Source organism: Apium graveolens, chromosome 5 (assembly GCF_009905375.1).
Source record: "Apium graveolens cultivar Ventura chromosome 5, ASM990537v1, whole genome shotgun sequence".
Classification (NCBI taxonomy): domain Eukaryota; kingdom Viridiplantae; phylum Streptophyta; class Magnoliopsida; order Apiales; family Apiaceae; genus Apium; species Apium graveolens.
The window spans coordinates 206249520-206321608 of NC_133651.1; the positions used below are offsets into that span (position 1 = coordinate 206249520).

The window sequence follows — 72089 nt, forward strand, 5'->3', positions numbered from 1 at the left end:
CTGCTTTAGCATCAAACTTCTCATGTTGATCAGTTTTATTTATCAAGAGATAACATTTGCAGCTAATCAAAGAAATTGGTAGGGTGTCATACACTTTGCTTGATTAATCAAAGAAATGTTCTGAGTGTAGCAGGCAGTATTCACAGCTTCAGCCCATAAATATGTTGGTAACTTTGATTTTTCAAGCATTGTCCTTGCAGCTTCAATAAGAGATCTGTTCTTCCTTTCCACTACTCCATTTTGTTGCGGAGTTCTTGCTGCAGAAAACTCATGCATTATCTCATTCTCTTCACAAAATGATCTTATCAAAAAATTCTTGAACTCAGTTCCATTGTCACTCCTGATTCTTCTTACTTTAAAATCAGGGTGATTGTTGACTTGCCTATTGTGATTGATAATGATTTCACTAGCCTCATCTTTAGACTTTAGGAAATATGTCCAAGAGAACTTTGAGAAATCATCTACAATTACTAGGCAAAATCTTTTCCTTGAGATGGACAACACATTGACTGGTCTAAACAAATCCATGTGTAGCAATTGCAAAAGTTCTTCAATTGTTGAATCAAGCTTCTTTCTGAATGATGCTTTAATCTGCTTTCCCTTTTGGCAGGCATCACACACTTCATCCTTAGAAAACTCTAATTGAGGAATACCTCTAACCAGTTCTTTCTTGACAAGCTCATTCTTGGTCTTGAAGTTTAGATGGGACAGCTTCTTCTGCCATAGCCAACTTTCACCTTGACTTGCTTTACTAAGATGACAAGTAACAGATTCTGCATTTTATGAGTTGAAGTCAGCTAGATACACATTTCCTCTTCTCACACCAGTGAGAACCACTTTGTTGCTCCTTTTGTTTGTCACAACACAAGCTTCTGAGTTGAAGGTTACTGAATTGCCCTTATCACAAAGCTGACTGATACTCAACAAATTATGCTTGAGACCATCCACTAGGGCAACCTCCTCAATGATGACATTATCTTTTGAAATCAAGCCATATCCCACAGTATAACCCTTGCTGTCATCTCCAAAGGTAATACTTGGGCCAGCTCTCTCCTTGAACTCTGTGAGCAGGGTAGAATCTCCAGTCATGTGCCTTGAACAACCATTATCCAGTTACCAAAGATTCTTTCTGTTTCCCTGCACACATCAAAACCAAATCAAGTTGATTTTGGTACCCAAGTTTCCTTGGGTCCTGCCTTGTTATCTTTCTTCTTTGGTTTCTTAGGTTTGATCTCATTTGACTTGGGAATTTATGATTCATCCTTAGTCATTTGAGTTGGACCTTTGAAACCAGTCATGAATACAGAATTATCATGCACACTTTGATTGACAGGGAAAGGCATATTATTTGCAAGTATGTTATTCCAGTAAGGCGTGCTAAATGGCATTTGAGGCATACTAAATGCAGCATAATAAGGATTAGGTGCAAATGGAATATTAGCAAATTGTGCATTCATATTTTGAGTAGACATAGCATTCATAGGCATGGCAGTCATGTTGGGAAAAGAAGAGGGTACATATATGGGAGTTGGCATGGCAAGTTTGCAATTAACAGAAAAATGATTAACACTACCACACAACACAGATTTTTCTTGGAACATATTTATCAGGTGTGTAGTTGTTATGTTTGTTAATACCTACTTTCCCGTTTCTATTGTTTTTCCTTTTAGTTTCTGTTTTAATCTCAATCTTCTCCAATCTGTCATTCAATTGCTTGATAGACATATGACCAACATTAACTTTCTTCTCCTTCCTCACTTGACTTGATTCTCCTAGAACAAAGTTTTTTGAAACTGATCCATATTTCTCATTCAGCTTGGCCAACTTGGCTTTGCTCACAGGTTTTTGCTTACAGCCGACAGATGAGGATTTGTGTCACTCGACGGATAATCCTTTTGATTATCCGACGGATGACTCTCATTATCCGTCGAGTCCACATCTGTTAGTAATCCTTCAACCAAATTGGATTACAGCTTCTCCTTACTCTTTTTCCAGGCTGCATCACAAAAGGATTCAATACCTTGAACTTTAGTGATTTGAGCATGAACATCTCTGGATGATTTCCATGCCTTAATCACCTTTTGTTCTCGTTCAAGCTGCTTTTTCAAAATCTCTTATTTCTTCAAGGACTCAGTTAATTCATCCTTAGCAATCTTACACTCAATTCTCAATTTTTCAAATTCAATAAACTGAGATTCTAGCACATTATTCCTCTCACTTAAAAAACAAATTATTTTCTTTAAGTTTAGCAATTTATTTAGTGAGTGACTTAAGTGTAACACGCAAGTGATATAATTCTGTAGACATGTCATTAATTGCATCATTACACTCAGCTTTAGATAAATATTCTAGGTTAGTGGTGATTACTTGATTACTTGAAGATCTAGTTTCTGTTTCATCAGACTTGGCCATTAGGGCTAGATTGACATAGCTGACATCCTCATCTTCATCAAAACCATTAGTTGCCCAGTCATTTTCCTGTGTAATGAAAGCCCTTTCCTTTTGCTTGAGCAACTCAAAATATTTCTGTTTGTAATCAACAGGCTCAAACTTCTTTTTGATGGAATCTGACTTTCTACACTCACTGGCAAAATGCCCTGCCAAGCCACATTTGAAACACTTGAATTTGGATTTATCCACCATGTTTCTATCTGGCTTGGCTGCTCCAAAGTTCTTTTTGAACTTGAGCTTGGCAAATCTTCTGGAAAGGAATGCTAAATGCTCATCAATATCATCCATGTCATCTTGGCTCAAGTAATCTTCATTCTCAGCTACCAGCCCTTTACCCTTGTTTTCACAGACCTTTGAAGTAGACTCAACAACTTCTACCTTCATCTCTTTCTCTTTCTCTAACTCAGCAGCCAGTTCTATGAACCCTCCTTTCTTCCTTCCTTTCTCCATCCTCTCATCTTGCTCTATTTCAAGCTCATAAGTTTTCAGGATGCCATACAGTCTCTCCAAGGTAAACTCCTTATAGTCTTGAGAATTTATCAATGAGACTGTCATTGGTTTCCATTCCTTTGGAAGAGATCTTAGGAACTTGAGATTAAAGTCTTTTGTCTGATAGACTCTTCCATGCAACTTCAGAGCATTTAGTAGTTTTTGAAATCTACTAAAAATGTCAGTGAGAGACTCACTATCTTCACAATGAAAGTGCTCATATTGCTGAATTAGCAGCTACATCTTATTCTCCCTTACTTGCTCAGTACCATCACAGATAATCTAAATTGTGTCTCAAACCTCTTTGGCTGTTTTGCAGTTGATGATGTTATCAAACATATCACCATCAACTCCATTGAACAATATATTCACGGCCTTCTTGTCTTTCCTGACTTGCTCAATATAAGGATCTGACCATTCATGCCTAGACTTGGGAACAGATGGTTCATTGCCTGTTGCAACTCTCATTGGTACATGAGGACCTCTCTCTATGCAATCCACATAGGCCTCATCTTGAGAAAGGAGATGTAGGTGCATCTTCACCTTTCAATGGTGATAGTTGTCTTTGTCCAAAAATGGGATCTTAACTCCAACATCCTTCTTGTTCATCTTGATGTTTGTTGTGATCTTTAAACTCTTTGTACTTCAAGAGCTTGCTCTGATACCAATTGTTATTCCCTAACAATATAACAAGAATTAGATAGGGAGGGTTGAATGTAATTCTGGCTTTTTTTGAGATTTTTAATACTGTTCTAACTCAATAATATATGAGTGTTTGATTTGTAAAGTGCGGAATGAAAGAATTATATAAATAAAAACACAAGTAATAAAAACACAAGTCCTTAAAACTTTCTGGTGGATCTGAATGTATCCACCAGATATATATATATATATATATATATATATATATATATCGAGAGAACCCTGTGAAGCTTGAATAGCTCACAGCTGCTTTTACAAGTGAACAAACAAACTACAGAGAAATTCTTAACAGTTACAGCCTTTTCTATTTCTCTTCTAAAATGTGTTTGCTTGGTTGTTTGTTCTACTAGCTACACTTGGTTTATATATCACCAAGTTTACATGGTAATGAGACAGGATAATAAAACAAAACCTATCAAGTCTAACTCCATGTTGTTTCACTACTCTATTTCAGCATCTTTGAAAATCTTCATAACTTGCATGGAAATGGTAATGCTTATTTGTTCTCATTTTCCTGCTATACAGGCTGCCACATTCCTTTTGCAAACACCCAACGCATGTGACTATGTTGTCACTGTCAACAGATATTTGAATTGATCATCCGTCGGGTACTTTCTTGATATACGGGTAGCTTTATTGCTCATCCGTCGGGTAGCTTTGTTGATCATCCGTCGGGTAGCTATTTGACACTTGACTCTATTTCACTTATGCAGAATTACAAGACATCTTATATTTACAATTAATAAACCTATATTGAATCATCCGTCGAGATTGTATTTGATCATTTGTCGAGTACTACAAAATTCACTAAGTTAAATCTACTAATGTGTTTTGTATGAATTATCATTAAGTTCACAACATATTCCTAACAGTTTGTATCTACCTGTCATTTTTGGAACTGCTCCTAACCAAGTAACTCATGTCATAAAGTTCTATAACATCAACACCCCTTCATCATACAATGGAATCATCGGCAGATCAGCTCTAACCATGATGCAAGCGATAACTTCAATCTCCCATCTCAAAATCAAGTTCCCAACCCCGACAGGAGTCAGGGAGATAAAAGAAGATTATGGAGTTGCTGAAACATGCTACAGCCAGGGGTTAGTCATGGAAGAAACCCACCAGGACAATAAAAGGAAGGCCACAGTCCTTCGCAAACAGCAAAGCATCAAGAAGCACCGACCCCGGCCAAGGGAAGAAATAACAAAAGAAGTACAACTCATTGAATCAAGTCCGGACCAAGAAACAAACATACCAAGTCTGGAAGGACCGACAAGCAACCAAGTCATGGTAGTTGACAAGGCAGATCAGGTTCTAGACCAAGCTAGTCCTACCATGCAAACAACCAAAAACAAAGAATCAGAACAAGTAAACTTCTACCCGAAGAAGAACTCTGAAGCCTGAATTCATCAAATGGTTTCAAACAAAGAACAAGCAAAAATTGAAGCTGCAGTTGAAACATAAGAAGTCCGGGTTGATAAAAGCAGTCCTAACAAAAAGGTGAAAGTTGGGTCAGGACTCGAAGAGTCCTTTAAAGAAAGACTAGTGTCCTTGCTCCAGGAGTACAAGGATATTTTTGCCTGGAGTCCAAGAGAAATGCCCGGACTACATGAGTCCATAGCAATGCACAGCTTGGACGTCAACCCCAACAGAAAACCCGTCAAGCAAAAGCGAAGAAACTTCGCCCTGGAGAGGCAAAAGGCGATATACGAAAAAGTGGAGAAGCTACTTAAAGAAGGAATCATCAAAGAAATCAAGTACCCGGAGTGGCTAGCTAACGTTGTCATGGTGAAGAAGTCCAACGGTAAATAGAGAATGTGTGTGGACTACACTGATTTGAATGATGCATGCCCGAAGGACCCATACCCTCTCCCTAAAATCGATCAATTGATAGATGCCACCTCCAGACACATCATGCTAAGTTTCATGGACGCCTTCTCCGGATACAACCCGATCAAGATGAACCTGAAGGACATACCTAAGACAACATTCATAACTCACAGAGCAGTCTATGCTTATGTGATGTTGCCATTTGGACTAACAAGCGCATGATCCACTTATCAAAGAGCCATGAACAAGATATTCAAGTCCCAAATCGGAAGAAACTTGGAGTTCTATGTCGATGATATGATTTCCAAATCAACAACTATACCAGGACATGTGGAAGATCTAAAAGAGTGCTTTGATAACCTGAGGAAGAACCAACTTAAATTAAATCTGGAGAAATATACCTTCGGAGTAGGAGAAGGCAAGTTTTTAGGATTCATGATCAGCAACAGAGGAATAGAAGCTAATTCGGAGAAGATAAAAGCAATCCAGGAGATGAGGGCTCCCGGGACCCTAGCAGGATCCTTAGCAGCACTCAGGAGATTTATCTCAAAACTAGCAGAGAGGTGTTTACCATTCTTTGATTTACTCAAAGGAGCAAGCAACAAGAAAAAGATAAACTGGAATCCGGAGTGCCAAAAGGCATTTGAGGAAATCAAGTCCTACCTTTCTCAGCCACCAGTCCTAACTAAAGCTCGACCAGGAGAGCCTCTCTACTTATACTTATCAGTGGGAGCACAAGCAGTAGGAGCTGCCCTAATCAGGGAAGAAAATGGATAACAACAACCAGTTTACTATGTAAGCCAAGTAGTTAAAGACGCGGAAACTAGATACCCAAGACTGGAAAAGTTTGTCTTCGCCTTAGTCACAACTTCAAGAAAACTCAGGCACTACTTCTAAGGAAAATAAATCAGAGTGGTCACAAATCAGCCTCTTAAAAAGATAATTCACAAGCCGGATGTCTCAGGAAGGCTAGTGAATTGGGCCGTGGAGTTAAGCCAGTACAATTTAAGCTTCATTCCCGGGGCTGCCATTAAAGCTCAATCACTTGTAGATTTCATAATCGAATGTAACTTCCCGGAAGAAGAGCCGGAGCCAATGAACATAGATCCAGCGAAAGACCAAGAGACACATGCGGAATCCTGAATCTTGAAAGTAGATGGTTCTTCAACAACCGAGAGGTCAGGAGCTGGACTTATACTAAAAAGTCCCGAGGGATTCACCATTCAAATAGCTATATCATTCGGTTTCCCGGCAACTAACAACTAGGCGGAATATGAGGCACTGATTGCAGGACTAAAGCTCTCCAGGACTCTGAGGGTCCAGGACTTAAAAATCTACAGCGACTCCCAGATAGTGGGCAAGCAAACAAATGGCGAATACATAGCAAAGGACCCTATTCTGGCAAAGTATCAAGCACTGGTTCAAAATTACCTAGCTTCAATCTCAAAGCACCAAGTTTTTCAGATATGTCGAGAAGAAAATGAAGAAGCGGACATCCTATCCAAGCTAGTCAGGAACTCATCAGATCTGGAATCCTCAGTCTACTTTGAAGAACTGCAAAAACCATCTATTTACTCCGGAGAAGTCTTGGAGATCGAAAGCAACCAGAACATGATGACTCCTTTCATCAACTACTTAGAGAAAGGGGAGCTCCCAGAAGACAAAGGAAAAGCCCAAAGACTGAAAGCCAAAGCAGCCAAGTTCTTCCTTGAAGAAGGACTACTTTATCGCAGGACTTTCTCATCTCCTATCCTGAAATGCGTTGGCCCTGAAAAAGCAAAGTACTGCTTGATGGAAGTACACGAAGGGATTTGCGGAGATCACATGTCCGTAAAGGCCCTAGCTCATAAGATCATAAGGCAAGGCTACTACTGGCCAACTATTCACCAGGATGCAACAGAGTTTGTCAAAAAATGCAAGGAATGCCAACTCTTCAGCAATGTGTCCCAGATCAGCCCAGTCCTACCTTTTTCAGTTCTATCACCAATCCCCTTTACTGTCTGGGGTATTGACATAATGGGACCCTTTCCCCGAGCCAAAGGAGACCTCAGGTACTTGTTAGTTTCAATTGATTATATGACCAAATGGGTTGAAGTGAAAGCAATGAGGATCATAAACCAGCAGGACTGTATAAAGTTTATGGACAACATTTTAATGAGGTTCGAGATTCCACGAGTCCTAGTATCAGATAACGGATCACAGTTCATCGGATCAGAATTTGAGTCCTACCTTCAGGAGCGCGTGATCAAGCACAAAAAAATCATCAGTAGCATATCCCTAAGGAAATGGGCAAGTAGAAGTCACCAACAGAATCCTGCTTCGGGGTATTGAAAAGAGACTCAAAGAAAGCAAGAGCAAATGGCCAGAAGAACTGCCAAGCGTACTATGGTCCTACAGGACAAGCCCCGGGACAAGAACCAGAGAGACACCATTCAAACTAGCTTATGGCACAGAAGCAATGCTTCCTATTGAGGTGGGATCTCCTTCTCACAGAGCAATAAACTTTGATGAAGAAGCCAATGAAGAAGGACTCAGAACAAATATGGAGTTGATCGATGAGGTCTGGGACCAAGCTGTAGAAAAGATGGAAAGATACAAAGAGAAGACAAGGGAGCACTTCAGTAAGAAGTCCAGAGTCAAGAACTTCCAAGTTGGTGACTTGGTTCTCCGAGACACACAAGCATCGGATTCTACAAACACTGGGAAGTTAATGCCCAAATGGGAAGGGCCATACAAGGTCAAAGAAGTCCTGAGACCATGAACCTACAAACTTCTGAAAATGGACGACTCAGAAGACCCCAATACTTGGCATGGACTCAGACTAAGGAAGTTCTACCAATAGGAAAAAGCAAACAAAGCAACCAAAATCTTTTAGCCAATATTATAATGACTCGTGTATTTTTCTTTTTATTCTAATATTTAAAAGTGTAATAAAGGTTTAAATAATTAAATAAATGTGTGTATTGATTTTGGCAGCAGTTATTAATTGTTATTTATTTATTTGTGATCTGTTGATATGTGCGATTGGATTGTATGATTATTTATTGAGTTATACGATTTTATTTCGCTTGTAAAAGTAATTTTATTATAGTTTTAATTCCATAAATATTTGGATGATCTCTAAAATTGGTTTTATAATTTTATAATTTCAATAATTATTTTTAGGACTTTATAAAATTGAGAAATCAATATTTCATTAATTATTTATTTTTAAATGATTTTCTGATTGTGTTTATTTGTAAAATCCATATTTAATTCAGGAAATCTTCAAAAATCATGTAACTCATATCTTATTAAGTTCGTATTATTCTGAGAATTTTAAAAATATTTTGGGAATTTTCATAGTTTCACCCGCGCGTCGTTTCATTTTTTGTTAAAATGAGGGTACAAAGTGCACCTTAAAAATTGTTTTTAAAATTACGAAATTTATGTTTTCGTAACTTCGGGATATATATATTATTTTAACTTTATTTTGGCAATTTTTCGAAACTATTTTAAGGGTGGCTTGATTCGCTAAAATTCAGATTTCGGGGCGAAATTTTGGTTCCCTGATATGTGTGGGATATGTGTCAAAATCTTATAATGCCCCGTTTGGATACATGGATTTCATTTCAATTCCTGGATTTGATCAAATCTGCTGTTTGGCAAATACCAAGGATTTGCAATTGGATTTTGTTCAAATACAACCCAATTACACAACAAGTTTAAAAATTTGAATTTGAAATACTTGCAAAATACATGTCATTTCAAATCAAACTTTTTTACTGAAATTTCTTTTAAGATTTTTTTTGCAGATAAATTTCCGAGAATTTTTTTCAGAAAACTTTTCTCGAGAAACTTTTCTCCGAAAATTATTTCTCGAGAATTTTTTTATAAACTTTTATCAAGGAAATTTTTCCCGAGAATTATTTCTCGGGAATTTTTTCCCGAGAATTTTTTCTCGGGAATTTTTTCACGAGAACTTTTTCTCGGGAATTTTTTTCCTGAGAATTATTTCTCTGGAATTTTTTACCGAGAACTTTTTCTCGGGAAATTTTTCCCGAGAAGTTTTTCTCGGGAATTTTTTCTCTAGAATTTTTTCTCGGGAATTTTTTTCGGAGAACATTTTCTCGGGAATATTTTTCCCGGGAATTTTTTTTGAGCAACTTTTCTCGGAAAATTTTTCCAAGAACTTTTTCTCGGGAATTTTTTCTGGAGAACATTTTCTCGGGAATCTTTCTCCCGGGAATTTTTTTCAAGAGACTTTTCTCGGAAAATTTTCCCGAGAATATTTCTCGGTATTGTTTTTTCGGGATTTGTTTCCCTTTAATTTTTTCTCATGAACTTTTTCCCGAGAATTTTTTTCCCGGAAATTTTTTTCGAGAAGCTTTTCTCGGAAAATTTTCCCGAGAATTTTTTCACGGGAATTTTTTTCGAGAAACTTTTCTTAGAAAATTTTCCCTAGAATATTTCTCCGTAATTTTTCCCCGAGCAACTTGTTTCACGAAATTTTCTCGAGAACTTTTTCCCTAGAAAAATATTTCGGAAATATTTTTCCCGAAAATCGATTCTCGGGATTTTTTCTCGGGAATTTTTTTTAGTAATTTTTTCCCGAAAACTTCGAAAAAAATTTCCGAGAAATTTTTCCGGGTGAAATTTTTTATTCGGAAAATTTGCTAGAACGAAATTTTTTTTAAGAAATGTTTAACGGGAACCTTTTCATCAAGAAGTTTTTTCTTTTGGGGATTCCATTTCGAAAATTTATCTAGAAATAAATAAAATAAAATAAATATTTCAATTTTCTGAGAAAATAATAATAAAAATATTTCAAGTTTTAAAAAAAAATTTAAAACAAAATTTTGAAATTCAATTTCTTGAATTTCAATTTCTTGAGTATCCAAACAAAAGATTTGGAATTGAAATCTTGTATTTCAAATTCTAGAATTGAAATCTCGGATTTGAAATGAAATTAATGTTTCCAAACGCTACCTAAAAGAAATTGACACGTATCCAATTAACAAATACGTGTCACCAGCCCACAAACACACCCGCTCACACGCAGTTTCTTCTGTTTCTCTTCAATCTCTCTCTCTCTCTATTCTCTCTTTGCTCTCTCTGTTCTCTCTCTATATCCTCTCCGTTTCTTTTTTTTCTCTCTTTCTCGCCGGTTTCTTGCCCCTGTTCCGTCGTCGTTGCCGTGTTTATTTCGGTGGCTTGGTCTCAGTTCCGGCTCCGTTCTTCCTGGTATATGCATATATATATACATACAACAGCATATATATATATTGTGTGTGCAATTGTGTGTGTGTGTGTTAGTATGTGTGGTGTGTGGCAGTTGGTCGTGTATGGTGGCTGTGTTTTTTGCCGTGGTTTGGCCGTGTTCTATGCTCCCTGTTTTGCTTGTTTTGGGCTCTGTTGGGCATGTTCATTCAGGCCTTGGTTTTTTTGTTTGGGCCTTGCTGTTGGGTTCGACTGTTGGGCCGAATTTCTGCAGTGGGCTGATTATTATAATTTTAATGTCTATTTTCTCTTTTTCTGCAGGAAAATAAATGAATAATATTCGTGAAATAAAAACTTTTTTTGCGGAAAAATTATTTTAATCGGCGTAATTTATTTAGGAACCCGTATTAAATCAAGCGCCAATAAATTATACCGTCGTTGATGATGAACTTCGGTGAGTCAACGGTGGACGGTGATGACGATGTTCTGAGTCCTAAATTTTATAAATAAATAAAATGATTTACGTAAAATATTTTCGGAATTAAATAATTAATTACAAATTATGCTGTGGTATACGTTGTATAAAATGGTGGAATTGATTTTGTGGATTATTGTGACTGTTGCCGTCGATTGTAATCGACGGGTAGGCTTATAAAAAAAGAAGTTGCTGCCAAAATTTTCTAAAGATGTATTTATAAACGTACGTGTTTATATTATGTGTTACCCCTATTTGTTCGGATTACGTGATTACGTGACTATGTGTATAATAACTATACGAGTCGGGGTATCGGATTGAGTTATTAGGATTTGAGGATATCAAGCATGTCGGTATAACTGATTAGTGTACTCTGTATTTGTAGATCCCAGTCGAGTTTCGCAGGATCGAAATCGGCGTGAAAGCTACTTAGGGTTTGGTAAAGTGTTGCAAGGCAAGTACCCCTGACCATTCTTTTATGGTTCAGTACGTATGAATAGCTAAATGTTTTATTCTCGTAATAGAACAGAAACGTTTTAAGTTACGTATCCCCTGTAGTTATAAATCACTGTTTTCAAATTATTTTGGGGAAAAGTAACTTCGAAAGGTATATCTCGAATGAAATGATTTGCGAACTGGATTTTATATGTGTGCTGGTAAAAATGAATGATTTTGAAAATGAGATAGGTACAAGTGTTTTGAAAACTGGATAAAACGGTCAGATATGGGATACATAGGGGCCAGAGTAGGCCTATTGAGGTGGCATAAGAGGCTAATTTGGTTGCGCGCAATATATAACCGATTAGTCCAGCAGGTCAGAGACTTAGCTAGTCTCTGAGTTCCGGAACAGGTAAATGGGATGGCAGTTAGAGCCGTCTAGTGTTGATAGCTTGATTAGCTGTCTTCACATATCCGTTACGTATCTGATTTGGATTTGTGATTCCCGTAAGGATATAAGTGGTTGGCACAACGGTTTTATAAATGTGAATAGCATGCTAAAATTGGACTCTGGTACTTACACAACACACTACTATGTTTTTTGATAAAGCATGTTAGTTAGTGATATTTAGTTATCTCCGATTTTCATTATATAATGTTGATGACATGATTACAGCTCTGTTCCTATTATTGTTACATTACTGTTTTTATTTCGTTATTCATATGTTGGTACTGCTGAGCGATTATGCTCACCCTTGCAAACTGTTATGTATATCTCGCAGATGCCTAGAAGACCAGTCAGGCATACCCGTGTTCCCGCCCCTTCAGGACCCGGTTCCTTTGAGGTAGTTTGTATCAGACCATGAGGTATGATGAGTTGCTGAATAAAGTTAGAATGTGTTAGATGTTGAATAAATGGGTTGTAATAATGTGAACCTGAATCATACTTGAACCTGGATCGGATCTTGGTTTGGGGTCAAGTTAGTATATTTTAATAATAATCTTGTTATTTATATTTTTGTAATTGTATTTGGTGACGTCAACTCCTGACCCCAGGGTTGAGGCCGTCACAAATATGGCAAGCAACCAGTTTGTTTTTCCTTATATTTTGTATGAATGAAACTCCGGATTAATGAAAAGCATTTCTCTAAATTACATTTATTAAATCTATCCAAAAGAAGCAACCACTAGTCCGGACCAAAGATTAGTCTGGACTAGAGCAACCATATTTACTTAGAAATAATTATCTAAGTAAGAAATCAAAAACTAGTCCGGACAGGCGTGCTAAGTCGGGACTAGAGCAAACATATTTACTTAGAAATAATTTTCTAAGAAAAGAAGCCAACACTAGTCCGGACAAACGATTAGTCTGGACTAGAGCAACCATATTTACTTAGAAATAATATTTTAACTAAAGAAGCCAACACAAGTCCGGACAAAAGATCAGTCAGGACTAGAGCAACCATATTTACTTAGAAATAATTATCTAAGTAAAAAAGCAAACACTAGTCCGGACAAATGATTAGTCTGGACTAGAGCAACCATATTTACCTAGAAATAATATTCTAAGTAAAGAAGCCACCACTAGTCCGGACAAAAGATTAGTCAGGACTAGAGTAACCATATTTACTTAAAAATAATTATCTAAATAAAGAAGCAAACACTAGTCCGGACCAAAGATTAGTGAGGACCAGAGCAACCATACTTACTTAGAATTAATTTTCTAAAAACCAACCACTAGTCCGAACTAAGTATGAGTCTGGACTAGAGCAAACATATTTACTTAGACTTATTTTGTAGGTAAAAATAAGCAAACACTAGTCCAGACTATATTGGAGTCTAGACTAGATATTCACTTCGAACTATTTTCAAAGTAAAAAAAAGCAACCACTAGTATAGAACAATCATTAGTCTGGACTAGAGCAAACATATTTACTTACAACTAATTTTCTAAGTAAAAACAAGCAACCACTAGTTTGGACCAATCAGTAGTCTGGACTAGAGCAAACATATTCACTTAGAATTAATTTTCTAAGTGAAAATAAACAACCACTAGTCCGGACCAATCATTAGTCTGGACTAGAGCAAACATATTTAATTAGAATTAATTATCTAAGTAAAAATAAACAACCACCAGTCTGGACCAATTAAAAGTCTGGACTCGAGCAATCATATTCACTTAGAATTAATTTTTTAAGGGAGCATTTACTACTCCGGACCAGATATTAATTTGGACTAGAGCAACCACATAAACTTAGAAAAATTTCTAAGGCAAGAATAAACTACAATAGCGAAGCAGAATAAAAGCAAACACTTAAAAGTTAACCGGACTAAAATAGCCCGGAGCTAAATACAAAGATTACAAATAAACCAGCAATCCAACAACATTACAAAGTCAGGAATTATAATTCAGAGATCAAATACAGAACTACGAGTCCGGAGCATTTGGTGGGAGGAAACTGGGGCAAGGACCATCAATGGGCTCCGGCTCCTCGAGTCCAGCCTCGATATCTTGCTTAGCCTTGATAAATTCTTGCACAAAGCTATCCCAATCTTCCTCCGGATTAGTTTTGACATGCTTCTCCGCAATTACCCAGCAATGATCAATCTCCGGAGCACCAGAATCGGCAATAGCCCTGTCATATTCCTCAGAATTCTTGTAGGCTGCGATAACTTCAGCCTCCGACCTCACAGATGAAAGCTGCTTCCGGAGCCAAGCCAACTCAGACTTCAGATCTGCAGCCTCCTTCTCAGCATTCTCATCCCTCAACTCCTCGATCTCCGTATCCTTTTCAGCGAGAGTAGTCCGGGCATCCTTCAATTCATTATACGCAAGGGAAGCAGATCCGGCCATATAACCACCAAGTTACAGACAAATAAATTTATATCTTACAAAATATTCTAAGGCAAAAGAATAGAAGCAGAACAAGAACAGAAACACAATATACTTGACCCTAGAGCCGAGTACACTCTTTCATAGTGGCATCAAACCCGGAGTGATTCATTCTCTTCCACTCATCCTCAGTCGGGATCTCAGCCATGAAACGAGCAATTTTAACCTCTAGCTTCGGGCTACTCCTTTCCGGACACTCTTCGGCCACACCCTTTCCTTTGTCCACCACGAACTCAGTTCCAACATTAGCCTTTCCAGCCCGGGGAGGTTTAGAACCAACACTCCGGATCCTCTTCCTTCTCCGGGTAACATCCACTTCTGGAGCCTCCCCAAGAGGCTCGAACTCTTCCAAGTTCTTAAATTCGTCTCCAATCTCAACTTCAGCATTCCGCTCCGGAACCCTTTCAAGCTCCACAAACTCCGATATCTAAACAACGTTACTTTGTGACCCTTCCTCCGAGGGAGGGTTAGATCCGGAGCCTGCAATAGAAGCCTTCTTTGAAACTTTCTTTGAAACTTTGAAGGCAGTCCCAAGCCCTTTCAAGGCATCGCTGTACACAGAAGACGACATGTCCGGATTGAAGTAAGGCAAACCTGCCAAACAAGAAACAAGTAAAATTATAAGCACATATACAAGACCACAAAATAATACAGTCAAGTAAAATGACCTAGTCTGGACAAAAACAAAAACTTACATCTTAGCCGATGCATAGTCTTATAAATCATGAAGGTGTCTCAGGTTAGCTGAATACCCAAACACTCACAAAAAGTAAAAACCAACTGGATTGCATCTCCCCGGAGAGTCTCTCGATGGAACCTGGCGGGAGATACTGCAAATCCAGACCCCTCAGTATTATCAACTCCCCATTCCAGTGCTTCAGGGACGACTGCTGAATTACTGGCCTATAAGAAGAACCGTAGCCACACTGCACAGCCCGGAATCGAATTTCATACAAGGGAATTTGGCTAGACCGGACTAAACTAAAAATGTGATGCCACAACTTAAAGGTTTGATGAACCTTGAACTGGTGGCAGCAGGCAATGAACCAAGTCATCCACTGTATCCTATTTGGGGTTATCTGCATTGGAGACAAACGGTACTCATATTTTCAAAGATGCTTCAAAAAGAGGTGCCAGTGAGGATTCCACCCGGAGCGCAGATGCTCCAACCACACAGGAACGAAGCCATCGGCCGGCCTATGGTAGATCCTCTCTCCGGGCTCAGGCCACCTCCACTCAATCCGGGGATCTAACTGGAAGGAAGCCCCGACTAATGGGTCTTGCACCGCATGATCTAAGGTAGCATACTCATCTTTCAGTTCATAAGGCTCCCTGGCCACAATACTATCGGAAAACCTCATATCAAACTCTTCATGGTCATACGGCCCCGGAGCAGCATTAGGCTGCTTCGCATACCCGGACCTAATACCCCTAAAGTACCATTTTTTTTCTATCTCCTCGCTCCTTGTAATAAAATAATTAGGGATATCAACCCACTACCCTTCCGGAATACAAGGCACCTTCCGCGGGGAGATCCTACTAACAGTCAGTTTGGTGATCGCTCTGGAGTCCGAAGTGCTAGCCTTCTTCCCCATCTCAATGCGCTCAAAATCAGAAGATGACTCCGAATCCGACGGGCCCGGGTAGCAAGAGATGTAAGCCTTTACCCGAGCTTTAGTCCGGACCATAAACCTAAATAAAATTATAAAGGTTAGTCTAAATCCCTACAGTTTATTTATCTTGAATCCTACATGGTCCGGACTACCCTATGTTCAATTTTATTTAAAATAAACCAGTCCGGAAACCCAGACTACAAGAGCCAATATAAACCCCAAACCCACAAACAGAAAACCCCCCAGCATAAATCCGGACTACAAAAACCCTACAAAAAGTACCCTGGTCCGGACTCAAGACACAAACAATCAAAAACATCATAAGACCAAACACAAAGCTACAAGTCCGAACTTTGCAGTCAAGTCCGGACACCAATAAAAACCCTAAACACAGAAACACTTCCAAAACAAAATCAAACACCAAAGTATGGCAAGAACACATATACACACATATATATACACACACATTCAAACGAATAAGCATATGAACACCAAAAAGCCCAAAACCAAACAAACACGAACAACCAAACAACAAGATCTTGAAATAGATACAAAATAAAAATTGTAACAAAGGACGAAGAACTTACAGATGCAGAAAGTATGAAGTGATTGGGGACGACCACACAACGTTCGCAAAAACCCAAAACTCCTGTGAACAAAATTATGAAGAACATTGGAAGAAGAGGACTCTGAAAAAAGAAAAAAATGAGAGAGAGGCAGAACAAAGGTAAAAAAAGAAAAGAAATGAAGAGAAGTGCCTTTTATAGACGAGGTAAACACCAAAGGACACAGACACGTGGCCACATCCTGGTCATCCATCACGATCATGTATACACGGCAATTAACGTGCATCATTATTACGACACATCTTTTTACAAATAACAGCTGTAAGAATTCAAATCATTGGGGGGGGGAATCCAAAAACCGTTCCAAATTCCAAGTCCGGACCACTTACGTCAATCCAGTTCGGACTTGATGGCAACCAAAGCTCAACTTCTTCTAAGGACAACTACATTAGTCCTAATTGGCTGAACTCAACCCAATCCGGACCGGTGGGCAACCAAAAGCTCAAATTCGTCTACGGCCAACTACCTTAGTCCTGATTGGCTGAACTCAATCCAATCCGGACTGGGGGCAGCCAAAGCTCAAATTCTTCTAAAGACAACTACATCAGTCCTGATTGGCTAAACTCAACCCAATCCGGACTGGTGGCCAACCAAAAGCTCAAATTCTTCTAAGGACAACTACCTTATTCTTGATTGGCTGAACTCAATCCAATCCGGACTGGGGGGGCAGCCAAAGCTAAAATTCTTCTCAAGACAACTACATTAGTCCTGATTGGGTAACTTAACCCAATCCGGACTGGTGGGCAACCAAAAGCTCAAATTCTTCTAAGGACAACTACCTTAGTCCTGATTGGCTGAACTCAATACAATCCGGACTGGGGGGTAGCCAAAGCTCAAATTCTGCTAAAGACAATTACATTAGTCCTAATTCAATGAACTCAACCCAATCCGGACTGGGGGCAGCCAAAACTCAAATTCTTCTAAGGATAACTACCTTAGTCCTGATTGGCTGAACTCAACGCAATCCGAACTGGGGGGCAAGCAAAGCTCAATTTCTTCTAAAGACAACCAACCTTATTCTTGATTGGCCGAAATCAACTCAATCCGGACTGGGACAACCAAAATCTCATGTTCTTCAAGCAAAGCCATCCTTACTCCTCCATCCGGAAAATCTGCATAAGGGAGTGGGGGACACATGATAGTACATGGGGCTCCTGCAAGGACCAGGCCCGGTCTCCTAACCCAATCCAGTCCCGCATACCACTAGTCCTAACTGATCCAGTCCTGCAAGCCCAATATTGGGGAATTCCAGCACGTGAGGCGCTTGCCTAAGCACATGATAAGGACATCTGTCACCCATCAATCATGGGAATAATCAGGGCACGTGTCAGAGGATCCTCAGAACATTCCTCAGCCAGTCCTGCACTGACACGTGTAAAGCATCCACCCTAGCCAGGTGTCCTCCGCTCCTAGAACCAATGGCCACGATTCAAAGGTACCAACCCCAAAACCCTATCCTTGGCCTATAAATAGCCCAAGAAGGTAAGGTTTTGAGGTTAATCACTCTCTTACACTCATATACACACAAGCCACCTTGCATTCCTATCTATCTTAATCTTCCCCAAAAGCAAGTTCTTACTCTCACACCGGAGGCGCCACGGGACCCAAACCCCCTTTCCGGTGTTATTTTGTAGGAGCCCCACCACAGCTACACCTTCACAGCGGCAAAGGATCCAGGAACGGCGTCGAAGGAGCAACCACGCCACTAGGAGTTATCAACAGCATCATTACGAATGCTCGCGAATGGAACGCCAGCCGACAGTGTTGATGAGTACGTAAAGATTGGAAAAAGCACAGCCATAGAATCGCTTAAGAAATTTTGTAGAGGAGTGGTCGATATTTTCGAATCCGAATACTTGAGGAGTCCAAATGAAACTGATATTACAAGGCTGTTATGTGTAGCTGAGTATCGTGGATTTCCAGGAATGTTAGGCAGCTTGGATTGTATGCATTGGCAATGGGATAAATGTCCCACTGCTTATCATGGCATGTACACCGGGCATGTTCATAAACCCATGATCATACTTGAAGTCGTTGCCTCGTATGATTTATGGATTTGGCATGCCTTTTTTGGGATACCAGGTTCTTTTAACGATATAAACGTGTTTGATCAGTCTCCTCTATTTTGATGAACTTCGTTGTGGTCGTGCCCCTCTTGCAAATTTTGTCATCAATGGACGACAATATGAAATGGGGTACTATCTTGCTGATGGCATTTATCCAAATTGGGCAACCATTGTCCAAACCATTAGAGAGTCGAGTGATAAAAAAAGCTCTGTTTGCAAGAATGCAAGAAGCATATCGAAAATATGTTGAAAGAGCTTTTGGCGTGCTACAAGCACTCAAGTAAGCTCGACAAATAGCTTCGTCTTGCTCGGGAGTGAAAGATTTTCCTCTTATTGATAACATATCTCTTACGTAGCTTTTGAAAAAAAAAATAATTGAGTTAAACACAGTGCAGATGGTTAAAGCAAGTTCGTGGGTTAATTTATAGAAAGTCACAGTGCTCAAATATTGGACAGTGGAGCTAGTTGTTGAAACATAAATATAGGGTCATTATTATTTTGTGAGATAAAAAATTTAAAGCTAGTTGAAAGTTTGCAGCATGCAGGTTTTCATTGCCCTCCAATTCTAGTCAAATGATGACGTGGCATGGATACATGGATGCATAAATGTATCCTTAATTTGAAATATAGAACCAAAAATGTATTTATGCATATTTGCATTCTAGTATAAAACTCCTTTGGAGTTGAAGTTTTTAACATTTAGTTTCAAATTATAGATATGGCACCAAGTATGGCATTGCATTGGACTTGCTCTAAAACGGTAGATAGCAGGTTTGTAATGCGTGTGTGACGGTTCTAAATTTGATATTCTCGCGTAAATTTCAAGTTTGTTATATATTATTTAAATAATAACAAAATAGAGGTTCCATTAAAGCTTCCAAGACTCATGAATCGACCTTATCCCTTCCTTTCGAGTTTTTAAAAGGGAAGGAAGTAAATGATTATGAGATAAAGTATTTTCATCTCATTTTTGGAGTAAAAGTAGATTAAATTTGTATTAATCTTCACTTGATTTCGTTCATTTTTAAAACTCGGGAGCACGACTATGACCGAAAGTAAGACTATTTTAATTACCTTATACTTGCTTTCATTAATTTTTAAAATTCTGGAATATGACTATGAGTGAAAGTGAAACTATTTTATTTTCCGTATACTTGCTTTCATTGATTTTTAAAACTCAGAAGAAAGATGTTAGTAATTTGAAATTCGAATCCATCCTGAATTCGTGATATGTAATCCAAATAACCGGAGCTCTAAATTACTTTGAACTAACCTTAATATTTTACAGGCCTAATTGAAACAGCTCATTTACAATCCTAATTCGAATAACCAACCATAAACAAATGCCCTACTCGCAAGGTAACAGCACACTTACAAGTTACAACATTAACCTCATTTATGAATGAGAAATGCTAGTTAAAATATTTTGAAAGCACACCTTCGTAGTTAACGTTAAAAATTTGAAAAACAAGCGGGCTTTGAAATCTATCCATCTACTCTCAAAAACTCCTATTGTCCAAAGTTTTTAGTAATTCTTCTGCAACCTCGATTCTCGAGCCCCTCAAAAACCCTAAATTACATTACTGTATTTAGTTATTTACACACCATCCTTATCTACACGTGTCTTGTTCTATTCTCAGCTTGATCAGTAACAATGTCTCAAGCAAACGAAAATGAATTTGAAAATACACCCAGTCCAATTAGTGGTCCTACATTCTTAGTGTGTAATGCGGAGAAACAAGGAAGCTATTCGATTACAACTTCTTCGATTTTGGGAGAGATTACGAATATTCAGGTCGGTCTGTGTTTACGCCTATAATCTTAGTCTGGTTCTGTTTTCATTTTTTTTTTAATCACTACCAATTACTCTCTTTTTTTTGGTCAATTTGATAATTAGGTTTTTATAATTATTTGAATTTGATATCGGATAATGTCATGTTTGTATTGGATCTAAGATATTAGGATTAATTACCAATGCTTGTTTTGGTTGGACATAATAGGTTTAGACATGAATTACCTGAGGATTATGGATGAATTTAACGGTGGGAGAAAAGGATGTAAGATAATAGTAAGATTTTATCGTAAACAAATAGATGAGTATAATTTTTTTAATGATGAGGTTTGTGCAAGAAGGAACATTCTTTTTTCCAATCTTGTGGGATTAATTTGTAGTTTAAATTTGCTTAAATGGAATGGAAGAAAGAAATGAAAACTGTACATGTTTATGCACAAAATGGTACATATTACATTTCATTACCTCGTCAAGTTTGTTTATTCCAAGTTCCAACCAAATGGAGTATTAGAAGCATGGAATAGCAGCCCAGTAGGAGGAACTTAATTGAATTTAACTGTAGTTTTCTTAATCTACTTCCAATCTACTCTTTCTGCACTGCACTGTTTTACAACATGGCGTAATCTGGCATTGTTTAGATTATTCTGAATGACTTATCACATTAAAATTTGTCTAGTTTTAATCCTTATATCAGGTTGAAACTTCATCAATCAAAAGTGATTCAACTGGTATAATTTTTCCTTCAAGTCAGCAGACTGATATGGTGCAACAAATTAAGAGCAATGTTGAGATTGGGCCCAAATTAGTTCTGCGATCTAAGTGCAGATCAAAACAGCAAACAGATGCAGATATTTTAAATGAAGCCCTACAATCTGAGAAAGTCAAGCTAGCTGAAGAGCTACAGTTTGTGCCGCAGGAATATGAAATATTACATGAAAGTTTATGCAAAAGGAGTGCGGAGGAAAGACATGATTTTGTCACACTTGGTAACTATACACAAAAAAATAAAATGCATTGCGTTTTGTCCCCTTTGAGGGAACGAAACAAAGATGTCAACATTGCAGAATTGCAATTTACACTGGACATGATTAGCGGTTACCTTGAGGAGGCTCATACACTTGACAGCCAAAATCAAGAAATTCTTAGCAAGGAAGGTAAGTTGCATACAAATTTAAGAACAAGTCATTTACTGAAAGAGGTAGTTTCTTTTCAGTCACAACTTATAAATAGATTATGTTCCATGACTGAGGATAATGAAAAACTGAGGTCTGAAGTAGCAGCTAAAGGTGCTAAAATAAAAGAAATAAACACAGAATGGGAAAAGGCTAGTCTGGAGTTAACAAGCTTCCTTTTGGATGGTTCTAAATCCCTCGGAGATGCCACCGACCAGATAGAATATATCACTGGTTCATTTGCTCATGTCAATATTGATATAGGTGAACATTTTGGAAACGCTGCTAAATATTTTGTGGAGAAAGAGGAAAAAATTTTGCTACTGGAAAGGAGCCTGGAAGATGCACAAAAGACAGTAACCCAGATGGAGCAAAATATGATATCTTTGAGAGGTGCAGCAATAGTTTTGGCTGAACTTCAGGAAGTAGAAAACTTGAGCAACAAAGAATCCAATAAGATGACTACAATGTTGAATGATAACAAAGACTCATGCAAGGAAGCAGAGATCTTTAAGAAGCATAAATCTGCTGCTGCTTCTTCGTCCAAGATAAACATGGAAACTGACTGTACGAGGATCATACTAGAAGATGATGAAGATTACGAAAAAAATCGAACCCCTGCAACGATGGAAACTAAATGTTTTTTCCTGTTGGACCATTCTGAGATTCAATCTGGGTTGGAAAAGCTTCCAGAGTGTGATAGTTCTGTCAATTTGACTTTTGCTAAATCAGAAATCAGGAGTCACTTCCCTGGCAAAGACTCGTGGTTACTAGGATCACATGCTTTAAATAGTAAATGTCAACAAGGAATAAAATCTGGACGCAATCAGTTTATAATGCCTGAGATGATTGGAGTCCTTCAACCTGCTGATTTGACGCTGCATGAAGCTGATTCAAGCTGCTGTAGCACAATGAAGGTAAAGTTCACATCAAACTTGTAGGGATGTCTCACTAAACATAGTGCGAAAACTATGTCTTTGTAAGCAAGTTGCTTCTGTTTCATTTTGATATTTATTTTTGTATAAATCTTGAGGATTAATTTACTTACTTTCTTCTTTTCTATAAATGGCAATGTGTTCCAATATGTAGCTTGTTGCTGATGGGGAACTTAGTCCAGACTGTAGATTCTTTATTCAGTTTGAGGAGGCATGTGCATCCATGCAAGAAGCTGAAATAATGATAAACGCATTACTGAAAGCAAACGAAAACTCAACATTGTTGACGAGTAAGTACAAGCAAAGCAGGGAAATTTTAATGTTAGAGAAAGCCAGCTTGGTTGAAGAAAATAAACAACTTAAAATTTCACTACATTTAAAGGATGCAGAGAACGAAAAACTACATTATCAGATTCGTGACAGTCTAGCAGACATGTCAAATATGATGTCTTTGCTTGAAAGATCTTTTTTGCACATGCGAAAAGATACAGAAGCAATGTGCAAGGATATATATTCTAATGCCTTCATCTTGGCGAAAGAAATTCAGAGTATTATAAGCTTTTCAAGATTGTCTGTGGAAGATATCTATGCGCAGTTGCTGGAGGAAAAATTTGCTTCTTTTGTGCTCCACCAATTCAGTGTAGCAGAGTACTTCAAAAACTATAGAAACCTTGATGGACTTCTTAATAATCATCCAGACAGATTCCGAGTCTGCTTAAACAATCAATTGCTCATTAATATGATAGCTGACAAAGTGGACACTTCTTTGAATTCGGAAAAAAGTGAACAAGAATTGGATCAGACAGCAGTTACCACTACAGTGGATGCATTTGAAATGGGATTAACTCTCCAAGACAAAGTTAACGACAAATCAGAGCTACAAAAGGAATTAGAAGGTATAGAAATTATGTTACAAGGTCTCCTGCTTGAATTTAGCATGTTGCAAAAATCAACCTCTAAAACTGAAAATCTTATAGCTGAAACTGAAAACTCAGTTCCACCTTTGAGCCAAACTTGGTATGAGCTAAAAATGAAGACAAGGCAGCTTGATTTTCTGCTTGTTTAAATTGCAAAATATAAACGCTTCTTTAATACTGATGCTGCTATATTTCATATTTGCCTCAGATTCTAATATCAAACAATTGAAAGAAAAAGGAGAGGATATCAAAACATTAGAAAAAGAAGTGGTTCTTGCAAAGTTGTCACCGGAGAGGCAGTTACTCTCTTCGCTCGAGAGGATTGAAAATGATTTAAGGAATGTCACCGAGGAGAGAGAACAACTATGTAAACAAGTTGTCTCCTTGCAAGACAGGCTTTCCAGGGCCACTGAAGCCAGTGCTGTTGAAACCCAGCAGGTATTCTCATATTAAGATCCTTTAAGTGAGAGATCTTTCCTGGAATTCTATATTTTAACCTGCATTTGAACATTTCTACTTCCTTAGGAGGTGGAGGCAAGCATGATCCACATAGAACAGAAGGAAGAGGAGGTTAAGATCTTGAAACAATTGGTCAAGGAGCTCGAGGGCACTGTAATTGTATTAGAGAAAACGGTACATTAAATTAAAACCATTTTTTTGAAGCTCTGTAGTATGTTAAAGCAAAGAAAGTTGCCTTCATTGTTTTTCTATTTTTTCTTTTGGAAGTGGTAAGAAGCCAGTTTTATTAAGTAAATGGGCATCGCGTACCTGTTTGATTCAGTATAATGTGGCTGATTACTTTCTTTCTTTTTTCAGTTCTTATAGTCATTTACCGGGTGCCTACTTACTTACCAAACAAATGACTTTCATTTATTTATTAGGGGTATGAAATGGAAGAAGAGTTAAGAAGACATCAACAGATACAAGATCTTACAAAGATAGAATTCCAAACACAGTGGCCAAGGCCATTAAACTCCAATAGTAATCTAGCACAAGATCAGCTTATACGGTTAGAGATGCAAAATTTATGTTTCACTGCAAAAGCTCTTTCTATATGGCATGTTTGTGATCAACTGGATATTATATTTTAGGGAATTGCATTGTAGATCCCTGGAACTCCATGAGGCCCATAATCAGATATCAACTCTTAAAGCAGAAATAACAGAACAATCAAAAGAGGTGAAGCTCAAATTCTGTCCCTCTACATTTTCCTATTAGCAAATTTATATTTTTTCTTTTCCTGACCTGTATCAATTATCATATAGTACGGGCCTTTCTCATATAAAACTTGCTTCATGCAAAGGATTCTGGCAAGCAGCGGAAGAAATATAGAAACCACAAACTAAGAATATAATAGCTTTTATCACCTGATTTCCTCCGGTTAATGCAAACATATTTTAATATCTGCAGATGAAATGGTGCAAAGGTTACATTTCTGAACTTGTGTTGCATGCTGAAGCACAGGCATCGCAGTTCCAGCAGAAGGTAAAATGTTTTACACGTTTTTTTTTTTGTTTTTTTAACTGTTTTACAAGTTTCCTATCTAATTGTACACAAACAACCCTGTAGACCTCAGTACAAACTCCCAAGTATAAATTGTGTGCAATTATACTCTTTATTAATAAGAGAAACACCCTTTCAATGGAACACAATACCGTAGTACCAAAAATACCAAATTTTGATTATCACTATATAATTTAATTAATTAGTTTCATTCCACTTGGGTTCGATTCCCTACACATTATTATACAAGATTTTTTTTTTTGAGGGACATACAAGATTTTAGTATGTTATTTCCTTTTTTTGGTTTCATCCCGAGTTCGATTCCCTTTAACTACAAAATTAATTTGACAATTTTATTTCACTTCTTTGGTTTCATCCGAGTTTGATTCCCTATAGCTAAAAAATTAAATTTCACGTTTTGGTTTCATCCCGAGTTCAATTTCCTCTAACTACATATTTAATAATTTTTATTTCTAACAAATATTTCATCCTACTTCCAAATTCAATTCTCTACGATTACATTATTCTAATATTGATACTTAAGTCTTGGCCCAGGCTTAGCACGGGTTATCAGCTAGCATAAATTTGTACATGATTTGATATAATTCCAGTTAGTTGAGCCACGTTCTTGTATGAAATTGTGCTAGATTGTTTAAAATCCTGACAGCCTAGGGGCAAAGCTCTCCCACTCATACAAATTTGTGCATAACTTCCCAATAAAAGGGAACATTCTCTGTTCCCAAGCTATGTTGCACACATCACACAGTGAGTATGCTTATGTTTCTTGTGTATTATAGCTACTCAATGTTCTTTAAGCAGTACAAGACGTTGGAGGCAATGGTTCGCGAAGTTAAAACAGAATCATCAAATTTGGTATCTGCATCACCAAATGTAGATAAGACGGAGAAAAGGTCAACGAGGACACGGCGTTCTAGCTCGCCGTTCAGATGTATGATGGGAGGTTTGGCTCAGCAGAAAACTTTGGTGAAAGACCAGGAGCTATCTACTGCCCTGTTACGTATACATGAACTTGAGGAATTGTTGGTCAGTCGACAAAAAGAGGTAGAAAGTCAAACTATGAATTATACATCTTACTCTTGGAGAAGTCTGCAGGAATTATTAATGATTATGCAATTTGCTTCAGAAAATCAAACTCTTATATTACACCATTTTGGAGTAACAATAACAAATTCTTCTCTTTTCTATCCCAACAACTTTATTAATTTCGTACTAACAAAAAAAAACTTTTAATGTACAAGAAAGATTCCTTAAGTGTAAAATTTTGGAGTTGATTTAAGATATATTGTAACTTCTGCACCATTTTGGTAAAAAATCACACTGAATGGTAATATTGTTGCTCTAAGTGGTCGTAATAAAATATGCAGAGTTAGTCCAATGTAATTTAAATAGATAATATATGGAAGAAACTGCATTTCAGTGTCTGAAAGTTCCCTTGTTGGATTGGAGGAAATATTATGCAATGACAATGTGCTCTATGAATCAGGTATGCTTGCTGAATACCAGGCTGGCTGCGACAGAAAACATGACACACGATATAATTCGGGATTTACTTGGTGTAAAATTAGACATGACTAATTATGCAGTAAGTTTCAGATAATGCAAAGCATATGGTAACCTAAAATTCATTTGTGTGAGTACTTCTTGTAATATGATGTAGAATATGATGGACCATCATCAATTTCAAAAGATAGTGAAGGATACTCAACAGAAAACACACAGATCTATGGCAATGGTACACTACGATTCTTTTGATTTACAATTTAATGTTGCAACTTTAGTAGCATGACATATATTTATTGCTGATCCAGGAGAAAGAAATTCTCAAGATGAGGCGGCAGATCAATGATTTAATTGAGGAAAGGGATATGTAAGTTAAACCTTATTCTACATTGTTCATCTTCGTCACCACCTTATGTATGGCAGCAGAATTAGCTTGATAACAATACTTGAATGCAAAATCCTTAAAATATCTTATTGTATTTATGGGCTTCTGGCTTCATGGTTTTGTAGATGCATAATAGAAGTAAATAGAAGAGAAGCGGATATATGTGCCATTCAGATGGATATTGAACAAATACAAGAGCGAGAGCAGTTGCTCACTGCAGAAAATGTACGCTTGAAGGTATCGTTTTTACCTTACCAAATCTTGTCATTTAAATTAATGTAAAAACCTAGTACATCTCTTTTGCATTGAGTTAATATTTATTTTATTATATAACAATCCATTCTTTTTTCTTGCACAATCTTGTTTTGCCTATACTATAGACGGAGAAGATCAATTTACATAGACGAGTTGCAGAGTTGGATAACATGGTTAAAAGAGTATTTGGAGCACAAGCTAACCAACCACGAGTTCAACAGCAAATAGATTGCTTGTTGAAGTCCAGCTCTACTGATTTTAGAGAGAGGCCAAGAAATTCAGAAAAGCAGCTTCGAGGAGTAAATAATGAATTGTCTCAGTATTTCAAACCTGAGAGTAGTCATCCACAATCAAATCTAAGGAGAAGGTAACACTTAAACCGTGTCATTCCTCGTGTTGTGTCCTGTTCATTTTCAATCATGTAAATGCATGGTCCCTTGTAACTAAATTTGAATGTTACTTTTCATAGACTTTTTCTTTATCCTTGTGAAAACAAGCTTATTGTTAACTTCTACTTATTTGTATTAGAGAATGTTATTTATATTTAAACTTTGCTAATATTTTTATTTTCTGGTAATTTGGTTATGCTTTCTTGTTTGAATATAGTTGTTGCATTTCTGTTCATAAACTATCCAAGCCCCAATCTCTTCCTCCATTGGGCAGTGCCCATTTGGTGTTATTTGTTGTTTTTTAAAATGTCAAAATGTTTTTTTTTTGCTTTGAGCTGAATCTGTAAGAGTGTTTATGACATTCATATATGTATGAATAGGTAGATGAATGTGTGTGTAAATAATATTAAGAGGTTCATATCAAGTGCTTGAGGTGAAGCAATAAAATGCTGAGCGTGACCAGAAACAATAAAACCGAGTAACCCAACACCTCTTGGTGTAGGGCGTAGTGGTATCTCCCTCGCTCTTTTCATGGAATGTCGAGGGTTCGAATTTTGTCAAAAACAAAGTGGGTGTGTGAGTATGTGCGTGACTACTGACTAACTCTAGAGTCTGTACTTTGAAGACTTGATACGTCTGTAAATCAATTATATATTACTAGCTCTTATTATTGAACTTTTGATTTTAGGCACACATGTTTAGGTGTTTTGACCGATAGCTAAAAATCTTGATTAATTTTAGCTATACAGTCAAATCACCTAAAATGTATGTTAAAAGTCAAAGCGTGAAATATTAAAGTTTGGTCGATTTGGTTTAACTGATTCTTTTAAAAACCCGAAATTGAACTGAATTTCTATCAAGTTGAATAAAAAAAATGAAATATTTGAAATTTAAAAAAATCATTAATCGAACCGAAAGTATAGGACTGGTTTTGATTTTTCGATTTTGATTCGATTTTTCCCATTCATATGCAAGAGAGTCAGAACCTTGATATGAAATTAGACAGGCGTTGCAAATATGGAACCACATAAACCCCCCTGTTCCATTTTTTTCCAGTTCTCGATATATAATACTTTGCAACTTTTAGAACATAAAAGCTATAGTAAGTGGGTCAGCGACGAAAACAATATACATTGTGTTAGTCACACTAATATTTGTGTTCGCTGTTGAGAATCTGATCGGTAGATTTTGTGGTTGCTGGATTTCCTGGACAATAATGTTCCCCTCTTGATCTACATATTCTTCTTCCTGATTCAGTCTCTTTTGTACCGGCTTCCAATGGCCATGCCCAAACACGGAAAATCTAAATTGAGAGTTCTCATGTCCCCATTTATGGTCACATCATGCCATTTGTGGAGCTAGCCAAGAAACTTCTCCAAACAAAGAACTTGTACTCTTACATTTGCTAATCTCAACTCCACAGAACCAAACTTTCGATATCTGATCTCTCCTCGATAGAACTAGTGGACCTTAAGTCGCAATTTTCACCAATTTGGCCTATACGATGTCTCCACGTGAATCTTTATAAAGTTTATACGATGCTTTCCAGCCATGGGTTCCTTTCTGACATGGCATCTTCTCTAGGAAATTCATGCAGTTTATTTCCACATTTCTAGAGCAGTTTAAAAGAGGGTTGCTTATAAGGTATTAAAAGAGGCGATGCATAGTGAAAGTAGTGTGAGAATGAATGCAAACAAATTGAGGAAGAAGATAAAGATGAATGAAGATCAGGTAATTGCTGCTGCTGTGAAGCAACTAAAAAGCATCTGCACCAAAAATATCAATTAAGAATGTAGAAATGCATAATTAGAATAGCATTTGCATTACAAATATGGAATAAATAATTACAAATGTATTCATGCGCCATCGTGTCAGTGACAATGGAGTTTTAGGTATGATTGTGGAATATCTAAATTTGTGATATTGTCATTAAGCCATATGCTCAGTCGGCAGTGTAAGACTACATATCTCAAAATAGATTCAAATATATCTCACAGTGTAACACATTTGTGATAGTATTTTTTTTTTTAATGATAAAATGGTTTTTTTGGTAAGCTAAGAATATATCTAAGAAAGAAATCAAAACCAACAGTCCAAAAATGAGAAGAAAAATTTGCTGATTAAAAAAATATTTGAGTCTTTCCAAGTAGTGCATTAACAAATAATCTAATTTGATTACAAATTTAAAAATGAAAATTTGATAAGTTAACTTTACTCGACATCTCATTGTATGGATACCAACTTTGCCTACAAGATGTCTGGCGAATCAGCAATTGCTGCTAAATATGTCAGTTGCCTGCATCAACTATTCGGAACTTTAAGGTCAGTCGGAAATCGGATGACGACAGAGGCGCCTGCTCGTCCATGTGGTGCCAGAAGAACTTATACAAGTTTCACCGAGTTAGTTTTGCAACATCTCAAGAAACTTAGGGAGTACCTTATGTTAATGTTTGAATTAGTAATTTAGTTGCATGCATGGAATGAGAACCTGTGGATAAATTTAACAGTACTTCTTGATCCTTGAAATTCCATAATTATCATTTACATTCCTATTTATAATCCCCATTCTCATCACCTTCTTTCTCGATTCCCATTCCGCCCATTCCCAACGATCATCCAAACGTCCTCTTAAAACTTGGCAACTACAAGAGTTGAGAGACAACAGCTTCCAGCTTCTTTTTTGAACATACGAGGCATCGACCGACTCCTATTTATACTTTCCAACCAAGGCATCAGGTTGATAATGAGCCTTCAGTAGATAATTTGTAAACAGAGAGTTCAGTATACCAAATATTCAAGGGACTTGATGCAGTCAGAAACTATAAAATACCAACAGTCTTAGTACATGTACTCTACATGATATGGATATATATGGGCACAAGTTCGTGAATGTCATGGACTACAGTCTAGAGACACAAAAATATGTTTGTCATAATATATATACATAAAAATCTGAATACATTCACTTCACCCAGGAATAAAAGAACTAAGAACTTGTAAGTTACGGATTTACAGTTACATGAATATGAGATCCATTCAAATAGGACGGAACTGCTGATGATGGAGCAACAAAATACCAACTGATAATTTATTTCTTAAAACCGACAAGTGTTTACAGTCCACACTACTAATATAGGAGTATAAACCAATCTCAAAAAATCCATAGGAACTAACTAAAAGGCAGGCAGAGTTTATGAAATTAATTAGGTGCACACTCAGAAACCTAAAGCAACTAGAAGAAAAATCTTAGATTAAAACCATGAACTCATCAAAAACTAAACTGTGTTTGCTGGGAGCTGCACCTCAGATTTTGCTTGCTTCTCATCATCACCACCTGGAGTGTTTCTGTACAAGTACCAGATCCAAGCATACACTGCGAGCTGTACCAATCCACAAACGAATCCAAGACCATTTGGAATCTACAAGAGGAGATCATCAATACAATTATTTGAGCAGCTTAAACCAAAATATATGTTAAATAAAAGCTACATGTATCTCTTCTAGATTACGAAAAATGAGAATACTAATATATTGGGATAGGTAAATTACCACAAGGTTTATGTCAAATCGGAGCAAGCCATAGATAGTCCAACAGGCTCCATTTAGGGTGTTTGTCACTGAAAGCCAGAACGGCATGTACTTGACACTCTTTGTCTGGATCACCTTTTTCTGTTACACAATTATTCATCATATATGAGGATGTTGTGTGAAGCAGGGTGTATATATATATATAGAAACCTAGGCACATTGACAAATAGACGATTTACTTACAATGATGGTAAGAGGAGACGCGTACATACATATATTGAGGCATATGCAAATAATTCCAAGAATCCTAGATCTGTTGGAAATTTTAGGTACTAATCCAAGAATCAATCCAGTAACTAATCCAAATACCACCAACTCCAATACCAATATACCTCCCACGTACTTCTGCAAAGGTATTAATAATATTATTAGTAATTCCGTAAACAAAAAATAGAAAATACCAGTAATGAATTAATTATAAGGCCTAGCTAGGTATACATACCCTCTGTTTATTGTCATTAGCATAGAAAAGGAAGATAAAGAGAAAAACCAACTCGATAAAAACGCCAAAACCGTTGATGGTTGAAACCAGGATGCTTCCTGGATGAACTAATGGGGTACCATACATCACCCAAAATAGACAGTTCAACACTGTTGCAAGATACGGGTCTGGTTTGAACCCTTCCACAGCTTTGTTCTTTAAAATCTTAAAAAATGTTATCCTACCAAAACAAATTAACACACAATTATGGAGATTAATGAAACATAGCTAGTCTTAAGTAACTAAAATGAATTGTGTGTGTATAAGGGAGAGATAGAGTTCTTACCCTGGGCACATAAAGAGGCAAAAAGAGATGACATTCCCTGTACAAATACAACCAAAGAAAATCTTAAGGCCATCGTAAATATATAAACTACAACAAACAGGGGTTTTCGAACCAGTCAGAAAAGAAAGTAAATTCAAATTAGACCTGGTTCACGATATTAAACAAGTAGCAAGTGTTGCTTACTTGTTTTGACTATTAACACAGGCTTTCAAGATTAACATACATACACATATATATATAGTTCGTATAATGAGGAATAGTGTTTAAATATATATCTTAACAAAACATGCATAGTATTTATAATGATATACTCCATGCATGCATGTTCAACAGTATCCGTATGTAAACATGATGTAACAAAACATGCAAATTATATATTTTTATGATGAGGAAAACATAAACAATACATGCATCAATTGAATGAAGCGTAAGTTATAAATTGTATATATATGTGTGTGTGTTTAATGATCAGAAATTAGTACTGACCGATTACACCAACAGCTGTACGAATTCCCATAACGTTCACCATTGCTTCAAACGAGAGATATAGAGAGTATAAGAGATAAATAAATTTAGTGTTTTGAAGAATAAGAAGAATCAAGTGATTATTTACGAGAGATTAGATCATTATATACTCGAGGTTATGGATTATATTCAGGAATGAGTTATATTACTTCTAATAGAACTCTAACTTCTTCTCATCTCTTCCAGTTACTTCAGGATCCTGCTGCAACTACAATTGTTGTTGCATACGGTGAATCTTATTGAACGGATAAATCTCTATATTTAAAATTTATACTTTATTATAAATTTAGTAAATTATCGGAAAGTCGTATCGATTGTTAAGTATATAGACAATTAATTAATCTGACAAGGTCACTAAACCCCTGGACAAGGATTAAACAAAATACAGTAAATGGTACGGAACTCAAAAGCTATAGATCACATAATTCTTTTGGAAAATTGGTCTTTTATAGATTCCAAGGATTAAAACGCACTAAATTTAATAGTACAACAATACACGTTAAATTAATAAAAATTTAAACACCTTTCTATTTTTAATAAAAATTTAAATACCTTTCTATTTTTAATAAAAATTTTAATTTTTTTCTTATACATGAGGTAATTTACGGATAAAATAAGAATAAGAAAATAAAATCAAATGAAATTTTTAATAGAAACAGTTTTTTAAGTAATCAATTAATAAAATTTATTACTTATATAATAAATTCACAGGTGATAATAAATAAAATAAACTACGGAGTATATATATATATATATATATATATATATAAATATATATATATAATAAAAGGAAAAAGATTAACAACGGTACAATATAAGTAGCTCGTGGGGCTCGTACTCTCATCTTAAAATGAGTAAATAGGCTTTTTAAATATACTCCGTCGATTGTATACGATTTTTCTCAATGTTCGACACATGAATAAAAAATATATTTCCATAATTTATTTTTTAATTTTTTTTTTGTATTAAACTTCAAAATTGTGAAGCTGTGTGAACAGTAAACGTGATAACTCAACACTAGAACATAACAAGTAAATAATACTACGTCTACACAAGAAATCAGGAAGAAATGAAGACAATGAAAATACAAAGAATTAAAAGATAAGAAGAAGGCTTGAAGTCTGTTTACAATTCACTGAAAAAAGTTCATTAATATGTTCATGCCTCAGTGACGAATAAAGGTTAAAGACTTTCAGGGTTTCAGAAATGATGAATATTCAGTGTAAAAGTGTCATTAGAAGATTTCAGTGTATTAGCATTGATTGAAGATAGAAAGTGTTCGAAGTATAGAAATCTGAAGAATTGAAGACAAGATGAAGACAAGGGTTAAAGAAGATAGCTGCAGTCTTGAAGTTATACTTTCAAGCGTCAGTGAAGAACAGTGAATGAAGTATCCAAGATTGTAGTCACAATGAAGACGTTGTTTGAGTACCAGAAAAGATTCCAGTGAAAGTACACTTGTTTATTGACAGTTAGTGTTTGAAGCGATAAAATTGTTGCAAGCTTAACAATGCTATCAAGGATATAATACGAAGACCTGAATCAAAGTTAGTCATCTGTAAACCAGAAAAGTTACACTAGACGTCATCGTTTCGTGAAAGGAATCTGAGTATTATCATTAGGAAGATTGTTAAGTGAGGATTTGTATGTGGATATGCTAGATATATGGTTTATATGAAGAATCAGAGAAAAGACTTGAAGACGGGACAATTTAAGGGTTAAAGCGTTCAACAGGAACTAAGTCAAAGTGATCACTACCTTATAGTAGGAGTCACTGAGATCAAGTTGTTTATGTTTTTGATGCGTTGTTTTAGTATTTTGCATTTCAGGTATAAATAAGGGATCAAGGAGATTTAGCATTGCTTTGGTGCTAAATTGGTGTTTGGAAGGTGCTAGGGATGTTTGCTCATGGATCGCCATCTCAAACCAGTCAAGAAAACAAAAATCAGACATTTTTCCAGAAGGTCAGCGCGGCCGCGCTGTGAAGCGCGCGGCCGCGCCAGATTGTCAGAGTTGCAGTCGCCAGGTCGGGATTTCAGAATCCTGTTGCAAGTAGAAGATGGATTTTCTGGGCTTCTGGATTGATTGGGCTGCTATATAATGGCAACTTAAGGTCGTTTTTAATAAGATGCACGTACCAGAGCTTAAGGAGAAGACGTCAAGAAGACCTAGGAGCACAAATACAACCAAGGCGAAGAGGATCTAGTTTATTCTTGTGATTCTTTGTTTAAGTTGTAATCTTGGATGCTGGTTATCTTGTTTATTGAACCTATTACTCCTGTTTAACGTACTTTGTTTAATATTCAATTTATAAAGACTTAGTTTATTATACCATGCTTTCATCAGAACCCACGGTGATGATGAGTTCAGTTATGGGCTAATCGTTATCGTGGGGTTCTAGCGGATTTACATATGGATTTCTTTAGTTAATTTTTATCAATACCTTTAGTGTGTGGTGATTGTATGATATCCTAGTATTCGTTGTGCTTATTCGTCTTATGAGCGTCGCGAACTTATAAGATAGTGTGTTAATCTCTATTGAAGCGAAAGTGAATATAGGGGTTTTGAACTTGCCATGCTAGCATAGGTTCATGTATTTGATATGCATGATTCGTAGGTAATTTTAACCATCTTACTTGCCATATGTATTCATGATAGATAACTTGTGCGTTAAACCGTTATGTTGTCAAATTCTATAGACATATAGGGTCTCAATATAATTGGTGTCTATTCAGCTTCTATCTCTTTTGTGGATGCCTGGTAGTAGGGTATTCATGCAAGGAAAGTTGGCGTTTACTAGTTTCGTGTTATCTGATTAGTGTCATCACCATTGCATACTAAGGTTAAGAATAAAAAGGCTATTGAATGAAGTATTTAATGAAGTTAGAATCCCATATTTGTGTTATATAAGTTAATCAACCTTAATTCTCTTAGTTAATATTAATTAGTATAATCTCTTAGTTAATCGTAGTTATAAACACTCTCAACTTGTTATCATCTTAGCATTGGATAATAACTATACCATTGTTGCATAAGTACATTGATTGAAATTAACTTAAAAGAGTCTCTGTGGGAACGAACTAGAATTAATTCTATATTACTTGCGAACGCGTATACTTGCTTGTAATATTAGTGCGTGATTTCGTCCTAACAAGTTTTTGGCGCCGCTGCCGGGGACTTGGTGGTTATTTTTAGTTTATGTGCTTGACATCAGTGGTCGTTAAAGTTCATTGACTGGGATATTTTACTTGTTTTCGTGTTGCTTTTTCAGGTACTCTAGATAGCGTGTATGCTAATGCGTTCTCAATCTCGCAAGAGGAAACTGGATAAAATGGAGGAAGTAGTGGAAGAAGTTCTTGTTGAGGAGAAAGTTGAAGAAGAAGCTCTTATTACAATGGGTGAACTAGAAGCGAATACAAAGGCTTTGATGGACTACTCTCAGCCGAAGATCAATGATATTCAGTCTAGCATTGTCAGACCAGCCATCACGGATAACACTTTTGAAATCAAGGCTAGCACGATTCAGATGGTGTAGAACTCGGTTCAGTTTGGGGGTTCTCCGACAGAAGATCCCAACATGCATATTAGAGATTTCATCGAGATCTGTGACACTTTCAAATTCAACAATGTGTCTGAAGATGCTATAAGGCTAAGGCTTTTCCCATTCTCTCTGAGGGATAAAGCTAAGTGTTGGTTGCATTCTCTACCACCAGGATCTATCACTAAATGGGAAGATATTGCTCAAAAGTTTCTTACTAAGTTCTTTCCTATGGCGAAGACTACTGCAATCAGGAATGCTCTTACTCAATTTGCGCAGCAATCAGGAGAGTCTTTGTGTGAAGCTTTTTATCGTTATAAGGAAATGCTTAGAAAGTGTCCTCATCATGGGATGCCTGAATGGATGATTATTAACTTCTTTTATAATGACTTGGGAGCATAGTCTAGACCCATGCTCGATGCAGCATCAGGTGGAGCCTTATGGGCTAAGAGCTACGATGAAGCTTATGAGTTGATTGAACTGATGGCTGCAGAACCCTTCTCAGAGACTAAATCAAGGCAATGTAGCAAGAATTCTGGAGGTAGATGCAACTAATGCTATAGCTGCTCAGCTTAAGGCTTTGACGAGGAAGGTGGATTCTTTGGCTAATTATGGAGTTAATCAGATCACTAGTGTTTGTGAGCTTTGTGCTGGTGCCCATGAGACGGAGCAATGTGCTATTTCTAGTGAATCAGCTCAATTCGTGAGCAACTTTCAGAGGTCGCAACACCCAGTTCCAACCACCTATCATCCCAACAACCGCAATCATCGTAACTTTAGCTGGAGCAACACTCAGAATGCGGTTCAATAGCCTTATCAGCAGTATGCAGCAAATCAATACAACCCCCCTGGGTTTCAACAACCGTAATATGCTCCAAGACAACAACTCCAACTTCAACAATTACCACATGGAGGTACAAGTCAATCTAATGAAAAATCTGAATTGGAGGAGTTGAGGCTCATGTGCAAGAGCCAAGTGGTTTCTATTAAGACCTTGGAAAATCAAATTGGGAAAATTGCCAATGCCTTGCTGAATCGTCAACCTGGTACTCTCCCTAGTGACACAGAAGTTCCAGGCAAGAAGGAAGCTAAAGATCAGGTTAAGGCAATTACATTGAGGTCTGGGAAGGTTGCAAGCCGAGAAAAAGCTCAAGTTCAAGAATCGAAAGATGTGGCTGATGAAGAAGTGCAGAAGGAAGCAGAAGTGGAACCAAGGAAGAAAACTGTGGAACCCACTCCTCCTGAGGGTAATACAGGGGAAAAACAGATCTATCCTCCACCTCCTTTTCCTAAGAGGCTGCAGAAGCAAAAGTTGGATAAGCAATATACGAAGTTTTTGGAGGTGTTCAAGAAACTTCATATCAACATAACTGTTGCTGAAGCTCTTGAACAGATGCTTAACTATGCGAAGTTTATGAAGGGTATTCTTTCTCGGAAAGTGAAGCTCGATGACTTAGAGACTGTTGCTCTAACGGAGGAATGCAGTGCTGTGTTGCAACAGAAGTAACTCCGAAGCTTAAAGATCCTGAAAGCTTCACTATTCCTTGCGCCATTGGAAACTTGTCGTTCGACAAGTGTTTATGTGATTTGGGAGCTAGCATCAATCTGATGCCTTTGTCTGTCTTCAAGAAGTTGGATCTACCTGATCCAAAGCCTACTTATATGTCCTTACAGTTGGCCGATCGCTCTATTACATATACGAGGCATTGTGGTGGATGTCTTGGTCAAGATGGACAAACTCATCTTTCCTGCTGATTTTGTAATTCTTGATTTCGAGGAGGATAAAAAGATTCCCATAATCATGGGAAGACCATTCTTGGCTACTGGCCGAACCTTGATTGATGTGTAGAAGGGTGAGCTCACTATGCGAGTGCTGGATCAGGATGTGACGTTCAATGTTTTCAATGCCATGAAATTCCGTACTGATAATGAGGAGTGCTCAAAAGTGGAGTTGGGTTACTTCAGAACTTGATCAAATACTAAGGTCTGATGCTTTAGAAAAGGTCTTGTTGGAGAATTCAGATAGTGAAAATGATGAAGGTGATGAGCAGTTGCAATATTTGAATGCTTCTCCTTGGAAGCGAAGGCTGGATATGCCTTTTGAATATCTTGGAATGTCAGAACTGAAAAATGCTGAGGGGCGTCTCATGCCATCTATTGAGGAAGCTTCTACACTTGAGCTTAAACCATTGCCTGAACACTTAATGTATGCTTTTTAAGATGATGCATCTACTTTGCCTGTTATTATTGCATCTGACCTTTCAGGTAGTGATGAGGAAAAGCTCTTGAGAATTATGAGAGAATTCAAATCGGAAATTGGATGGACTATAGAAGATATCAAGGGAATCAACCCTTCTTATTGCATGCATAAAATTCTGCTAGAGGAAGGAAGTAAGCCAACGGTTGAGCAACAAAGGAGGCTTAATCCAATAATGAAAGAAGTTATGAAGAAGCTATGAAGAAGGAAATTCCCTCTTCCGTTCATTGATCAAAAGCTTGACAGGTTGGCTGGGCACGAGTACTATTATCTTCTGGATGGCTATTCAAGTTTTAATCAGATTTGTATTGCTCTAGAATATCAGGAAAAGACGACCTTCACTTGTCCGTTCGGTACTTTTGCCTTTAGAAGAGTTTCTTTTGGGTTGTGTGGTGTACCTGCCATATTTCAGAGATGTATGATGGTTATCTTCTCTAACATGATTGGTAAGAATATGGAGGTGTTCATGGATGATTTCTCCATGTTTTGAGATTCTTTTAATGAGTGTTTGCAAAATCTTGGCATAGTTCTTAAAAGGTGTATTGAGACCAATATGGTTTTCAACTGGGAGAAATGTCATTTTATGGTGCAATATGGCATCATTCTTAGGTACAAGGTCTCTAGTAAAGGTCTTGAGGTGGACAAAGCCAAGGTGGGGGTCATTGAAAACCTACCTCCACCAAATTCCTGTTAAGGGAGTCTGCAGCTTTCTTGGTCATGCGGCTTTCTATAGGCGGTTCATCAAGGACTTCTCTAAAATCTCTAAACCCTTGTGCAATCTTTTTAGAGAAAGATGTCCCTTTCAAGTTTGATGATGAGTGTCGAGCTGCTTTTGAGATCTTGAAGAAAAGTTTAATCACGGCACCTGTCATAACTGCACCTGATTGGAATGAACCTTTTGAAATGATGTGCGATGCAAGTGACTATGTAGTTGGAGCAGTTCTTGGACAGAGAAAGAATAACATATTTCATGTGGTCTACTATACTAGTAAGACCGTCAATGGTGCTCAACTGAACTATACTACTACTGAGAAAGAACTCTTAGCCAATGACTACGGTTTTGAGAAGTTTCCATCTTATTTGTTTGGAACGAAGGTGACAGTTTTCACTGATCATGCTGTAATTCACTATCTCGTCTCGAAGAAGGACTCGAAGCCTAGATTGATTAGATGGGTTCTTTTACTTTAGGAATTTGAGTTGAAGATCAAGGATAGGAAAGGTACTTAGAATCAAGTTGTTGATCATTTATCTCGGTTGGAAGATCCAAGTGCAACTTCACAAGATGAGACATTGATTAATGAGTCTTTTCCCGATGACCAGTTATTTGGGGTGCAAGAGGAAGAACCGTGGTTCGCAGACATTATGAACTACCTTGTGAGCAATATTATGCCTCTAGACTTATCTTCTGTTCAAAGGAAGAAGTTTCTTCATGAGGTGAAGTGGTACATGTGGGATGAGCCATTTTTGTTTAGGCAAGGATCTGACCAAATCATTAGGAGATGTATTCCGTACAGCGAGATGGAGGGTATCATGCGAGACTGTCATTCGACTGTTTATGGAGGCCACTATGGTGGAGAGAAGACAACAACTCATATCCTTCAAGCGGGATTCTTCTGGCCTACATTGTTAAAGGATGCACATCGGTTCATTTTGAAGTGTAATCGTTACCAGCGTGTGGGTAATATGTCTAAGAGGGATGAGATGCCTCTTAATGTGCTTCTCGAGGTTGAGGTCTTCGATGTTTGGGGAATTGACTTCATGTGTCCATTTGTCTCATCTTGTAATAATCAATACATTTTGTTGGCGGCTGATTATGTCTCGAAATGGGTTGAAGTCAAGGCTTTGCCGAAGAATGATGCTAAAGTAGTGCTTAATTTTCTTCATAAGCAGATATTCACAAGATTTGGGACTCCAAGAGTCAAAATCAGTGATGAGGGATCGCATTTCTACAATCGCAAGTTCAATGCTATGATGCAGCGATATAATATGAATCATCACATTGCTACAACCTACCATCCTAAGACAAATGGTCAAGCTGAGGTGTCTAACAGAAAGATCAAGTGTATTCTAGAGAAAGTTGTGTGTCCATCAAGGAAGGATTGGTCTTTGAAGCTAGATGGAGCTGTTTGGGCGTATCGAATGACGTACAAGACTCCGCTAGGCATGTCTCCGTTTAAGTTGGTTTATGGTAATGGATGTCATTATCCTGTGGAGCTCGAGCATAAAGTGTATTGGGCTTTGAAGAAATTGAACCTTGATATGGAGGCAACTGGTAAGAAAATGATGCTTCAATTAAATGAACTCAATGAGTTTCGACTTCAAGCGTATGAGAATAACAAGATGTATAAGGAGAAAGTCAAGGGGTGGCACGATAGGGGTCTAGTACTCAAATCATTTGTGCCGGGGCAACAAGTTCTTTTGTTCAACTCTCGTCTCCGTCTTTTTCCTGGAAAATTGAAGTCGAGGTGGTCAGGGCCGTTTGTTATCAAAACTGTGTTTCCACATGGAGCAGTGGAGATTTTTGAGAATGATCCAGGCCAAGCGTTCAAGGTGAATGGACAGAGGTTGAAGCATTACTATAGGAATACGAAAAATCGTGAGGTGGTTAGTGCCATTTTATTATCCACTTGATCTCGGGATTCTATGTCAAGTTAGCAACGTAAACCAAGCGCTTCTTGGGAGGCAACCCAAGTTTGTTGTACATTAGTAGATAGAGGAAGAAGAAATCAAGAAGAAAATTCCAAAAAAAATCAAAAAAATGAACAATTTCAATGTCAACTATAGTAGCACGGCATGCCCACGTTAGGAAGCGGGGCAACCGCGCTGAGAATACAGTAGCTGAGCGCGGCCGCGCTGCCTGACCGGGCGGCCGCGCTAGTTTTCCAGAAACATGGTGCGCCCACGCTAGGATAGCGCGCGGACGCGCTGGTCCCCTGAAGTTAAAAAAAACTGAAAAAATGAAAAATAAAAAACAAAATCAGTCTATACCCAAATTTCCCTCTCCCACCTTCCATATTTCCCTCTCCAAATCAGTTTCAATCACCCCATTATACCCATTATTTTCCATAATAAATTCCCACTTCTTTTCTAAAACTAATTCTAATCCCTAAAACCTATATATACATATTCTTCTTCATCACTTCTCAATTCTCAAACATACAAATTTCTCTTACACAAATCTTTTCTCTCAAACTCATTCGATTTCAATGGCATCTAAGAGACAAAGAACCCAAGTTAGCAGCAGCACCACCGATTCTTTTAGTGTTGGGGGTGTGAGGCCCAGGTTTGCAACTCCGGAGGCTGAGGCGGAGTATACGAGGCTTCTTTCGAAGCCCATATCCAAGGAGCGAGGTTTTCTACCATCGGGGAGAGATGGTAAGCTGTTGGAGATGATTTTCGAGATGGGTTGGGTTGCTTTTTGTGAGGCACCCACTGTTGTGCCCAGAGTGTGGTTCGCGAGTTTTACACGAACGCGAAGGCGGAGAAGAACGGGTATTCTGTGGTTAGGGGATTGACGGTGGATTATACTGTGGATGCTATTCGTCGGGTGATTAATCAGCCCGAGAGACAGGAGGGACAGGATGATTGGGTGACGAAGACGGGGGAAGATTTTGACTTGGATTTAATTGTTATTACTCTTTGCGTCCCCGAAACTCATTGAAAACTCAAGAGGGGTATGAACGAGAATGATACTTTCCCTGCGTCGTGCATGAACATGTATGCCTGTGTATGGAACTCATTTATTTGTGCTAACATTATGCCTTCATCCCAAGTGCATGATGTTATGGTGGACCGGGCAAAGCTGTTGTGAGGTATTTTACAGGGTGATTATATGGACTTGGGGTCTATTATTTATCAGGGGATTTTGAGGTTACTGTGAGGGAGCACTACGGGTGCTATTCCATATGCGTCGATTGTGACGAAGCTGTGCACGGCAGTTGGTGTTAATTGGCCTACACACGAGCAACTGTAGATACCTAGTGCCCTGATTGACAGTTCTACTATAGATGTGATACATTAGTGGTACGGTGGAAAGGATGATGAGAAGGGGCTCAGTTATTCATATGAGCACTTATCGGGTGGACGGCTAGCTGATCAGACATATTCTGGTGGTTCGGCCCAGGCTAGTAGAACAGCTTGGAAAGCTCAGAGGGGTGAGCCTAGTTCTTTATAGCAGCACTAGCAGGATGTTGAGCGCGATATTGGTTTGAGTTTAGCGCAGTATAGGCACTTGATGAGGAGGATGGATGCGATGCATGACATTTATAGCAGGTTTACACAGGACCCTACCCAGACGTTGGGGAGTGCATTCAGAGCCACAGGAGTTGACATCTAGTGACCAGTTTTCGGTGAGGATGCTGTGTACCCGCCTCCTAACACTCCACCCGTTGAGGGTGATGATCCTGATTCCAAGTAGGTATGCCTGATTCCTTACTATTACATTCACTGAGGATAATGAATATTTTAAGTTTTGGGGTGGTAGTTAAGGAAAAGATGTTATGTGTGAGTCTCATATAGTTTGCATATTCATGATAGTTTAGTTCATATAGTTGCATATTTTCCATGTAGTAGTTTTTTTTTATTTTGCATGATAGTATGTTTCATATAGTTACATTTGCATTATAACATGTTCCTTTAAGTTTACTTTATCGATTGATTTGTGATATTGATGCTAGTGTAGTGATGTTATATAGAGTGATGTTAAGTCTTATCGAGTTGATTTGCATGCTAGAAGCAATAAAATTTCACTAAGTCTTATAGGTTGTTTGAGTGCTAGATCATGATCATGTTTTGTTTGTTTGTCGAGGTTTAACCACTTGTTTAAATCTAGAATGTATGATATTCTCTTAGTGGCGTAATAACATGGACATTTAAAAATTGGAGAAAAACATTGAATTTCATTGCTAGTTGTTGTGGCTAGGTGTCAAATGGCTAGTAGCCGGCTCATTTTTATGAGTAGTCTAGGGTTGAGCGAGATGGAGCGAAACACACTCGTTCAGAAATTTTTGAAGAAAAAAGGAATAAAAAAGAAGAAGAAAAAAAATATGTGTTGATGCATAATTGATCGCGAGTGGGCTCTTTAATACTCGAGTTATTAAGTTCTTAGGGGACTTTGTGCCTAGTGACCTAAGGCTTTTATAGTTGGGATCCACTAACCTAACGCTCACTACATGGGTATTGTTGTATAATCTTTTGTGGACCTCACTCATTGCACAGTCAAATAAGCATGTTGTGTTTGTTTATGTGTTATCAATAAAAGCGTGAATCTATGTATAACTCCGATATAAGAATTGAAATGTTGGCAGTCATTTTGAGTTTAGCGTTTATTCTATTTATAACCTTGTGATTGCCTTGATGAGTAGTGAGTCATAATTATTGATCTAGTTGCGATAGTATATCTATTAAGCATTTGCACTCACACACGTTTATAGTTTGTAAGTTGATTTGTAGGATTTGATTGATCTTTGTGCGAATAATTGCATTTGTTGAGATGTTGCTCATTAGTTGGTTTAGTTAATCTGAGGGGATCGTTGCATTCATGTAGTTGCATTCATGCATTTTCGTTTTTTGCTCTTTGAGTCTGTTTATGCTTGAGGATAAGCATCGGTTCGAGTTTGGAGGTGTGTTAAGTGGCATTTATGTCCACTTAGAATGTCCTATAAAGGCTTGAATTGGTGTTTTGTACTCAAGTTATTTGTGTTTGTGATGCATTTTTGTAGTGTTTTGCATTTCAAGCATAAAGAAGGGATCAAGGAGATTTAGCATTGCTTTGGTGCTAAATTGGTGTTGGGAAGGTGCTAGGGATGTTTTCTCGAGGATCGCCATCTCAAACCAGTCAAGAAAACAAAAATCAGAAGTTTTTCCAGAAGGTCAGCACGCCCGCGCTGTGAAGCGCGCAGGCGCCGGGTTGTCAGAGTTGCAGCGCGCCCGCGCTGGTGAAGCGAGCGGCCGCGCCAGGGCGGGATTTCAGAATCCTGTTGCAAGTAGAAGACGGATTTTCTGGGCTTCAGGATTGATTGGGCTGCTATATAATGACAACTTAAGGTTGTTTTTAATAAGATGCACGCACCAAAGCTTAAGGAAAAGACGTCAAGAAGACTTAGGAGCACAAATACAACCAAGGCGAAGAGGATCAAGTTTATTCTTGTGATTCTTTGTTTAAGTTGTAATCTTGGATGCTAGTTTTCTTATTTGTTGAACCTATTACTCTTCTTTAACGTACTTTGTTTAATATTCAGTTTATAAAGACTTAGTTATTATACCATGCTTTCATTGGAACCCACGGTGATGATGAGTTCGGTCATGGGCTAATCGTTATCGCGGGGTTCTAGCTGATTTACCTATGGATTTCTTTAGTTAATTTGTCTCGATACCTTAGTGTGTGGTGATTGTATGATATCCAAGTATTGGTTGTGCTTATTCATCTTATGAGTATCGCGAACTTATAAGATAGCGTGTTAATCTCTATTGAAGTGAATGTGAATATAGGGGTTTAGAACTTACCATGCTATCATAGGTTCATGTATTTGATATGCATGATTCGTAGGTAATTTTAACCATCTTACTTGCCCTATGTAATCACGATAGATAACTTGTGTGTTAAACCGTTATGTTGTCAAATTCTATAGACATATAGGGTCTCAATATAATTGGTTTCTATTCAGCTTCTATCTCTTTTGTGGATGTCTAGTAGTAGGGTATCCGTGCAACGAAATTTGGCATTTACTAGTTTTGTGTTATCTGATTAGTGTCGTCACCATTGCATGCTAAGGTTAAGAACAAAAAGGCTATTGAATGAAGTATTTAATGAAGTTAGAATCCCATATTTGTGTTATATAAGTTAATGAACCTTAATTCCCGTTGTTCATATTAATTAGTATAATCTCTTAGTTAATCGTAGTTATAAACACTCTCAACTTGTTATCATCTTATCATTGAATAATAACCATACCATTGTTGGATATGTACATTGATTGGAATTAACCTAAAATAGTATCTGTGAGAACGAACTAGAATTAATTCTATATTACTTGCGAATGCGTATACTTGCGTGTAATATTAGCGCGTGATTTCATCTTAACAGTCGCAAGTTAGCATCCCTTGGTGATTTTGGTCGCAAGTTGCATTTCTTTCTAAGGTAATCACCATTCCACAAGGCTAGGGTCTCCAGCAAGTCCTTCCTTGGTCGCCAGTAACAGTCCTTGGAAACAAGGAGGTCGCAACTAACATGCTATATTGACTTTTAATTTCAAATGATACAATTATTAAAAGTAATCAAATAGAAGATACACAGTGAAGTAGAGATACAAACCAGAAGTAGAGATACAAACTGGTACACCAGAGAGGAAATCGGGGGTTAGGAGCCCAGACTATATACGACCCTAATCAAACCAACTGGACTACCGGAGTGGAGAAAAGTGAACCCAATTGCTTCAATTACAACCAAATAGACTAACTTGCTTCAATTTGTCCAAACCGATTAGCAGTAAGAAAAACCAAATTCAATACTGGAATACTATCGTTGGTATCTTCGTTTAATCGCTATTAGAAAAACGAAAGCGGAGGGGTGAATACCTGAGTAGAGAACTGGGGCACGTAAAGATGGGTGTCTATCAGAGTGGAGCGGAGTGGAGTACTTCTCTTGGTTTGAAATTGAACAGACACAGGACATCCTCACTATTTCACCCTCTTTTTTCCTTTTTCATAATTTTTAAAACTTATTTTACTCTTCTTTTAATTGTGTTTGTTGTTTGATTATTTTAAGATTAATCATTAATTTTTTTCTTCATAATTTTTTTTAAGTTTGAGTTACATAAAATTCCTTATATTAAGAAAGTCAATGTTTATATAAAAGTAATACTTGTATCAATTTTAATTGTATTAAATACCCAATTAAAAAAAATTGTATTAAAAAAATATATTTTGTGAAACAAAGTTGATATTAAAAATATAAATAATATAAATTGAAGATGTGTGACATGGAATAGATCTTGGAAAATAAAACTAGAGATTAGTGTTTGAAAATTAATTGAAAAGTTGAAGTAGCCAACTAATTTGAAACAATTTTTTTTTTCATAAAAGTGGACATTTATTTTTGAAACAGAGTAAACAAAATTCAATATTGTGTGAATATCAACAACTTAGAAATATTATTACTTTTATTTTATTTAACATTTCGATATAAAAAAACAAAAAAAAATATTATTTTTGGAAGTCTTTTAACTTTAGCAAATATATCATAACTCAAATTAAAAAAGATTGTGAGATACATATGATAAATAATAAATATGTGATTAAAAAATAATTATACAAAAATAAAAAATTTAAAAGAACACCTTCAGTGTCGTGACATCCCTGGTCCAATTAATTTTTTAATCTAATACTTTTAGTGTCGATAAATTAAAGCCCGTAGCATAAAGCAGAAATTTATAGCGTCAGCCAACTAGAAGCCCGTAGCACAAAGCATACTTTTTAGCGGCGGTTGTAAATGGCGATGCCATAAATACTTTTAAGCGATGGTTACTTACATAACCGACGCTATTAACACTTTTAGCGTCGGTTAAATTAATAACCGACACCAAATGTCGTGCACATATACCTATTTGCGTCGGTCAATCTTGCAACCGACGCAGGAAATATCTTTAGGCGTCGGTTCTTTAAAGAACCGACGCTAAAACTACGTTGCAGAAAGTACTTTTTGTACAAGTGATGTTAACTCAGCAAAATGGTTAAGGCAATCCTCCTTTCATTCCTCTAGTCACAAGTTACCAACTATAGAAGCCCTTCTAGTCGCCAGCAAGAAATGAAGATTTAATCCAAGTGCTTGAAGCCTCTCTACATGTGCAAGTAAAAGAAAAACTTCCCAGTCATCAGTCATTTCTAATCCACATGTTTATTGAGTGATCAATTTATTTATGTGGTTAACATTTGGCCACATATTTTAATTGATATTAAGTCTACACTCAAGTAGCAGAATCAATCAACAATTAAGTTTGTATTATTTTGTTTATCTACTTCTCAAATGAGAGCTGATAAAATAAGCAGCAAAGAAATATAAAGAAGCTAAGGGACATTGAATATCCGTTTAACTTCTCACTGGAGAAATGTTATAATACCCAATTTAACTCTTGTATATTCATAGGGGCATTATAATTGTTATACAGTAATTGAATCTTTGGAAAAATAAAAAGCTAGACCGTTGTATAGGATTTGATTTATAAATCTTTGTAGTAGCTAGAAACTTTATTGTTTTTAGATTGTAGCCAGTTAATTTATTTACCGGAGTGTAGCAACACCCCCCGTGGATTTATATATGAATATATACATCCCCTAATATCTTGTATTTGTTATTTTATTGTCCTAAACACTATTCACCTCAAGAACACAGAACCACTAACTGAACACTAAATTATATATCCGCACAATATTCGAAAGAATTTTTTAATCTAGTGGGTATCATATTCAACCCTCCCTTCTACGATACTTCGGGACCTAACAATTGGTATCAGAGCTTGTTGATCGACATACAGATCAGATCCGGTGTGTCAGCCAAAACAATCAAGTTTTCAAATTTTCGGATTTTTAAATTTTCAAAAATTATCAACTCTTGAGATTTTTGAATTTAAAATAATATGGACCGATTCCCGAAATATTTCTAACTCTCAAAAAGTTCAAAATTTGTGGAGTTTAAAATATTTCAAGCCAAAGATTTTCAAAGAATTGGTAGACTCAAGATTCCCCCAAGCATTAAAGATAATTTTAATCTTTTGAATAATACAAAGACCATGTGCTAGTCAGACGGAAAATTCCCAAAAGCGGAATTTCAAGATAATGATTTTCTTATTCCAATGAAGCTGATTTCAAGAAATACGAAAGAAAATTGTGAAATTTCCTCAAAGGCTTACTCCATAGGATACCATTGGATTTTCAGATGCAGAAAAAGAATGAAGTTTCTAGGGGTACAATTTTTCTCGAAGAGTTTAAGATAACTCTAATGATTTTAAATTATACATTTACTCAGTGGTTTGTACCTATGCTACATTTATTCGGGAATCAAAGAGATCATAAAGAAAGGAATCGAGGAGGTTAGAGAGAATAGTGTGGACATGCAAACATCTCAGTTACAGGCATTAAAGTGGGAACCTCTAGACAAAATAGAAGAGTTACTAGTAATTAAATAAGAGGAAGCTCAAGTGAATGAAAGTGACTTGTACACTGTAAGAAGACTTGATGGACTGGACGATAGGGCAGTGTTTCACTTGTCAGGGAAGTTTAGTCGCATTAGATTCACAAGGAGTACTTAAGCTATATCCAAGGAACAAACCTATCTATTCTGAAGCAGAGACTCTTAAAGATTTAGTTCAAGAGGTGGCTACAATACTGAGATGGGGACAAATACAATATTTGATAGCTACAGTTATGACAAGAAATATATGTCAAGTAACTATCAGGGGTTTGCTACAATAGAACAAAAAGCTTGATAAACAAGGATGAGTAGGGACTTAGCTGACGAGTTGAGACAAAGGGGGAATGTTTTCTTAAGGAAGCAGTCAGACAAAACTTATAATGCATAGGGAAAGAGTTGGGATGGATCAAATGACGAGAATGAATATCATGAATATCTTGCTTTCATAGCAATCTCTGAAGATTATCCAACTCACATATCTCAGGTTTCAATTTCTTTAACCACTGCAATATTTTATTTTTAAAATTCAATGCATGATTAAGATCTTAGTGTTTAAATGTTTAACACTCGCACAAGCATGATAGCATCACACGTAGATAATGCTGAACTAGTTCTTTAGGAATGATGTTAACTTGTGCATGATACTTTGATGATCTTAAATACTTGTATGAATATTTGCTGAACATGAATACTTGCTTTAGTGATGTATAAGCTTTCCTAAGAAATAGCTCTTAAGTTTTTAGGGGTTATGTTTACGACATTTAAGACCTTTATTTATGCTTATTCTCTGTATCCTATTGCAATGTGATTTGCTCATTTATTCTGAATTATTTGTTAAGATTTATAAGTTCAATAGATGGATGTATTACCTTTATTGTCAGTAGAATGTACAGCAGGCCAGGTTGTATGTTACACTGACTTAGGTAATAGAGACAATAAGATGACATATAATAACATGATTGGACTAGATATAATTAGCAGTTTATTTGTTAATTCTTTTTGTTCCATATCATGCCTGTCTTTCTTAATTCTTATGCGTAATGTTTCTGAATGAATGCCATGTATTCTCAATGTAATGCTCGCTTATTTCAATGCTATGAATGCATCTTTTAATACTTGCATTAGTTATATAAAAAGCATGTTTAAGAATTACTATAGGGAAATGACTGCTAGACTCCTTATATAATGATGGAACAATTTTTTCTCCAAGCCTAGAAATAAATTTGTCAAGGGTATCAAAATGGAGAAGATGATCAGTCAAAGATAAAAATTAGCATGTTAAGGTTAAAGCTGTTGTTATCACTGTTAAAAGAAAAATCTCTAATCCATCTGGACCCAAACTGATAGGTTGGGTACCAAGAACTGTTAATCCATTTGTGAGTGCAGGACATAACCAGGTTAATTGGTTCATATGTATTCTTGGTAATTCATACTCAAGACATATGATCAAAGAAAGGGCCTCATAATCAAATGTGATTGACAAATGCTATTCCGTCAATAATCTTTGGAGATGACAGCAAAAGTTTCATCACGGGACAAGCTAAACAGAAAAACGTATATTATCATGGATTCAACAATTGGTATCACTGATAACAACTAATCATTAGTGTCATTGATAATAGTTAAAGCATCTTTCTTTCTGGAGAATCAAGGCACAAATCCTCTTATCAGACGGTTCTGCATCAAAGGACAAAATATCAATTCAATGAAGGATTAGTGTCTCATCTGAAGCAGGAAGGTTGAGAAGCTTGCTCTTGTTAAGAGTAAGGAATTGATATGCTCGTGGCTAGACTGGAATCTCAGGAAAGGTGAAGTCAATGGTTTCTACTATAAAACTTTATTTGATAAAAGTTTATCTATGGAATTAGAAGCTCTCACCCTTAAACATCAACTGAAGGAACTCTTTTGCAAAAAGGGATTAGTACGAGGACTGCCGCAACTGGAATTCAGAAGGATAAAAATGTGAGGCATGTCAGAAAGAGGAGTCAAGACAACATCACATCAAAGTTAAAATATAACCTAGTGATGGTGGATGACTACTCTTATTAAACAAAGTTGTTGTTCATGCATTCTAGAGACAATACATCATAGACGGTGATTGATCATATCAAAGAAGATCAAGCTAGAGGCAACGGTAACAGGAATGATCTTTTGGTCAGATAATGGAACTGAATTCAAGAAGAAGTTCTGATTAATATCTGTAATATCAAGAATATTTTTAGATATATTCAGTACTGGGAGCTCCGTGTTAGAATGGACTGGTACAAGGAATGAATCGGAACTTGATTAAAGCTACAAGAACAAAATCAAGCAAATCAAAACTTTCTATATATCAAAGGGCTGTAGCAGTCAAAACAGTTTGATACAAGTAAGAAGCACAAGTAAACTAAAAGAATGTTGTCAATATAAGTAAGTTATGGATCTCTTTAAGATGTAAAATTTTGGAAGATTCTGAACATGCCGAGACTACTTACCAACAAAAACCACTAAAGCTTGACCAGTGTAACTCAGGTATAATGACAAGCCGTAGAGGTATGACTAGCTCACTCTTTTACTCAAATACAAATAAACAACATGTAATGTTCTCAAGATGCCAATGTGCAAGGTTCCATGTGGATCCTAGAGAATCCAATCTTATAGCTTTTAACAAGATTCTTAGATATCTTAAGGGACTGCTAACTCTTAGAGTATAGTACCCTAAAGAAATTGTGCTTAACATATTTGTCTATATGGATATAGATTACGCATGTTGTAAGAAAGACATGAGAAGCATCTCTGAAGCTGTCAACTTAGGTGACAGGATAAACATCTCGAGAAGCTTTCAACTTCATGGAAGAAGATTGATTTCTTATTATGATGAAAAACAACTTCAAATCCAACAATTCTGTGGAACACTCTATGACAAGGCACCTTGACACCAAGTATCATTTCTTTCGAGGGCATGTCTTTTAAGTCAAAGAGTTAATTGCAGAAATGTGTACTAAATCACTTGATAAAATTAATTTTTCAAGACTGGTTTTTGCACTTGGGATACTACTTATTGCTTATTAGTTGGAAATCCCATCTGCAAGGAATTCTTTAAATAAGTTCACAAGTATTAAATTGTCAATATTTAAAGGACTTGTGAATTTATCAGTGATCCAATACCTCGTACTTAGTGCTACTATCTTGATTAACATGATTACAATGTCATATACATTTGAGGTAATTAAGTATTATAGCATTAAGTTTGAATATTATTTTAATTATATTAAAATAATATGCATCACAGTTATTTGTATAATGTACGAATAATTGTGATACTTTTAGTATTAGTGATATTATTTAGAATTTTAATTCTGAGTAGTCAATGGTTATTTCTAAATCACTAATATTGGAAGATGAAGTATTTCCTAAGTTATGTGTATAAAACTCTCAATATTTTATATACTTAGAAAGTACTTCTAAAATTACTAATTATCCAGAAAATATTGTCATATCTATAATTCATTTATTTTATCGGTAATCATTCAAGGATAATTATAAATATTTAAGTGCTAGTATCTAACTCATAGATATTTGGTATTTACTTATTTATTATTTATTTTTAGTAGTTTGGATTATGGAAATTGAAGCAATTCAATGATCTTATCTGCTCCATAATTCAAACTAACTTAAAATAGATAAAAAGCATGATTAATCATAACTAAATCTGTTAACAATTGATGTCTAGTATATTGATTGTGACTAAATTGTTATAGGTTAATTATGAGATTTTGGTTATAGTGAATTTAGCAATGTTTACATCTCAAGAATTAACTGAAATCAAAATCATGATTGTAGCATGATTAGTTGTATGCTAATTCTTGATTTATATCAGCTAATGATATTTAGTATTTGTGGCATTACTTAGAACTCCTCCAAGTAATAAATGCTTATCCTTAGTCACTTATACTAATATAAACAGTGTGAAAATTCTTTTAAGTATAATTATGGTTATTGTGTTTGATGCTTTATTAGAAGTAACCATATGTTGCCTACTTAGAATAATTTTTATACCTATTTATAAATTTCTGAATACTTTGATAATAGATGCAATACTCAATGGATCAATGTATCTGAAACATATAATGCTTTTCGAATATTGCAAACAAGACAATTTTGGTTAATGTTGCTTTATTTATTGAACCAATATTGTTCCAGATATTATAGTTGTTAGGAGTTAACAATTGTATAGAATTTGAAATTGAATGCTAATGTCTACTTAATAGATAGTTGGTATTTAATTCATTAATATTTATTTTAATATTTAAAATAAGATGCAGCATAATTATTGGTATCTAAAATACTTGACAAGTATCAATTAATGATATATTGTGTAACATACCGTATTTTTAGAGTTATTATAATTATTATTTGCATATATATATATATGTGCTTTTATGATTTAGAAGGAATAAAATAGTGTATATTTTATTCCTGTTTGACGAGTTGGAGTTATTAAATGGTAATGTGCTTATTGTTAAGTGTTGTATCGATCTTTGTTAATTCTTGAAAATATTTCTTTAAATGTATTATTTTTAAAAGTTATTTGAAAGCCGATCTTATTGATATCGGTAAATTGAAATTGTTTTAAAATATCCAGGAAATATTGCGCAATTACTTTTATCAATAAATAATTATTATGTGATTATTATGGGAATTTTGGTGCATTATCTGATGACTGATATTTATATTTGGGTGTTTATATGTGATAAAATGTAAGTATTCTGATTTTTAATATGTCCAGAATAAAGTATAGATAATTTTGGTATTTTTCTGGTAATTTATAGGTTGTTAGGTGATTTTATAAAGGATTTATAGATTTAATAGATTATTTTCTGAGTAATTATAAATTATTTTATAAAGCTGGGAATCGTCCAACTTCAACCGTTTTTTCATTTTTACAACCCGAAACTCTTCCAAAAATTTTTTCCTAACCTAATCTGGTAATTCCGGACATTTTCCGTGTTTTAACTTTTTCAATCCGGATTACGGTTTGACCCGTGGGCGTCTGACATAAAATTTTCGATACGATAATCATTTCGGTAAATCAATAAAACCCGTATTCTCGAGAGACGGGATATTTTACGTTATTTTCATATAAAGTGTTTTATAAAAATCTCGGTTTGGATAATTATCTAATATGGATACGAAATCAGATCGTTTTTGCAGTTACTTAGCGGCTAAGTAACCTATTTTCGGATTCGATATGATCCAATGGGATACTGGTTATGTGTTTTATATGAATCGATCCGTAATTTGGACATGTGTTTATTTGCGTTATTCGTTTTATCTCGTTTTATGTGTGTTGAATGTATTTTATGTGTTTTCGGGGTTTTCTGTTAGTTTGGGTATCGTTACAGTTTTTCAAAAATCAATGGACCAGGACCCCACCAGGACGTTAAAGCCCACAAAATTTACGTTTTTATTTTTATAGAATCATTCGTAATTCAAATAACCAGTATTTTTATATTTTTGAATTATTCACAATTTTTGGGAAATTTTGATATAAATTTTGTATTTTATGGCTTTTAAAATTATTCCCCGTAATTATTATTTTGGAGCCTAATTATTTTAATAAGGGGATAAAAACACCCTTAAATGATTTTAGGGTATTAATTTTGCAGATAATATAAATAGATGCAGATTTATTTATTTTAATTATTTTTATTTAAAAATTTCAGAAAATAGATATTGAAGAACATAGTTGTGGGGGTGAAATTTCTGCTCAAACTTTAATTGATGATTCTGGAGGCTATGGTGATCCTTTTTGATGTTCTAATACTCGAATTGAAGCCCTTTTCAAGCTCTATCTATTGATACAAATATCATCAACCAAGGTTGATTATTCTGCTATTTCATTTTTTTTATTGTTTAAATTCGGTTTTTGAGTTTAAAGGATTGTTTGATGTTTTGGATGGTTGATTATCGTTCCTGGAGTTCTAAGAATCGATTTGGTATATATAGTTTTGTTAATTTTGGTTCCGATTTCGTGAAGTTCGAGTTTTTAGTTTTTTTAGTTTTTTCAATTCGAACTTATGTTCTTGATTTTGATTCTGGGTTGATATGGTTAGGGTTGATAGATTGTACAATTTCTGGGCTTCATTTTCATGTATGGATTGCAGTGTTTGGTGTTGAATCGATGATTTCGGTTCTTGGCCAGAAAAGCTCGGATTATCGCCAGCTTTAATGGCCGTTTTGGCCGGATTTCTGTTTCTATCAGGAGTTTGTTGATGTTGAGTGCGTAATCAGACTTCTGGAGTTGTCGTGGATTGATTCGGCATAAAAGCCATGTTCGATTTGAATGGGGAGGCTCAGTTTTGGTTCACTGGCGACGAACCGGAATTCGACAAACCTCGCCGGTTTATGGGACGAAACCCAGATTCCGGCCGAGGTCCGATGGAAATCCGGTCGTCTTGCCTATATATTCCGCCCTCTGATCCTTTTTCCGGGGCTGCTAGTCCTGGTTTCGTGTTTCCGCCTTTTATTTTTAAAAACAAATTCAAAATTCATTTCTATTTTCTAAAAATTATTTCTTTTAACTTCAAAAACCATTTAGTTATTATTTTTAAACTCCAAAAATTATTTACTTAATTATTTTAAATTTCAAAAATCATTTTCTTTTATTATTTTCCAAAAATCCAATTTGATTTAATTATTTATAGTTTATTTTAGTTAATTATTTATGGATTTAATTGATTGATTAAATCATTTAATCAATTAATTTTATTTATAAATAGTTAAATAAAGTACAATTATTTATAATTAATTCAAATAATTCCCAAAAATTATTTTGAGCTTTTGAAATTTATATTTTGGGTATGTAAAAAAAATCAATTAATATTATTATTAATTGATTTATTCTTATTTTATTCATAATAAATAAACCGTTCGTCCGTTTAATACGAAACAAACACGTACAGACTCAGAAAAATATTCCGCTTTCAATAAAAATACTTTCGAGACCCAAATTCTTTTATTTCAAAATGTCGCTTGTTTTGCGAGTCATTTATTGTTCGGTAAATCATATTTTTGACCCGATTTCAGTTTTAAACGTACCGAGTCAAATGTTTTGACGACTCAAGGCATATGTGATATGAATTATATGATACGCGAGTTATGTGCTTATGTTCTATGTGAATTATGTGCGTACGTGAGTCAAGAGTCTTGTATTTGACTGTCTTCTTTATGTGCGGGCTATCGTATGGGTAGACATTAGGGTTTTGACGCGTAGCTCGTCGAGTAATTATCGTTTAGACGATTAAAGTATTATGTTTTAATTATAGATGCAGATCATTCGATTTGATCAGGACAAGACGTTGGATAAAGAGTGAAATGGAATGGTGTTGGTTATCTGGCTTCTAGCAATCGCACAAGCAGCACATCAGTGAATTGTCGAAAGGAAAGACGGTGATGCCATGAGATGTCCGAATGAGGTATTGTGTTATTGCGAGTGTGACTAACTGCTAAAAGCCCAAAGGCAATTATCCCTATCATCACTTATTGTTCAAGTGATATTTATTTTAAATCTTCTTATGCAAGCGTTGCTTTCCCTATTCTCAGTTCAGAATAGATAAATGTTTTACATATCGCTGAATTAAAATGCTTATCATGCAAGTACCCTCTGCTATTCTATGTTCAGAATAGTTAAATGTTTTACTCATCAAATTACTGGATTTATAAATATTTTGGAGTTTGAGAAAGATGATTTGGTTGCGAATATTCCTACCCAAGTAAATTAGGGAATAAAATTATTTCGGTTGTCGAGTATTACGACCCCTTTTCAATAAAATGTTTTAAGATTGGATGGTTACTGGTTGCATAAGAGGCCGAGGCACCGGTCCAGCGTGAGCTATTATACGGAAGTGTAATATCTTACAAGGCGAATATATGCCTTTTTTGGCGCCCTATAGGTACCGTATGGCTGCGGAATACGGGTAGTACCTATATTTACGGTATGGCTGTGGGATACCGGTGCTGTTTCGTGACTGAGCATCAGGAACAGCATAGTGCATAATTGGTTCCAATCTAAATTGTTGTTTCTAAATTGTTTTTATAATCATAGAATAAATGATTTATAAACTATTGTTGTTTTGAATAAAAGGTGAAATGCAGTTTTGATTCTTATTCTGATTGATGTGGATATTTATGTTGTTGTTAAATATCAAAGGTGGTATTAGTATAAATGATTGATGTTGACTTCAGTATGGGATGTTGTGAGCATCAAAGTTCATATTGATATCTAATTTGATATGACAACAAAATGAGTATTGATATCAAGAGTTCGGTTTTGAATAAAGTTTATGATTCAATTCCATATTCATTGTTTCATGTTATTGTTGTTTACGATATTTCCGTAAACACTATTTTATGAATTTTATTCTCGTCAAGATTAAAAGTACTGCAGAAGCATTTCGCTCGAAAATATCAAAAAGTGTTTTGAATACAGTGAGAAATAATTATCCGATTCTCCAATAAATTTTCTGATTCAACAATCATGATTTTAAATGTTCTGCTCTAATGTAGATGTCGGTTTTATATCAAAATACCATATATATGTTACAATGATCTTGCTGAGCATTTCTTTCGCTCATACTTGCCTGTTTTCAAATCTAACCTTCAGTGAGGATTAACTTTCGATGTTTAGCCGCGTAATTCAAGGAAGCAAAAAAGAAGCTTTTGGAAGATGGTTGGTCCAGGTTTTGCGAACTAGTGTAAGTTCTATTATGTAAAGTTGTTTATATTATATTATATTATAGTTGTATATTGTATTTGGGCCTAGTATACTTCTTTTTGAAGTTGTACTAGCGGGTTAAGATTTAAGGTTTTGAATTACTGAAAAGAGTTTTAAAAGAAAGGGAAAAATTTATTTATGGAATTTGGATATCTTGTTTCTAGAAATGTAACCGTAAAAGATCTTGGATTAGTTTGGGGTCATTATGCTAAATATCTTCCGCTGGCATTTGTTTATTGATTAAACAAGTTAATTTGGATTGAGTTTTTATAGTGATGACCAAATCCTCTAACCCTGGATTTGGGGGCGTTATATATTGTTAATATTTTATTGCAGATAATTATGAGATTTTAAGTTCTAGTGAATTTATATGTGTTTCTATATCTGACAGATTCACTACAATTTAAAATCTGCAGCATAGTCATTCTTATTAAGATTATTTATCAATAAACAAGGTTGTTGATTATAATTTTATAAAGATAGATTATGGAGCTTTTGACATGAATGAGAATTGCTTAGACTTTACCGTAAGTGATCAATACTTTTACAAAAAGTCATTCATATTAAAAGACAAAATCTTTTTTTCTCTTCTTAATACTTCTAGGTCATGAGTATGTGTCTTTTTCATATTAAAAGACATGATTATATGTCTTTTATGTATTAAAATACACTCATGCACTCGAACGGTTTTATGAGAAAAATTAAACTTCTTTCTATAGTGGTGATTACTTATTTCATGAAAATCTTTATGAAATCACTATTGTATATCATTTTTCTTAAAAGATTAAATGCATGACTTTCATTCATTATAGATTCATGTGCATTCTATCTACTGTGCTATATGTTTGGTAATACAGGTTTATACTCCAATGGCCTTCTTTCATTTGATAATCATGAGATTGAAAACCCACAACTTCTATCCCAGACTGTAAAGACAAACACATAAATAGAACCAACCAACACTCTCTTACCACTAAAATGAAGTATGGATGAGTGTGAGGGAGAAAGTGCCTTAGTGCACCACATAAGGAAGGTTCTAAAGTCAACCCAACAGCTCTGTCTCCTACAAAGATGAGTAGTATTAAAACTGAGGCAACTACTAGCCCCCATACATCTTCTCAAAAAGATGTATTGGCTGAAAAGGCACAAAAACAATTACTAGATTAATCCTCTCAACAGGATGCGTCTATTGAAATTCACCTGTCGGCCAGGGTATCCGATGTTGTGTCACCACCTCAAACATAAATAATTCTTGATGCACAAGGAGAGGTTACACACATAACGGATGAGTTGATGGGAACAAGAGTTTCGACCATTTTACGGTCAGATTCGATTGTTCAAGGTTCTTTAATGGACCAATTGCCTTTACAGGTGTTAAGAGAGGATACTGATCCGATAGCCATATGTCAGTGGTCAGTGTCTACCACCCCAAGCTTAAATCCCCTAGATGCATCTGCGGATAGTGGGTCTGACATAGGTGCAGATCGGCAACTTGTTAACAATGATTCAGATTTACCTGATGAGTCACAAGGAAATATCTTTTCAGACATTAGAAGGGAACTTAACAAGGATGGGGATTTACGAACTCCCATTGTACCACCTGTGACCTCCTTAAGGATGGCTAAGGTGATTTCCTTGCAGGTACAACTGGATTCTGGAGCTATGAGAGGAGTGATACACTTGTGAGAATGAGTGTAAACATGAGTTGAGATAAGAGTGAAACACTTTTGAGGTACATGAAACAGAATCCCACACTCACAGTGAGGAAAAAAGAGAAATACCAAATCCAATTCCCTATCCCTAAATATGGTTCGTAATGTTCAATCTTTCGAAAGATAATTCCTAGGGATCCAACTTGATACTTCAGGAACTAACAATGTTCACCTCAAATCTGTTTATGATTGGAACCCAACTCTTAAACACGAAGGTGATTTCCTAGTAATAAAAAAAGTGGATTGGTCCATCACTGTTCTTCATAAGAGGAGAAGCTGTTTTCCAATAGGGGAGTACCATTGGTTTTTTATTTGCGGATCCTATTGTACGGGAGAGGTGGTAAACGAAGGTGATCTCCTTTAAGAAGTTAATTCTCATAGGGGGAGAAGCGAGAGAGATATGTGCTTCTCAATAGGAAATATGGTTGTACAAAAGAACCTGCTGATGATTACTTCAAGACTGCGAAGTGTTATCTGGCAAAGATTTGAAGAACCAAGGAAATGAAGATGAGACTACTTGAAGATCAGTTCATTGCTAGGGAAACAAACATCTTTCATTTTCAGTTACTCAAGAAATTTGGAAATGCAGAATTTGATCCAGAAAACTAGTAGTATTATTTACAAGTCCTGGTACTTTACCTTTTCTAGTTGTTAGTTGAGTTATCCTCTCTATTAATTTGTTTGTTAGGTTTAACAATCAAATAAGGAAAGATTGTTGGTGAGATTGCGAAGATGTATGAACAGTGGACGTTATAACTCAACACTAGAACATGACTGGTAAATAATACTACGCCTACACAAGAAATGAGGAAGAAATAAAGACAAGGCAAATATAAATAATCAAAAGATAAGAAGAAGGCTTAGAGTCTGTTTACAGGTCACTGAAAGAAGTTCATTAATATGTTCATGCCTCAGTGAAGAATAAAGGTTAAAGACTTTCAGGGTTTCAGAAATGATGAAGATTTAGTGTAAAAGTGCCATCAGAAGATTTCAGTGTTAGCATTTATTGAAGATAGACGATGTTCGAAGCAAGGAATCTGAAAAATCGAAGACATGGTGAAGACAAAGGTTAAAGACAACTATAGTCTTGAAGTTATAATTTCAAGCGTCAGTGAAGAATAGTGAATGAAGTATTTAAGATTGTAGTAACAATGAAGACGTTATCTGAGTGCCAGAAAAGATTCCAGTGAAAGTACACTTATTTATTGACAAATAATGTTCGAAGCGATAAAGTTGTTGCAAGCTTAACAATGCTATCAAGGATATAATACGAAGACCTGAATCGAAGTTAGTCGTCTGTGAACCAGACCAGTTGTACTAGGCATCAGCGTTTCGTGAAAGGAATCTGTGTATTATCATTAAGAAGATTGTTAAGTGAAAATTTGTATGTGGATATGCTAGATATATGGTTTATACGAAGACTCATAGAAAAGACTTGAAGACGGGACAATTTAAGGGTTAAAGCGTTCTACAGGAACTAAGTCAAAGTGATCACTACCTTATAGTAGGAGTCACTAAGATCATTCTATTACTTATAAGGAGCAAGAACATTGAAGTAGAGCTCAAAAACTAAGTACCAGAATTGGTCTTGACCTAGTAAGAGGAACATGAAAGAAACTGGAGCAAAAACTGTCTCCAAATGTGCTTGTATATCCTCTAGGTCACAACTTAGATTTATTTCTATGTCAAAATAATTCTAAGGCACTAAGTTATGACAAGTTCATCACCCTAAAAGCTAGAGGTCACAAGTAAGGTTTACAAGGAAGCCTTGAGGTCGCCACTTAACCCATACAAGGAGATGGGGTCGTAAGTTAGCTTGTCTTGGTGATTTTGGTCACAAGTTGCATTTCTTTCTAAGGCAATCACCAATCCACAAGGCTAGGGTATCCATCAAGTCCTTCCTTGCTTCCTTGATCATAAGTTTCTATGCCAAGCAACCATTTATGCGCAAGTAACATGCCATGGAAGAAGATAGTTGCCAATAACACTCCTAGGAAACAAAGAGGTCGCAACTAACATGTTAATTCAGCAAAATGGTTAAGGCAATTCTCCTTTCCTTCCTCTAGTCGTAAGTTAGCAAGTGTAGAATTCCTTCTAGTCACCAGTAAGAAATGAAGATTTAATCCAAGTGCTTGAATCCTCTCTGCATGCGCAAGTAAAAGAAAAACTTGCCAGTCACCAGTCATTTCTAAGCCACATTTTATTAAGTGATCAATTGATTTATGTGGTTAACACATGACCACATATTTCAATTGATAAATAAGTCTACCCTCAAGCGGCATAATCAATCAACAATCAAGTTTTTATTATTCTGTTTATCTACATCTCAGACTAGAGATGACAAAGAAATACAGAGATGCTAAGGCACATTGAATATTAATTTAACGTTATAATGCCCAATTTAACTCTTGTATATTCATAGGGGAATTATAATCGTTATCCGATAATTGAATCCTTGGACAAACAAAAATCTAGATCATTTTATAGGATTTGACTTGTAAATTTTTGTAGTAGCTAGGAACTTTGTTGATCTTAGATTGTAGCCGGTTAATTTTTTTACCAGAGTGTAGCATCATCCCCGAGGATTTATATGTGAATATATACTTCCCCGAATATCTTGTGTTCATTACTTTATTGTTCTAAACACTATTCACCTCAAGAAAATGGAACCACTAATTGAACACAAAATTATATATCCACAAAAGCTTCGAAAGTATTTTTTAATTTATTGAGTATCGTATTCAACTCCCCCCTTTCACGATACCTCGGGACCTAACATTCATAAATCAAATTTTTATTCAGAATAAAAAAAAAATTAAAATAATTTGTGCAAGTATGTTATAAAGGAGAAAATGCATGTGGGCTCCCCGTCCCCTAATGTATACTTCCTGGAGGGAGTAGCTTTTTAAATATTAGTTTGGTACGGGTGGGTGTATTTTTTTTAATTATATAACTTTTTAAACATAAATTGTATTTGAATATTTAGGATGCGAAATTTGTTCATTCAAAACTTTTAAATGATATGATAATAATTATACATATATATGTATACATTTATTATTTTAAAGGTAATTACATTTGAATTAATATTACTAATTGAAAGATATAGATTTATTGCTATTTTTATGTTTGTTTACAAAATATAATTTTTTTTAATTTAAGATAAGTTTTAATTCAGATCAGTAGTATACAAATTACATTTAATTATTTTGTTTTATCCCAATACTCATTATACTAACCAAATCCAATTATTTATATTAAGTTTGATTTTAATTTTGTTTAAAGTCGGATTAATAGTAAATTTTTATTTTAACTTAGATATGTAGTATGCAATTTTTATTTTAATTAGTTGAATTATATTTCAATTATATTTTTATTTTACCGTTGATTGATTTCATAGTTTTTATCATATCTGAATAGTATATATTGATATGTTTTAATCCAATATTATAATATCGAACGACGACGGTTCAATAGTATAATTATTTTAAGTGTATTAATAGTATTTATTACAGCCCAAAATTCATTATACCAACCAAATGCCATACAATAGTATAACTTTGTTTAATCTCATATCATAATAATATATATTATTTTGTTATAAAATTAAGCTTGTAATGGTATAAGTCAAAGTATTGAACTACTATTAAACTTTAAATGTGCCAAGAGGGTTCTACATCCGTTTCGGGCGGGTAAGACTAAATGAATTTCAGGTATATCTAATCCGACACAAACCTGATCTAGAATCCATAATTGTTGTCCCACTCCATTTTATGTATATTGTATTAACCAACGAATTAGATTTTAAATTCAGATTGATTAATAGTATAGGAACTATATTTAGTTTGACTTTAATTTTATTTTGGTGTATCAATATAATACTATTAATTATATTGTTTACCTCGTTATTAGTCATACCGACCAAAAAGCTTGTATGTCATGAAATTTAAGAATAATAAAATTTTGGTATTCAAATTCTTTCTATTTTATGAAATTAGAAGTTTTAATGATGTAACGTTTGGTCTTAGAATGATCTTTATAGGATTAGTGCCCCAGGTAATGCAAAGCCCATCTACAATACCGTAATTTACAATACCTTAATGGCTCTGGGCGTGGAGACCTCTTGGTCTATTTTTGTTGTGAAACCATGAAATTGAGCTACCGAATTTATCAATCAAATTGGATTCGTGCTGGGAATCTCATGCGCATCTACATAGATCGTGATCCCTAAATCTATAGAGTTATTATATAAGCCTATGTCACTTAAAATTGATTTTAATTAATTAATCAGAGTGAATAATTTTTTTAAGTAATATCAGGATAAGTTGGTAAATTCAGCCTATTTCAAATAACTGTTACTTTACCAAATTCAAAACTTTCAATATTTTGCCTATTTTAATATAGTATAGATTTTAACCTCGACCAATAGTATAATTTTATTTTAGTCATGATGAATAGTATATATTATTTTACCTTATTTCAAGGTTATGACATTGACGAACGAATAATATCTAGTTGGGTTTTATATCTAGTTAGATTTTATATCTAGTTGGGTTTTGACAAAAGTAGTATGAATAATATAGATACATAAGTAATTCCGTGTATTAAATAAATCCAAGTACGATACCGACTAAGTACGATACTGACTGATCGATTACCAAATTATTAATGTATCCACAATGCATGATTTTTTTATTTAACAAATATTTATTAATTTAAAATAGTTAAAAAATATCAAATTATAGTTCAAACAAATACAAAAATAATTACTAAGTTTCATTTGATTCTACTTCGGCTCTTTCTTGAGTTCGACAAATCAGATTTTGACGATTTTGCAGCCCACACGAAGCTCACGAAATAATTTTTAATTCAATGATGGTTTAAAAAATTTTGCCCAATGAATATTATTCCGAAATTGAACAAAAAAGATAATTACGAATTTTTCATTAAGATTCCATTCAGTTTAGGATACCTACTTCTTTTTTTTTTATATATATTCAACTAGTTCTATAGCCCGTGCAATGCACGACATGCTCTAAATTGCACAAATTGATATTTTTTAATTATAGTTTATGATAATATATTCATGTTATTTCCCGCTGAATCGACAACATTAACGTATTTATGTGTATATGAGTACTTTTTACCTTTTTAAGGTGTGGTTATATTGATGCAAAACATGTTTTTCGATCTTTAACATTAAACTTAAACAGTAAAGGTCTTTAGTGGTATTCTTAGCCCGTGCAAGGCACGAACATGTTCAGAATGCGATTTTTTTAAAATAATTAATGTATTTGAATTCTAAAAGTGCGATAAGTGAGATACATGATTGTTGATCTTGACCGAACTATGTGTTGTTGGACTAATAATCCTCTGGACTCAAAGTATGTGACATAACATTAATGATTCTCGATTTTCTTCAACTGTTTTTCCTATGTACATGAAAGTTCGATATTTATTATATATAAATATTGTAAAAAAAATTTAACATTAAACAACATATATATTTAAAAATTTCAACCAATTTTTTGTTTACATGTATTTAATTAAAAAATGTATTTAATTTATCAATATTTAGTTATTTTTTAAAGGTAAAGGAAAATTCATTAATCAGAATAATCAGATGATAAAGTCTCCAATAACAAGTCTAGAGGAGACAAGAACACATTGGAGCAATCTCACAAACACGTGACTCTAGCCATAAGGTGAGCCACTTGGTTTTTTCACTTTTTAACATGACAAAGGGAGAGATTAGCTCTGTTAACTAATCTTGATCTGCACCACTCGAAATTGTGGCCAACTTTCAGATAATATTGTATTTCTTTGTTCATAGAATTCACCACCACTTCTGAATCAGATTAAATGGTTAGATTGCTCAAATTTAGCTCTTCAACCCAGTTAATCGCTTCCTGAACACCTCTTGCTTCAACTTCTATTACTGTAACCAATCCTGAGATACGCATATTATTGCTCTGCACTTACTTTCCCCAATCATCTCTAAACACCATACCAATTGCAAATGGTGAATCTTCATTAAAAACTGAAGCGTCTACATTCAAATTTAGAAAATCTTGGGGAGGTGGTATCCACCGCATACATTCTTGCACACTTATTCTGGTTGCTAGAGCATTAAGAGAAATTTTCCTTTTCATCGCTTCCTACCATTCTTTTATAGTCCTCGGGCTAATCTCCACTGTGGTAGTCAGAGTATTTATTTTTCCATATTTTCTAATTTCTCGCAAACCATATACCCCAAATGACCATCGCTATTTTCTCAATGGTCTCTTCATTTTCAGATGTGATCTTATCCAACAAATTAAGGAGGAGCTGATTCAAGTAACTATATATCATGCATATGTCTACTTTAGTCTAACACTTAGAGACAAATTTACGGTAAAAAAAACATGAAGCTTGTGTTCAATATCACAATTATACATTGGACACATAATCATCATGGAAACACCTCCACTTAATAAATTCCTAACATCAATATTATTGTTGAAAAATCTCCAACGAAAAGACCTAATCTTGTGAGGTAGTTGCAATTTTTAGAGTTTGTTCCAACCTGTCGATACAATATTACTTGTATGATCTAGATGATGTGATGACTAGAATTGATATCCCGTTTTTACAATATAACCACTTGTATTGATGTAGCCCAAGCAACTCTATCCATAACCATATTATTTGTTATTTTAGTCTGCAAAATTAGCTGAACATCAATATTATAAAAATCTTGGTGTACCTTGTGCACATCCCACACTTTGCTTCAAGAACGGAAGTAATAACCCTTGCATTTAGCACTCGCCATTTTACTCAAGAAAACCAACATATACCTTTTGTATTATAACCACTCGATCCCCACCATTACCCATTCATTAGCCTTTCCATCTCAATGCACAAAGATTTTGGTATAAGAAAGCTGGACATGTTGTAAACTGGGATTAATTGAGCCAAATTTTTTAGCATCACAGTTTTCCCGACCTTAGGCAATTTTTGTGATTTCAGTCTTAAAACTTCGTTCAGACTCTTTCTTTTATAAAATTAAACACTGATATTATTGAACGACCAATAAGAGATGGAAGGCCTAGATAATTACTATTCCTCATATCACTATTTACTTCCAAGACGTGCTTAATTTTATGGTGTTTAACCTTTCTTAGATTAACACTGAAGAAAACCTGACTTATGATAATTTACAGCTTGACCTAAGCTTTCTTCATACTTGTTCAGTATTCTTCTTACCTCAAGAGCTTCACCATATATAGATTTTAAAAAGCAAAAAGCTATCATCCACAAAAATTAGATGAGTAACTTTGGGAGAATTCGCAAGCATCTGATATCCTGTTATTAGGCCCGCATTCATAACATTTGTAATCAGGCATGATAACGCTTCAATACAAAATAAGAATATGTAAGTAAACAATGGGCCTCTGTTGGTGAAATTGCAAAACTGTATGAACAGTAGATGCGATAACTCAACACTAGAAAAAAATAGGTAAATAATACTATGTCTACACAGAAATCAAGAAGAAATAAAGACAAGGAAAATTAAAAGAATCAAAACCATAGAAGAAGTTTTGAAGTCTGCTTATAGGTCACTGAAAGAAGTTCATTATCATGTTCATGCCTAGTGAAGAATAAGGTTCAAAGACTTTCAGGGTTTCAGAAGTGTTTAAGATTTCAGTATGACTTTGCCATAATAAGATTTCTGTGTATTGACATTGATTGAAGATAGACAGTGTTCGAAGCATAAAAATATAAAGAATTGAAGACATTATAAAGACAAAGGTTAAAGAAGACAACTGCAGTCTTGAAGTTACACTCACCGAAAGGAGTTCATTTATATATTCAAGCGTTAGTGAAGAACAGAGAATGAAGTATTCAAAATTGTAGTAACAATGTAGATGTTGTCTAAGTACCAAAAAAGATTCCACTAAAAGTACATTTGTTATTGACAGTCAGTGTTCGAAACAATAAAGTTGATGCAAGCATAAAAATATAATCAAGACTATAATACGAAGACCTAAATCGAAAGTTAGTCATCTGTGAACCAGACCAGTTGCATTAGATGTCGGCAGCTCGTGAAAAGAATCTGAGTATTATCAATAGATAAATTGTTAAGTTGAAGAACGTACTTGGACTAAACGTCTATTCTTTTAAAGTACGAGAAGAGGTGTGCAGGGTGTACAGCTAAAGGGTTAAAGTGCTCTACAAAAGCTTAGTAAAAGTGATCACTACCTTGTAGTAGGAGTCACGAAAGCTACTATTTAACTAGTAGGAGCCACTACCTTATATCATGGCTTAAAAATTAAGTACTAGAAGTGGTATTGACCTGGTAGTAGCAACATGGAAAAAATGAGCTAAAAAGCTGTCAGAAGTGCTTCTTGGTCACTCTAGGCGCAAGTACCCTCCTCCATGGTACCTTCTAGGTGCAAGTAGCTCTAGAAACTAAGGCAAGAGCCTTCCTTGTCCCTTGTAGGCGCAAGTAGCATAAAAAAACTAAGTAAAAACTCTACTTTCCCCATCTAGGCACAAATGGCTTCTCCTTGGTGCCTTGTAGGCGCAAGTAGCAAGAGAAAAACTAAGTAAGAAAACATCTTGTCCCCTCTAGGCACAAGTACACTCTTTTTGGTTCCTTGTAAGCACAAGTTGATATATTGTTGTAGATTCTAAGTGCAAAACTCCCTCTGGGCGCCACTAACACAAAAGCGACAACACTGATTGATTCTATAAATTGTTTTACTTGGTTAAAATTTGTCCACATAATTCAAATTGATATAAAGACTACACTAAAGAACCAGAAAAGTTATTTCAGTTTACAACAATTATTTTGGCTCATGTCCTTCATCTCTCTCACGAGAGCTCAAGAAAATGGAACAAAGAGATACATAGAAGATATACTCTCAAAGTTATATCCGTTAATCTTCTCATCACTGGAAAAATGTTATAATGCCCATTTTTACGCTTGTATATACTTAAGGAGCTTTGTAATAGTTATCCGGTAATTAAATCGTTAGACAAAGAAATTGCTAGAATATTTTATATGATTTAATTTGTATATCTTTGTAGAAGCAAGAAAATTGTTGTTCTTGGATTGTAGCCGGTTAATTTATTTACTGGAGTGTAGCAACCCTTCAAGAATTCATATATATATATATATCCACGAGTATCTTGTGTTATTCATTTTAATATCCTAAACACTATTCACCTCTAGAACACGAAACCACCAAACACTAAATTATTTATCCGGAAAAGATTCAAAACAAATTTTCAACTTTGATCCTTTAAGTTTACTTTATCGATTGATTTGTGATATTGATGCTAGTGTAGTGATGTTGTATAGAGTGATGTTAAGTCTTATCGAGTTGATTTGCATGCTAGAAGCAATAAAATTTCACTAAGTCTTATAGGTTATTTGAGTGCTAGATCATGATCATGTTTTGTTTGTTTGTCGAGGTTTAATACCTTGTTTATATCTAGAATGTATGATATTCTCTTAGTGGCGAAATAACATGGACATTTAAAAATTGGAGAAAAACATTGAATTTCATTGCTAGTTATTGTGGCTAGGTGTCAAATGGCTAGTAGCCGGCTCATTTTTATGAGTAGTCTAGGGTTGAGCGAGATGGAGCGAAACGCACTCGTTCAGAAATTTTTGAAGAAAAATGGAATAAAAAAGAAGAAGAAAAAAAATATGTGTTGATGCAAAATTGATCGCGAGTGGGCTCTTTAATACTCGAGTTATTAAGTTCTTAGGGGACTTTGTGCTTAGTGACCTAAGGCTTTTATAGTCTGGGATCCACTAACCTAACGCTCGCTACATGGGTATTATTGTATAAGTCTTTTATAGACCTCACTCATTGCACGGTCAAATAAGCATGTTGTGTTTGTTTATGTGTTATCAATAAAAGCGTGAATCTATGTATAACTCCAATATAAGAATTTAAATATTGGCAGTCATTTTGAGTTTAGCGTTTATTCTATTTATAACCTTGTGATTGCCTTGATGAGTAGTGAGTCATGATTATTGATCTAGTTGCGATAGTATATCAATTAAGCATTTGCACTCACGCACATTTATAGTCTGTAAGTTGATTTGTAGGATTTGATTGATCTTTGTGCGAATAACTGCATTTGTTGAGATGTTGCTCATTAGTTGGTTTAGTTAATCTGAGGGGATCTTTGCATTCAAGTAGTTGCATTCATGCATTTTCATTTTTTGCTCTTTGAGTCTGTTTAAGCTTGAGGACAAGCATCGGTTCGAGTTTGGAGGTGTGTTAAGTGGCATTTATGTCCACTTAGAACGTCCTATAAAGGCTTGAATTGGTGTTTTGTACTCAAGTTTGTGTTTTTGATGCGTTTTTGTAGTGTTTTACATTTCAGGCATAAATAAGGGATCAAGGAGATTTAGCATTGCTTTGGTGCTAATTTGGTGTTGGGAAGGTGCTAGGGATGTTTGCTCGAGGATCGCCATCTCAAACCTGTCAAGAAAACAAAAATCAGAAGTTTTTCCAGAAGGTCAGCGCACCCACGCTGTGAAGCGCGCGGGCGCCGGGTTGTTAGAGTTGCAGCGCGCCCGTGCTGGTGAAGCGAGCGGCCGCGCCAGGTCGGGATTTTAGAATCCTATTGCAAGTAGAAAATGGATTTTCTGGGCTTCAGGATTGATTGCGATGCTATATAATGTCAACTTAAGATCGTTTTTAATAAGATGCACGTACCAGAGCTTAAGGAGAAGACGTCAAGAAGACCAAGGAGCACAAATACAACCAAGGCGAAGAGGATCAAGTTTATTCTTGTGATTCTTCGTTTAAGTTGTAATCTTGGATGCCAGTTTTCTTGTTTGTTGAACCTATTACTCTTGTTTAACGTACTTTGTTTAATATTCAGTTTATAAAGACTTAGTTATTATACCATGCTTTCATTGGAACCCACGGTGATGATGAGTTCAGTCATGGGCTAATCGTTATCATGGGGTTCTAGCAGATTTACCTATGGATTTCTTTAGTTAATTTGTCTCGATACCGTAGTGTGTGGTGATTGTATGATATCCAAGTATTGGTTGTGCTTATTCGTCTTATGAGTGTCGCGAACTAAGATAGCGTGTTAATCTCTTTTGAAGTGAAAGTGAATATAGGGGTTTAGAACTTGCCATGCTATCATAGGTTCTTGTATTTGATATGCATGATTCGTAGGTAATTTTAACCATCTTACTTGCCCTATGTAATCACGATAGATAACTTGTGCGTTAAACCGTTATGTTGTCAAATTATATAGACATATAGGGTCTCAATATAATTGGTGTCTATTCAGCTTCTATCTCTTTTGTGGATGTCTGGTTGTAGGGTATCCATGCAACGAAAGTTGACGTTTACTAGTTTTGTGTTATCTGATTAGTGTCATCACCATTGCATGCTAAGGTTAAGAACAAAAAGGCTAATGAATGAAGTATTTAATGAAGTTAGAATCCCATATTTGTATTATATAAGTTAACCAACCTTAATTCCCATTGTTAATATTAATTAGTATAATCTCTTAGTTAATCGTAGTTATAAACACTCTCAACTTGTTATCATCTTAGCATTGAATAATAACCATACCATTGTTGCATATGTACATTGATTGGAATTAACCTAAAATAGTATCTGTGGGAACGAACTAGAATTAATTCTATATTACTTGCGAACGTGTATACTTGCGTGTAATATTAGCGCGTGATTTCGTCTTAACAGTCGCAAGTTAGCATCCCTTGGTGATTTTGGTCACAAGTTGCATTTCTTTCTAAGGCAATCACCATTCCACAAGGCTAGGGTCTCCAACAAGTCCTTCCTTGCTTCCTTTGTCGCCAGTAACAGTCCTTGGAAATAAGGAGGTCGCAACTAACATGTTAACTCAGTAAAATGGTTAAGGAAATCCTCATTTCATTCCTCTAGTCACAAGTTACCAACTATAGAAGCCCTTCTAGTCGCCAGCAAGAAATGAAGATTTAATCCAAGTGCTTGAATCCTCTCTGCATGTGCAAGTAAAAGAAAAACTTCCCAGTCATCAGTCATTTCTAAGCCACATCTTTATTGAGTGATCAATTTATTTATGTGGTTTTCATTTGGCCACATATTTCAATTGATATTAAGTCTACACTCAAGCAGCAAAATCAATCTATAATTAGGTTTGTATTATTCTGTTTATCTACTTCTCAAACGAGAGCTGATAAAAAAAGCAACAAAGAAATATAAAGAAGCTAAGGGACATTGAATATCCATTTAACTTCTCACAGGAGAAATGTTATAATACCCAATTTAACTCTTGTATATTCATAGGGGCATTATAATCATTATACAGTAATTGAATCTTTGGACAAACAAAAAGCTAGACCATTATATAGGATTTGATTTATAAATCTTTGTAGTAGCTAGGAACTTTGTTGTTTTTAGATTGTAGCTAGTTAATTTATTTACCGGAGTGTAGCAACACCCCCCGTGGATTTATATATGAATATATACATCCCCGAATATCTTGTATTTGTTATTTTATTGTCCTAAACACTATTCACCTCAAGAACACGGAACCACTAACTGAACACTAAATTATATATCCGCAAAATATTCGAAAGAATTTTTTAATCTAGTGGGTATCATATTCAACCCTCCCTTCTACGATACTTCGGGACCTAACAATTGGTATCAGAGCTTGTTGATCGACATACAGATCAGATCTGGTGTGTCAGCCCAAACAATCAAGTTTTCAAATTTTCGAATTTTTTAATTTTCAAAAATTATTAACTCTTGAGATTTTTGAATTTTAAATAATATGGACCGATTCCCGAAATATTTCTAACTCTCAAAAAGTTCAAAATTTGAGGAGTTTAAAATATTTCAAGCCAAAGATTTTCAAAGAATTGGTAGACTCAAGATTCCTCCAAGCATTAAAGATAATTTTAATCTTTTGAATAATACAAAGACCATGTGCTATTCAGACGGAAAATTCCCAAAAGCGTAAATTCAAGATAATGGTTTTCTTATTCCAATGAAGCAGATTTCAAGAACTACGAAAGAAATTTGTAAAATTTCCTCAAAGGCTTACTCCATAGGATACCATTGGATTTTCAGA

General features: G+C 35.6%; 3 protein-coding genes and 1 non-coding gene across 5 annotated transcripts; 2 read left to right on the forward strand and 2 right to left on the reverse strand.

The window, feature by feature from the left end:
• The first annotated feature begins 18452 nt into the window (after positions 1-18452).
• Positions 18453-18848, forward strand: LOC141660608 (uncharacterized). The gene has a single exon (XM_074467598.1). The coding sequence runs from the start codon at positions 18453-18455 to the stop codon at positions 18846-18848; it is 396 nt and encodes a 131-aa protein (XP_074323699.1).
• A 1365-nt stretch (positions 18849-20213) lies between these two features.
• Positions 20214-27831, forward strand: LOC141724731 (kinesin-like protein KIN-12C). Of its 2 annotated transcripts, none has more exons than XM_074526969.1 (14): positions 20214-20580; positions 21272-22666; positions 22839-23580; positions 23810-24039; positions 24127-24234; positions 24483-24610; positions 24693-24780; positions 25012-25086; positions 25924-26166; positions 26609-26707; positions 26783-26857; positions 26934-26992; positions 27136-27247; positions 27391-27831. In XM_074526969.1, exons 1-14 carry the CDS (start codon positions 20440-20442, stop codon positions 27634-27636), a joined length of 3741 nt encoding a protein of 1246 aa, XP_074383070.1. In that variant the 5' UTR covers positions 20214-20439; the 3' UTR covers positions 27637-27831. The 2 variants fall into 2 exon arrangements, with proteins under 2 accessions (XP_074383070.1, XP_074383071.1); XM_074526970.1 differs by having other exon boundaries at positions 24708-24780.
• A 2799-nt stretch (positions 27832-30630) lies between these two features.
• LOC141661676 (bidirectional sugar transporter SWEET6b-like) lies at positions 30631-32621 on the reverse strand. Its single transcript, XM_074468684.1, has 6 exons — positions 32496-32621; positions 32010-32046; positions 31685-31904; positions 31426-31587; positions 31204-31323; positions 30631-31073 (listed from the first exon to the last, which is right to left on the reverse strand). Exons 1-6 carry the CDS (start codon positions 32536-32538, stop codon positions 30930-30932), a joined length of 726 nt encoding a protein of 241 aa, XP_074324785.1. The 5' UTR covers positions 32539-32621; the 3' UTR covers positions 30631-30929.
• Positions 32622-36318: 3697 nt separating this feature from the next.
• LOC141662308 (small nucleolar RNA R71) lies at positions 36319-36425 on the reverse strand. Its single transcript, XR_012550429.1, has one exon. It is a non-coding gene; the product is annotated as a small nucleolar RNA R71 (small nucleolar RNA).
• Positions 36426-72089: the final 35664 nt, after the last annotated feature.

Coding starts and splice junctions, on each gene's coding strand:
- LOC141660608 (XM_074467598.1), top strand. CDS start 18,453: ATGCTCGCGAATGGAACGCCAGCCGACAGTGTTGATGAGTACGTAAAG.
- LOC141724731 (XM_074526969.1), top strand. CDS start 20,440: ATGTCTCAAGCAAACGAAAATGAATTTGAAAATACACCCAGTCCAATT. Junction 25,087..25,923: donor CATCGCAGTTCCAGCAGAAG/GTAAAATGTTTT, acceptor TTCTTTAAGCAG/TACAAGACGTTGGAGGCAAT. Junction 26,993..27,135: donor TTAATTGAGGAAAGGGATAT/GTAAGTTAAACC, acceptor ATGGTTTTGTAG/ATGCATAATAGAAGTAAATA.
- LOC141661676 (XM_074468684.1), bottom strand. CDS start 32,538: ATGGTGAACGTTATGGGAATTCGTACAGCTGTTGGTGTAATCG. Junction 31,905..32,009: donor TGCCTCTTTATGTGCCCAGG/GTAAGAACTCTA, acceptor TTGTTTTGGTAG/GATAACATTTTTTAAGATTT. Junction 31,074..31,203: donor GATTTGACATAAACCTTGTG/GTAATTTACCTA, acceptor CTCCTCTTGTAG/ATTCCAAATGGTCTTGGATT.